This window comes from Lactuca sativa, chromosome 6 (assembly GCF_002870075.4).
Source record: "Lactuca sativa cultivar Salinas chromosome 6, Lsat_Salinas_v11, whole genome shotgun sequence".
NCBI classification, from domain to species: domain Eukaryota; kingdom Viridiplantae; phylum Streptophyta; class Magnoliopsida; order Asterales; family Asteraceae; genus Lactuca; species Lactuca sativa.
The window spans coordinates 134,125,416-134,197,504 of record NC_056628.2 but is presented as its reverse complement, the minus strand read 5'-3'; the positions used below and the strand labels follow the sequence as shown (position 1 = coordinate 134,197,504).

General features: G+C 38.6%; 1 protein-coding gene and 1 pseudogene across 1 annotated transcript; one reads left to right on the top strand and one right to left on the bottom strand.

Annotated features, from left to right (window-relative positions):
- Positions 1-26,941: 26,941 nt before the first annotated feature.
- LOC111919202 ((R,S)-reticuline 7-O-methyltransferase-like) lies at positions 26,942-27,743 on the bottom strand (annotated as a pseudogene).
- A 20,365-nt stretch (positions 27,744-48,108) lies between these two features.
- Positions 48,109-54,653, top strand: LOC111909532 (dolichyl-diphosphooligosaccharide--protein glycosyltransferase subunit STT3A). The gene is made up of 14 exons (XM_052764714.1): positions 48,109-48,833; positions 48,901-48,982; positions 49,255-49,962; positions 50,047-50,133; positions 51,309-51,390; positions 51,473-51,570; positions 51,657-51,709; positions 51,800-52,763; positions 52,849-53,257; positions 53,336-53,530; positions 53,632-53,775; positions 53,862-54,048; positions 54,163-54,214; positions 54,285-54,653. The coding sequence occupies exons 9-14, from the start codon at positions 53,216-53,218 to the stop codon at positions 54,301-54,303; spliced, it is 639 nt and encodes a 212-aa protein (XP_052620674.1). The 5' UTR covers positions 48,109-48,833; positions 48,901-48,982; positions 49,255-49,962; positions 50,047-50,133; positions 51,309-51,390; positions 51,473-51,570; positions 51,657-51,709; positions 51,800-52,763; positions 52,849-53,215; the 3' UTR covers positions 54,304-54,653.
- Positions 54,654-72,089: the final 17,436 nt, after the last annotated feature.

Genomic DNA, 72,089 nt, shown 5'->3' with positions numbered 1-72,089 from the left:
GGGAGGGACCAAAGGTGTTGTTATGGAGGAAAGTTTGATTGAATACGGGACTATAAACCCATCATATTCTCCCAACCCTAACCCTAATGTGCACAACCGCCACTCAAGTTCATCAGCCGCGACCACCGGTTTCTCTCTTGTGTTCCGCCAGACGGAGTTCCAACGACCGCTACTTGCTGCCTCGACATTAAGATGCCGTCACACCTTGCTACCGGACGCCGTGTACGAACGAAGAAAACCACAGAGAGTGACTTCCAGGTGGCGTGATGGCGTTCTCAGGTGATTCTTCTCCTCTTTCTTCTCCTACTCCGCCTTCAGCCAATACCGACGATGTCGCTAAGGTTGTCAAACACCGCCACCTGTTGTGTATCCATCGTGGGGAAATCGGAAGACCGACAACCTTAATCTGCTGTGGTGGTTCGGGTTTGGACCGCTACCTCCATTCTCCATGTCTTGCTGCCGAAGTGCCGTTCCAAGATGACGAAGCCGCACCTGTTACCGCTGACGCCGATCCAAGCGTCGTTGTTGCCGGCTGTTGTGCCACTGCCGCCGCCGCTCACCTCAGGTAGGTGGGTGGGTTCGTTTTGCTAGTAGAAGACACGAGTGTGTGTGTATTACAGTGAAGTAGTGTTTGGGTGTTATTTAGCCGAAATTCTTGAAGAACAGCCACCACCACCACCGTGAGGTGGTGGCTGCCACCATGTGTTGTCATGTGTATGTTTATCTTAGTGAGTTGGTGTGTGTTTACTTGAGATTTAGCCTTGTAAAATATAATTGGAACCCTAATGGGCCTTGTAAGCCTAATGGACCCAACTTGACCCAATAAAACCCTAATGGGCTTAATGATATTCTAGTGGGCCTAATAGGCCCAATAAAGCCCTAATTGACCTAAAAGCCCAACAAATTGATAAATGGGCTAGTATTTGGGTTGGAAGCCCTAATTAGGGTTTTCAAAACCCTAATGCCAATAAAACCCTAATTTTGAGAATTTATCGGGACACACACGATAATTATTTAATAACTTGAAATATTAAATAATAATCATTGACATAAATTAATCTAAGAAATATTGGACTTAGTGGATTAAGTCCTTAGTGGGTTAAATCCTTAATGGGTAATGTGAGAAACACTTAACCCCAATCGTCATTTTATGTGAAACCCTAATTTAACTTTGGGTTATTATTGGGCCTTTTATTGGGCCTTGATGATTGGATTACTAATGGGCCACGCACGATCAAGAAAATGGACTAGAATATGTTGATGGGCTTAGGGTAAGACTAGGGGTGACAAATCGTGCTATCGTTTCGTGTTTCTGTCTGACACGACACGACAAGGTTTTATATAACACAAACACGACAGGACACGATATTGTGTTTTTTAACTAATACGAAAACGAACGAATTAAAAAACGACAAACACGACACGACATGATAATTATATCAGATATTAAAAACTAGTTTATTTAATGAATACCTTATCAAATATAACACGAAAAACAATACAAACACGGAAAACATGATAAAGAACTGCTAAATCGTGTCAATTTCGTGTCGAATTTTGAACACGAACACGACACAACACGATATCGTGTTTTTTACAGTTAACGCGAACACAACACGAACAAGAATTCAAATTTCAGTTTCGTCCCAATTTTGTTTCGTGTCGTGTATTTTTGTCGTGTCGTGTCATAAATTGCCACCCCTAGGTAAGACCCATATGAGGGTTTGGGCCCAATTTGGAAAATTGGTCCATAGATGGGCCATAGTTTGAGCCTTTGTGATTATGAGATATTGGGCGATTAAAAAAAATAATACCAAATGATGGACTGGACTTCTGGTTGGGCCTTAGAATGAGACCATGCAAAGGTTTGGGCCCAATTTGGAAAATTGGGCCATATGTTGGGCTTTGATTCCTAGTTGACTTTGGCCCTATGGTTTAGGCCTTGGGCTTGAATAAAGCCAACCTTGGGGTAATGTAGTAATTATCCAAGTATGTATTTATGGTTATGTGTTGGGACCCAATTATTAATTGGGTGTTATTTTGGTGTTGACAGTTTAGGAATCTGTCATCCAGTAGCTGGGGTTGAGTCTGTGGGACTTCAGCAATGTGGGGTTGAGTCTACGGGACTTCAGCAGTATAAGGTGAGTTACCTTCTAGTAGAAGTGGGTCTAAGGCACAAATGCCAGCCCACCAGTAGGAGTTGTTGTTAGATGATTGTCTTTGTGATAATCGTCTAGGTTTGATACTACCTGTTATGTTTATGTGCTAGTATGATATGATGTTATGTGATAGTGGTAGTAGGGGGGTGAAATAGCCCTTAGTTGCCGATTGACAGGACCTAAGAGGTAGGCCAACACCCAGATATATTAGGCAGTATGTGATTTATGTGTTTATGCTATGTTGTTATGTGGTAGTAGTAGGGGTGAAATAGTCCCCAGTTACCAGTTGAAAGATACCGAAGGGGAGGCAAGCTCCCAGTTACCGGTTGAAAGATACCGAAGGGGTAGGTCGGGCACCCGGATATGCCTGACATGGGGTAGGTCGGGCACCCCAGTATGCCTGACAGTGGAGTAGGTTGAGCACCCCGGTATGCTCAGCAGGGTAGGTCGGGCACCCAGATATGCCTGACATGGAATAGGTCGGGCATCTCGGTATGCCTGAGAGTGGGATAGGTTGAGCACCCTGGTATGCTCAGCATGGTAGGTGGGGCATCCATATATGCCTGACATGGGGTAGGCCGGGCACCCCGGTATGCCTGACAGTAGGGTAGGTTGAGCACCCCGGTATATTCAGCAGGGTTGGTCGGGCACCCACATATGCCTGACAATATGTGATTTTATGGTATGTGGTATGATGGGGGAAGTCACTAAGCTTCGTGCTTACGGTCTTCAGTTTTGGTTTCAGGTACTTTATTTTCAAAGGAAAGGAGCCAGATTGATCGCAACGCATCACACCATGTTTTCCGCACACGAGATCTTTTGGATTACACTCTGATATGGTTTTATGATACTATGTTTCGATTATAGACAATTTGGTTTTGACATGAGATATTATTATGAATGTTTTTATACTGATGGTTTTATGTAATAACTTAATTAAAATGAAAATTTTGGTCTCTAATTTTGGGATGTTACAAGTTGGTATCAGAGCCTTGGTTTGAGGGATTCGGCACACTCCCAGGTGTGTTTGAACTCAAACTAAGGACTTGGTATGAAAATTTTCATAAGCAAAACCCTTTTATAAAAAAAGTTCGAAAAGAATTTGAAAAGAGAAAAGAAATTTTAAAAGAACAAGGTGTGTGATGCGTGCAATCAGTCGAGCTCAAGTAAGCTTTCCCCAAGATACCCATACATGTTATGATATGTTATGTTATGTTATGATATGATTTTGAGAACTAAATGCTATATTAGGGATAAGGATCTAGGAGGATACCTTATATGCCTATTATATGTGCTTGTAGACTTGCATGCTAGTACAGATTAGTAAGTGATTGGATAGCTTGTTTAGGTTATGTCTGATTATATGAGCCTTTGAATTGCATGTATAGACTTTTGATTAGAGGATAGAAAGGTTTGATTGGAGTATGATGGTTAGATTTTCCATTGTCTGAATGTTGCTTGCTTTGTGCATTGTAGGACTCTTAGTAATATGAGCTAACTATTAAGTGAATATGCTAAGTGACATGTGGCACAGGCTAGGTGATCTCAGAGTGATAGATTTGAGCCTATTGCGCAGCTCTCGTTTGAGTCTAACTGTTCTAGGGACGAGTCTTTTACTCGAAGGATTATCTGATCTCTATTTCATGTGGTTGTATTCATGAAGTAGCTAGTTGACATTACTGGGAATCTTTCAACAGCTGAAGACTGGGTGGGTACGGGAGCCTAGGGAAGCGTAGGATATGTTTCAGTTGGTTAGTAGTGCGGATGATTGAGACTTGGGTGTACCAGTTTGAGGAAGTGACTTGGAGGATTCGGGAGGATTGCTGAGGAAAGTATGGATAGGTGTGGAAGGTAGTATTGGGCCCGTACTACTGAAAGTGTAGGATCCATACTCGAATTGGTGAGAGTCTTGGAAAATCTGAGAAGCTTCGGGGAGGATTTTGTGAGTCTGTTTGGGGAACAAGGATGTTTCAGTTGTTGCAGCTTAGCATTGGCAAGTGAGCTAGTAAGTGTGACAGGGTGTCAGACCCTGAAGGATACGATTTCCAAGAGGTTACAGATGCGAGATCAATTTAGAGCACTTTGGGAAGAGGGGTTCATGCCATGTGTGTATAGTAGAGGATTTCAGGAAGAGACCCATGACTTCTGATCATCGGGTGAAAGGCTAGCAGGGCCGAAGTCAGTACAACATGTACAAGAAAGTGCATAAGGGAGTTTGTCACTCCAAGGGTTTAGGCTGCTATAGGTGTGGCAGGGTTGATCATGGCAGCTGAAGGTGATCAGTATTCCTCCAGATGTTGCGGGTATGTCATCTTCTACTGCTACTAGATGGATGTTGGGAATGTGTATCGCTTTGGAATTATGAGTAAGTTTGGATAAGTCAGATATTGGGTCGATTTTCTGCTAGTGGTTGGGTTATCAAGGATCATATATGCCATCCTGCATATCGAAAAGTCCTTGATGAACCCATGGGGGGACACATCTTGTTAAGTAGGTTCCGCGTGTACCATTATCATTCTAGATCTTTATCGAGATTTGTGTGGGAGTATTATTTGGGAGATCCCTGGTCAAGAATTAGTGGGATGGTTCTCCAGTGAAGTCAGAGTTCAGTAATTCTTTCCTTTGTTTGTATATGTTTGAATTTGTCTATGGGTGAACTTTGGAGTTCAAGGCACCACTATTGCTAAGATGGGATTAGTAGCACGAAGATGGTGATGTCAGTTGTGGGTGTTAGATGCATAAATGGTTGGTCATCGGATGTTCAAGATAATTATATTTTTGGATGGGCTGTGTACGGAAAGAGTTCAGTGGTGCTGCGAGATTGGAAGTGGGGAGCGAGGACTCATCAGCCAGAGTGAAGATTAGAGCCTCTAGTTGTCAGCATGGGTGGTGGATTGAGGTGTCATACTGGACCAGATTTCAAGAATACTCATCAAGATTTTCGAGTATGGGCGATCTTAAGGTTTAACCGGTGATTAATCGCTAGCATTGGTAAGCACAGGTTGTCATCAGTGGGATACTAGAAAGCGAGAAGGATTGGGAATCCTTCAATTCTCGTGTTCTGTGAAGACTTAGTTGAATCTAAGTGGGGGAGAGACTTTTTATAAAGTCCTCCAAATGTGAGTTCTGGTTGCGCGGGGCGCAATCTCTTGGGCACCTTGTCAACCAGAAGCGTATTCTAGTCGATCCGGCCAAGATAGAAGTAGTGATGCAGTGGGAGATTTCGAGGTATCCATCTAAAATTCGTAGTTTCCTGGGTCTAGCAGGTTATTACCGGATATGTATACAAGACCTACTCCGAGATTGAGGTTCCTTTGACCCGACTGACCAAGAAGTCGGTGGCCTTTCGTTGGATCCTGAGCAGCAGACAACCTTTGAGACTCTCAGACAGCAGGTTTTGGGAACCAGATTAGAGCTTTAGTTAGGACTCAAGTTCAGTTGATTGTTAGGTCGTGTTCAACCCGGTTCGGGAAGTGTTATAAGACTACGGGTGTAGCTGTAGCATTCACTAGTGGTCACTTAGCATGGAAAGTGTTGTAAGACTACGGGGGTAGCCGTTGCATTCACTAGAAATAAGGTAGTATGGAAAGTGTTGTAAGTCTGCAGGTGTAGCCGTAGCATTCACGAGCAGCCAGATAGTGTTAGAGTGTTGTAAGTCTACTGGTGTAGCCGTAGCATTCACTAGGTTGGTAGATGGCATGAGCGTATTGTTAGACCACGGAAGGAACAACGGTACCCACCAGTTCGGGTGCAGCAGTGAGGATATGGAAATCCACATATTGGATTTCAGGATTACCCAAATGGATTAGATCTGGTTCAGCCAATGATATGATAGTTGGAACGTCACTGCAGTTATGAGATCAGGGAGGCAATGGATTGCTTAGGTTCGTGTATGATATAAGGCTAGCGTTGGTCATGGAACCATCACTTTTAACCTTGGGTTTGGTGACGTCAAGATTCGACGCATGGAACCGATCGATTAGACTAGAAAGTTGTTAGAGTCATAGTGGCATGATAACTAGTGGGAACTAGTTCCAGAGAAGGATTTAGTTCAGAAGTCGTGTGAGGCGACTAAGTGGGAGTTCTTTGGCTTCCCAACCGGGCCAGAACCCAGCATTTCATAGGATTGGCGAACAAATTAAGACCAGGTAGGTCTCGGTAGATGTTTGGAAGCAGCCATGTGGCAACATACTGCTTCAGGCAGTTCAATGTTCGGACAGGTTCAGCGAGTGGCAATATTAGTATTTGTGTTTAGGGTTGCAAGTTCGGACGGAATAACAGATGCCTTAGGTTACACTAAATGACCAGTGGGGATAATTGGGTTTAAGATTTTAGTATTCTAGTGGGAGCCTCAGGTTATCAGAAGTTAAGTAGTCAGTTGAGGGATAAACAGACTGGATTTGTCGATGATGATTCAGTATGAGTGGTCTGTCAGGGATTCAGACCATCTCGAGACAACATATTTTAGACAAAGTTAATGTGATGTTGTTGCGAGGATTTCATTTATCTGCGGATTTTAGGGCTTTGTGAAGATTGGTCACGGCTACCCTGGGAAGGCTACGGTGTGACTAGGATGGTGACCATGTCACTAGAGTGGTTGGGCATGTAAGAAATGGTAAGGAATGATTTCGAGGACGAAATGTAATTTAAGTGGGGGAGAGTCGTAACACCCCATTTATTAAATAGATAAATAAATGAATTAATAAACGAATAGTATCCCTAAAATAAATAATTATATATCAATGGATGGTCTCGAGGGGCTAATTGTTGAAGATTTAGAAGTTGAGGGCTGAAGGGTAAATTCTAGACCTTAATTGAAAAGAATTTGTCAAGCAATGGGTGGTTTTGTTATGGGAAATTTCAGAGTCATTGTGAAAGAATAAGGAAAGGGAGGGACCAAAGGTGTTGTTATGGAGGAAAGCTTGATTGGATACGAGACTATAAACCCGTCACCTCCTCCCAACCCTAACCCTAATGTGCACAGCCGCCACTCAAGTTCATCAGCCGCCACCACCGGTTTCCCAATTGTGTTCCGACCAGATGGAGCTCCGATGACCGCCGCCTGCTGCCTCGACATTGAGATGCCGTCACACCTTGCTGCCAGACGCCATCCACAAACAAAGAAAACTACCAAGAGTGACTTCCAGGTGGCACGATGGCATTCTTAGGTGATCCTTCTCCTCTTTCTTCTCCTGCTCCGCCTTCAGCCAATGTCGATGATGTCGCTAAGGTTATCAAACGCCACCACCTGTTGTGTACCCGTCGTGGGGAAATCGGAAGACCTGCGACCTTAATCAGCTGTGGTGGTTTGGGGTTGGTCCGCTACCTCCCTTCTCCATGTCTTGCTGCCGACGTGCCATCCCAAGATGACGAAGCCGCACCTGTGGCCGCTGACACCGATCCAAGCGCCGTTGTTGCCGGCTATTGCACCACTGTCGTCGCCTCTCACCTCAGGTGGGTGGCTGGGTTTGTTTTGCTAGTAGAACACACGAGTGTGTGTGTGTATTATACTGAAGTGGTGTTTGGGTGTTATTTAGCCGAAATTCTTGAAGAACAACCACCACCACCACCGTGAGGTGGTGGCTGGCACCATGTGTTGTCATGTGTGTATTTATCTTAGTGAGTTGGTGTGTGTTTACTTGAGATTTAGCCTTGTAAAATGTAATTGGAAATGGAATAATGAAAACAAATTGAAAACCACCACCCTAGGGTGGTGGCTGCCACCACCGGCCGCCGTGTCGGGTGGCGGTGTGCTTGCCTAGTTGAGTTTCATTCATTTAGGGTGGTTGAAACCCTAATGGGCCTTGTAAGCCTAATGGACCCTAATTGACCCAATAAAACCCTAATGGGCTTAATGATATTCTAGTGGGCCTAATAGGCCCAATAAAGCCCTAATTGACCTAAAATCCCAACAAATTGATAAATGGGCTAGTATTTGGGTTAGAAGCCCTAATTAGGGTTTTCAAATCCCTAATGCCAATAAAACCCTAATTTTGAGAATTTATGGGGACACAAACAAGAATTATTTAATAACTTGAAATATTCAATAATAATCATTGGCATAAATTAATCTAAGCAGTACTGGACATAGTGGATTAAGTCCTTAGTGGGTTACATCCTTAATGGGTTAAGTGAGAAACACTTAATCCCAATCGTCATTTTATGTGAAACCCTAGTTTCACTTTGGTTTATCGTTGGGCCTTGATGATTGGATTATTAATGGGCCATCCAAGATCAAGCAAATGGACTAGAATATGTTGATGGGCTTAGGGTAAGACCCATTTGAGGGTTTAGGCCCAATTTGGAAAATTGGGCCATAGATGGGCCATAGTTTGGGCCTTTGTGATTATGAGATATTGGGCCATTAAAAAATAATACCAAATGATGGACTAGACTTTTGGTTGGGCCTTAGAATGAGACCATGCAAAGGTGTGGGCCCAATTTGGAAAATTAGGCCATATGTTGGGCTTTGATTCCTAGTTGACTTTGGGCCTCTATTTTGGGCCTTGGCTTGAATAAAGCCAACCTTGGGGTAATGTAGTAATTATGAAAGTATGTATTTATGGTTACGTGTTGGGACCCAATTATTAATTGGGTGTTATTTTAGTGTTGATAGTTCAAGAATCTGTCATCGAGCAGTTGGGGTTGAGTCTGCAGGACTTCAGCAATGTGGGGTTGAGTTTACGGGACCTCAACAGTGTGAGGTGAGTTACCTTCCAGTAGAAGTGGGTCTAAGGCACCAATGCCAGCTCACCAGTAGAAGTTTTTGTTAGATGATTGTATTTGTGATAATTGTCTAGGTTTGCTACTACCTGTTATGTTTATGTGCTAGTATGATATGATGTTATGTGATAGTGGTAATAGGGGGTGAAATAGCCCTCAGTTACCGGTCGACAGGACCGAAGGGGCAGGCCAGCACCCATATATGCTAGGCAGTATGTGATTTATATGTTTATGCTATGTTGTTACGTGGTAGTAGTAGGGGTGAAATAGTCCCCGATTACCGGTTGAAAGATACCGAAGGGGAGGCAAGCTCCCAGTTACCGGTTGAAAGATACCAAAGGGGTAGGTCGGGCAGCTAGCTATTCTTGACATGGGGTAGGTCGTGCACCCCGGTATGCCTGACAGTGGGGTAGGTTGAGCACCCCGGTATGCTCAGCAGGGTAGGTCGGGCACCCAGATATGCCTGACATGGGGTAGGTCGGGCACCCCGGTATGCCTGACAGTGGGGTAGGTTGAGCACCCCGGTATGCTCAGAAGGGTAGGTCAGGCACCTAGATATGCCTGGCATGGGGTAGGTCGGGCACCCCGGTATGCCTGACAATGGGGTAGGTTGAGCACCATGGTATGCTTAGCAGGGTAGGTCGGGCACCCACATATGCCTGGCAATATGTGATTTTATGGTATGTGATATGATGGGGGAACTCACTAAGCTTCGTGCTTATGGTTTTCAGTTTTTGTTTTAGGTACTTCATTTTCAAAGGAAAGGAGCCGACTTGATCGCAGCGCACCACGCCATGTTTTCCGCACATGAGATCTTTGAGATTACATTCTGATATGGTTTTATGATACTATGTTTCGATTATAGACACTTTGGTTTTGACATGAGATATTATAATGAATTTTTTTATAGTGATGGTTTTATGTAATAACTTAATTAAAACGAATTTTTTGGTCTCTAATTTTGGGATGTTACAGTTCCACAAAGCACAAAGAAAGCAGCATTCGTGCAGTAGCACTCCAATCAACCAAATAAACACAAGCATCCAATCCCACATACTACAACGCTAACTAGGAGCTCCCGGTCCCGCTACTGATTGCCTTACACATACAAATTATACCCAAACTAGCATCCCATGCTTCCTAGACTACCAATCATCACATATCAAGCCAACCTATCACTGGTAGTCAGAATTAGCATACAAGTCTACAAGATCATACAAAAGGCATTCAAGGCATCTCTCCTAGCATTCTATCATGCAAAAACTGAGTAGATCCTTAGCCCTAACTAGCATACGATTAACAAATTCATAATCGAATCATAACAAATATCGTGTTTGGGTATTTTGGGAAAACTTACTTGAGCTCGGCTAATTGCATGCACCACACCCTTTATTCTTTTAGAAAAAATCCATTTCTAAAAATTATATTTCTTTTTGAAAAACTTTACCAAATCCTCAGTTTGAGTTTAGACACACCCGAGAGTGTGCCTAAATCCGTCAAACCAAGACTTTGATACCAACTTGTAACGTCCCAAAAATGATGATATAAAATTTTCATTTTTAGATTAATAAATCATTAATGCATAACATTTCCATAAAACCAAGGTAACCAAGATTTATCAAAACATCAGTAAATCAGAGTAATTCAAAGAACGCGGAAATATATGGTGTGTGTTCTGTAATCATCCCGAGCTCTTCCATTTGTAAACCGAAGTACCTGAAACATACACTAAAAACCATAAGCACAAAGCTTAGTGAGTTACCCAAACTACCACATGCCATATATACACAAGTAAACACATAATGGGCCCCACCCTGTCATCGGGCCCTAGCCGACATCGAGCCCCGCTCGGTATACAAATTTGTAAGTCATTGGGCCCCACCCAGAATAAATATATGACGTACACACATATAACATATAGACATATTAATAAATAACATATGAAATAATCACAAAGATACATAGCATACATAATGGTTATCAGGCCCCGCCTAGCATTGGGTCGCACCTGGTAATCATAAAAACACATACCGACAACTAGCATGCAATATACTCATTAGTCCCTGCCTGACATTTGACTCCGCTCGGCATTGAGCTCTGCTCGGTAAGCATAACACATAACACATGCAAGAGTCACAAAGATAATAAGCATACTAAGCATAACAAATCATGGGCCGACAATGATGCATTCAACCCGTTAAATACTGGGAAGAGACTCACCTCAACAGTTGAACCCACAAATAAATCTCTGACCGCTAATTTGCGAGAAACCCCTAGCTATTAAACAAATAACACCCAATTAACAATTGGATTCCAAACCAAATCCAATAATCCACACATATTGGGTAAGAAGTCCATTTGTTCCTTACCTTGATTTGTCCCAGACTAAGGCCCAAACTCACAATCAAAGGCCCACAAACCAAATAATCAACCAAGTTCCACTTATGGCCCAATTTTCCAAATTGGGCCCAATCCCTTACATGGGTCTTGCCCTAAAGCCCATTAACTTTTCCCTAAACCAAAACACTTGTTCTCAGATAGCCCAACAATGCCCCAAACAACCAAGCCTAAAAGATAGCCCAAACCCAAAATACCTAGTGTTCAACCCTGGTCAACTACAAAAGTCAAAGTCAAGGTCAACTATCCATGTTGACCCTGATGGGTTTTATACATAGAAAACAATCCTATGTGTGCATGCAACCCTCATTTTGAGGATCTATGCTTTCATTATTAGATATACATGCATCGAACACAAAAACTAGAAACCCTAGGAGGCTAGTATAATTTTTGAAATTAACATAAAACTAGGGTTAGAATACATAACTTGATTATTATATTGTAATAACAATTGAATCCTTGAAGATCTCGACTTTGAGAGCAAGTGTCACAAGTGGCACACCTCTAATGGCTCATAAACATACCAAGCAAGAGGATGATTATGAGAGAGATGAGAGAGGAGGAACTTCTCAAAACTTTTGATCTTCTAAGGCTTGTAGGAATGGCCGAAATTATGAAAGGGTTATGCTCCTTTTATAGTTGAGGTAGCTTAGAGCCAAAGCTAGGGTCAAGATAAGGAAACCAATCCCTTTTCTTAAGGCCTAAGCAGCTCATAGATCCTCATCCTTAAGGCTATGAACGAAATTTCTAGGGCCTTCCCTAGAGAATTTCGTCCATCCCTCCTAGGATGCTCTAAGAGCCAAATTCCATAACTATCAATAAATTGCATAACAACCCATATACTATTAATTAATTGCTTAATCTCAAAATTAATTCCAAATTAATTTCTGATTAAATATTAATTTATAATATGATTTATAATTAATATATTATTTTCATAATACATTAAAAAATCATTTATACCAATTTATTATTCCAAATAATAAATTGTTCCTCTTTCTCAATTAATCATTCTGTCAAGTTGCTAGTGTGAAGGCAACCCAAAATGACTATGCTACTATGAATTCAAGTACATACCAATAATAGTTATGGGCTTAGACACCTAGTCCAACACTCTCCCACTTGGATAAGTCTAATAACTATTATTGAAAGTATAACTTCAATATTGACTAGCAAATTGTAGCTCTTAAAGCCACTATCGAACTCTAACCTAGTCAGTTACGTGTCTTAAGATAAGGGATTAAATATTCGTCCATTCTACAAGATATCGTAAGGACATGAGACATAGATTATAATCAATCTCTCTATCTAAGATTTGTTTCCCGATTTCTGATTTATGACGACTAATATCAGACTACTTATTGAACACATCAATTCAGTCTAGGCTTGGCCAAGAGCTTTAGATATCATCATCAAATCATCGAGGGGCCCATAGATATCGCTTTTTACTGTTAGGGAAAAAGGAACGGGTAAACCTTGACTTATATGCTTGCACTATTTACTCATCAAATCACACTCAACAATACGTTTTATAACATCAAGTTACTAATGCGTTTATGTATTATCAATGCACAACTGAATCGTAAACAATAACTCTTATATCTCTGTTTCAAGAATATAAGATATTATCGTCTCAAAATTACTCGTGATAAAATCCATGAAGTAATTCTCTAAGCGTGGGTTTATCCAATACTTAAAATCCTCATTTTCAAGTACTCATTAATATTGCAGCAAAACCATTGCTATGTCTAATCTCCATACATAATCTACAATTCAATTCATGACAATCTTGATTCACTGCTTACTTCCAAAAGTATGATCGATTGTGGATGTTTGAATAATCCAATTATCCGGGAAGTAAGACATGCAAAGTGAAACACAATAATAATCTAATTAACTATGGTCTCAAACTCTTGAATATAAATAAAACACTTATTATTTAATCATCATATTAATTTGACTTTATTAATTGTATAATTTTTTGATTAATCAACTAAATACTTGAATTAAACATTAGTCATGCCATGTTCTAAACATGCATACTATGTCTCTCTATCGTCCTTCCTTCATGAATAGATTAATTGGACACAATTCAAAATCCTTATTGCAAGTGTAAGAATTCCAAATTCTTGTCACTACTAAATGTGTTAGAGTCTAACCTTACATGCAATATCCTTTTGTGATGACGTAGCGTTAATATCACCAAGACTTAGCCAACGGTGTCACAAAATACTCCATCGAAACTTTGTTGCTAAAAACAATTTCATGGAAGTGAAGTATCAAATTTAAGGTAACTCCTTGAACACCTTTCTTGCATTAACGTTTCTAATTCACATATTGATTTAAATTATCAACTCCCATTGTGGAAACATTTCGATATTGTCATATGACTATCAATTCTGATCAAGAACTACCCCAATCTGAAACATGTCACTATGTTCCTTCCAAATTTATACTATACTTCCAACTGTCCACAATCAACCAATCTTTAGCGAACCACAAATTGTCCTTTAACAATTGTTTAACAACTCTATTCATATCCAGTTCTATTCCTTTTCCCTCTTAGTGCCCTAGGCATTTAAAAAATCAGAACAAGTAAATATTATAGCATATGTAATCAATCCCATATCCGAACCATATGCGATTCGATACATAATGTCTTACATAAAGACATGATACTTGAATAGTCTCTTCCTATAATATTTCCATATATCGAATTTCCTATATTGAATCACTTCAACACAATATTCATATATGTTCATGACTAAGTTCCATTAAAATCCTTCATTTTAAATTTTTAGATTTGAAATGAAGTATGAGTGTCCTCTCCCAGAAGTCGTAATTATAGTCAAACAACTTCCAAACTCTATAACTTGCAACTTGAAAACTTTGTTTCCTATAAATAGCATTGCTACTTGAAATACTTAGCACAATAATTATGCTCCCACTAGCATAACAATTATGCTCCCAATAGCACAACAATTATGCTCCCAATAGCACAACAATTATGCTCCCACTAGCTTTGACATGTATCCAGAAATCAACTGGACTTCTAGAAATCAATACTATTGAATTTCTTACTAAAGTGCAAATGTATGATACGTGATGCTTTGATAAGTCTTCATCTAGACTTCTCAACCTCATACACCTTTCATTAGATAGCATATGTGTGTGTCTAAACCCTTTCAGAACTTATAGCAATGTATCCTGAATATTCAAACTATTTCTTGCCATTTCTCAGAATTCGAGCTTTGAAAAGGGATGTCATAATCATATGCAAATTTGAGATTGCAATTATCACAACTACTAATCATAATGATATTAATCAGATTTAAAATTTATTGGTGAAAGTGTTTCCCCATAATTATTTTCATGAGTTAGAGCGAAACCTTTTGCCACTTAGATTTTTATGGTGTATGCGTTCATATCCATGTGAATTTTTCATTTTCAACCTACAATCATAAGATAGGGTTTAGGAAAAACCAAAATCAAATTTAGTTTTCCTTTCATGGACTGAACATTGCTTATTCTTAATTTCTCGCCTTCTGGTAGCACAAGGGCCTACCACCGCTTCCAAGTTGTCAACTCAACTAGAAGATGCACGGTAAAAAGATTGTGTCGACTTAACACGATAGGGAATCAACCTTAGGTCGTGTGCTAGTGATAAGTAAAGGTCTATTCTTAATTGACTGCTGAAACTTTTCCAATATCAATAAGACTCCCACTGACTTCTTAACATATAATTTTCTTTCTTCAAGTAACATTACTTGATGAACTAAAATAGATATTTAAAAGCTAGTGTGGATTCTTGTCAAGAAAACACTTCAATGAATTGGTCTTAGTTTATCTTTGTTTCAATCAAAACATCACAACTACCAATTGCAAATGTGCCAGAGTAAGAAAAGAAAATATTACTCCACATTTCATGAGGTGTTATAAACCTACTTAGTTTGAAATAAGCTTCAAGATACGATTTGTAGTTACTAGAGTATGACTCTAAAACTTGATCGGAAACGAAGTATGATTCATCTCTTGATTAAACCATTTCACTAATATGCAATTCCTCTTCTTAGTCAAAACAATTTCATTAATATGTTCTTAGAGAATCAATTGTGATATATTTCCATAATTATTAAGATGATCATAAAACACGATACCAAAGTACTCTCCTTTCCTCTTAGATTGGAGAAACCTTTATCTTTCTGTTTAATAGATTCTTCTTATTAGTTTTGCTACTATTTGAAAACTTTTTAAAGAATCAAAATTACACTTAATCTTATAAGCGTAACTATATTTACTGAACCATTAATAAATCATGACGAATAGACTTATCCTCCTTTGTAGTGGATTTGAACAGTCCACATTAATGTGTACTAGATCCTATAGTCCTTCGCTTTGACTCACATAAAACATGTGATAAATGAATTAGTCTTAATCTTCCAAAGATCAGGATTTTCATACATCATACAATTCAGGTTGTATGACCCAAAGTTCCTATCGAACTAAAACTTGGGTGACAAGAATTCCTTTTCAATTGGTAAATTATAACATTCCCATAAATGATATAATTAAAAAGAAAATGCTCTTTAACATTGCTAATAATATAAATATAACCACCGATTTTCATAAATGCCATTGCAAGGAAATGTAGATACATCAAAACTCACTTTTAATGATAATATGCGGAAAAATTTGTCCTTACAATGCAAATATATGAAAACTATGTTTCTAGATAATTCCTAAGCAATCATCATAACTTCTATGTAGCAGCTTCCACAATCTGATCATCGGACCATGCGGCCGAAATCCATCTCTCACGATCAGATTCCGCTTACTCTTCTTAAGCTTCCTTCTTTCTCTTAGGTCTTGCAAAGAAAATATCAAAATGTGACTATCACATCATGTCTTGAGAATATATGAATAGTAACTTAATAAAATAGAGTTAGATAGTGGATGTACCTGAAATAGAGTCATACAACTTGACTTTACTATCTCTGTGATCTTTCAAGTAGTCAGGACAGCTTCTCATCCAATGTCTCTTCAATCGGCATTAGAAACATATGGACCTTTCAGGAATAGCACATGGAAATATCTCAGAATTATCTTTTCTCTTTACCATATGGTCAAACGGTTTGACCTTGGCTGCTCCCTTTTCATTGGGAAGAGAAGCCTTTTGTTGGCTACCAATGTTGGCATTGTCAATGTCCATAGAAATTTGGGAGACAGATTCTTCAATCACATTTTCTTGATTTGTGCTCTTAAGCATTTATACTTCAGCATCAATTAACATATATGTCAGATCGATAAGGGTCATGTCGTCGTCCCTCATATAACAGTCCTTAATGAATTGACAATATGACAGAGGAAGCGAACGCAAAACCATGTCAATGGCCAACTCCTTCGGGAAAACGACACCCAACATCTACAATCTGTCAATGTGAGATTTCATTATCAAAACATGCGCACACACAGACTTTCCATCTTGATGTTTACTTGACAATAGGGCTTGAGTGACTTCGTATTTTTCATCTTGAAGAAAACGTGGCTCAGGGAGAATTATTGGAGGATGCGGAGGATGAGTTGGAGAAGCATGATTTCTAGTTCCACCATTGCTCAAAAAAGGGAACATTCTTTCACCTTGATCAACATATGGAAGATCATCTTTAGAAGGAAAAACATTTCCAGAAGAACAAGGAAGACCATTGTTGTTAGAACTTGACATCTATAATAGGAGAAAAGAGAATTCAACTCAGTTGATTTTAATCCTTGATTATTAACCCAAAATTTAAATCAAGGCTAGGATCCAACTAAATAATTCACAATTCAGAAGAGAGATGTCGTAATCCAATTGCAAATTATGTAAAGGTAGGTAAATGATGATTTAGCAATTTCACCATGAAAAACGAAATTTGAAAGAATTAAGTTTTAAATGAAATTCTTAGATCTTTTGAGATTTATTGAACTGTTTGTAACGCCCGTAGATCCGGACTAGTCAATTTAGAGATCATAAGGGTCGAAAACGACTTTTTGACAAAAGGTTATTTAGAATAAATAATCTTAACCAAGTTTTAGAATATGTCTCAAGGGTTCTGTACATATAAAGAACGCCGAAATCCAAGTTATAACGAAGAAGTTATGGCCCGTCGAAGTTTTTCGGCAAAACCGGCACGGCACCAGGAGACATGAATAGTGAATTTACGATAGAGGACTTTTTAGCCTTATTGATCTAAACCAAAGTTCTAGTATACATTAAACCGAGAACATCCGTAAAACGAACGCCGAAATCTGACTTCGTATGAGGAAGTTATGATTTTTCTAAGATTCGGCTTAGCAGTGCACGACCCGAAACACGAATTTTAGTTCGAGCGGTTTTGTCTTACGCAACCTAAATGAGAGATGGATATCTCATTAATAGGAACTTAATGGTAAAAATACAGACGAAAACGGAATACGTATGAAGGAGTTACGAATTCTTCGCGGTTATTTAACAGTCTAAACTCCTCCTACTATGAAATTTAAGATCGGTCAAGAATTGGCCGACGGAGTCTAAATAAAAGTTGTAGATATTGTTTTTACCTATGTGTGGATATAAAGAACGTCAAAAAAGGAGCTCGTGTGTGAAAGTTACGGGGTTTAGAAGTAGGCAGGGTGTTGTGCGAAATCGGGTGACGTGGCTGAATAAAGGCCACGACTTTCTCCCCAAGGCAAGCCACCAGAAGGTGTCAAATGGCATGGACTCGACAATTAAGAGGACCTACTCGACAAGTAGAGCTGTTTTCCATCCTATAAATAGAGGTGTCGGGCTCCCTCATTCTTCACACCTTCGCAACTTCACTTTCTCTCTCTAAACTCTCTCTCTCTCTCTCTCTCTCTCTCTCTAACCCCCCCAAACCCCCCGAAAAAGCCTAGGGAACCACCCTAGCACCCGAAGGAAGTCCTGAGGCTCCCGAAGTCTCGAGAAAAGAGCCTTTCGGCTCGGGAACGCTGCTCCAACGAAGCCCGGTTTTCGAGAAAACCCGCTGTAAGTGAGCTACGCCTAACCTATCTTTAGTATAGCTTATGTTTCAATATAGTAATGTTATTAGGACCTTAAAATAGTTATATGGGCTATTATTAGGAGTTATATAGGGTCTTGTTTAACGCTTATATATTAATAATAGCTAAACTATTAATTAGTCGCGGTTAACGTTAGACTAAACTCTAGTGGTAATGATACTAGGTTTTGTCGAGGAAAATTATTTTAAGAGTAACGAAGTGCTGTCCGAGTGCTGAGTCACCACCTAATCAAGTGAGTGCATATTTACTTTCATCTTACACATAGATATGAAATATTTTATATAAATTACGTGCTATATGTGCATATTATCTGAGTACTTCCTGTCTATGCTGGATGAATGATTTTATACATGTTTTAAATGATATAAACTGTATATATATTTTATGTCTACGATAATGTTGGGGTAAAACATGGGTAGATGTAATAGATGGAATATGATTTGGATGATGAGTTGAGAGGTGTTATAGACCACGAGGTGAGGGTGAGAGGTGGACGATGTGAGAAGCCTTTCCCAAATGATGGCCCCGTCATTCAGCAGAGTATGGATGACAACCACATACTATTCTAGACAGTCCAGTGGAACACTAGAAGGATCGAAACCTGTAGGTGTTGTGAATAATGTGTTCACCCGGTGTACTCTAAACCTTGGAGACCATGTAGACTTGGTACCTAAAACCTAGTGATCATGCAGACTGGATGCCTAAACCTTGGTGATCATGCATACTTGATGCCTAAACCCTTGCGACTATGCAGACTTAGTGCTCATTGTGTAAAGCATGGCAACAATGGACTTCGTGCCGATTCCTTAAAGGTGATCCTTAGGAATGAATGAACGAGGAATAGCTGGTTCTTAGGGTAGATCCTTAAGAGTAAAGTAGATAATGGGGATGGGTAATTGGGTTGATTGTTTGATGTTTAAACATAATAATTATATTATTGTAGGTTGAAAAACCTATGTACTCACCAGGTTTCCCAACCTGACCCACTCAGTTTATATATATCACAAGTATCGATATGAAGTTACACTACACTAAGAGATTAAGGAGATATAAATCACTAGTGATAATGAATGTAAGTTCCGTTTATGCTTATGTTTCTGTATTGACGATGACATCCCAAATGTATTAAAATGAATAAAAATACTTTTCTTCGAAAATGCTTTGATAACGTATTTATCATGTTTTATTGGGAACAAATTCCACAACACTTTTATTAAAAGAGGTATGCTGATTTTTATAAAGCATAAACAAAAAAAAATCGGTCTTTTCTGGCCGTGAAAATGGGGATGTTACAGTTGGTATCAGAGCATTAGTTTAAGCGAACTAGGAATTTGTAGAAAATTTCCAGACTTAAACTTAGAATGCTAAGCGATGATTGTGAGATGAGTGTTTGCTATATTTTAGACACGAGCACTAGTTTATTTTAGGAAAGATGCCTAAAATGTTTTATGTGGTAAATGTTTTATGTTATAGCTATAAAGATGCCTTATATGCTATTATTTGTTCGGATCTATCGTTTGTTTTCGACCGGATCTGGAAACTTTATGTGCTCAGATTTCTAAAAGTTTGATTATGGTATTAGAACTGGCATATAACTTTTCGTTGTGACAAGGAGATCTATACGTCTATCGTAAATAAAATCTTTCCTATTTTAAAATTCTCGCCTCGATACACTGAACCTCTTCTTGGGTGTACAAAACATCATGGTGAAGACAGACTAGAAAATATCCGAGGAAGATGACAACCTGAGCCTAAGAATGTGATGGGTCATGCATCGGTCGTTGCGCCTGCACCCAAACCTATCACAATGACAAAAGTTCAGGAATTGATGCGAACCATGATAGACTGAGAAAATAGAGGAAATGAGATAAATTACGATAGTGAATGATACCTATCGGAAGATATCATAAGAGAGATATCTTGCCTTTAGAATATGTTTGATAAAATAGTAGTACGTCTAGAGAAGTACGGTACATCTGAATGTACACATTTGATTGGCGGGATGATAGAACGATTGGTGTAATTCGTAAAGTTTTCCTATCATCTAGAATGTCGATCACCAACCGAGTTGAAGCGGAATTGATGATTGAAGATATGAAATGAAGAAGTCTTAGTAGAGTCTAGGGAAATTTTTATGATTATTTGGACTCACTCGTATGTGTTAAATTGTTTTGTGATTTTAGGACTTGGGAACTGCGAGACAATACTTGGGATGAGTATGAGTAGGTGTGAAAGGTAGTAGATGCATATACTACCGGAACCACAGGACTTACGCTTGGATCAGGGAAAGTCACAAGGTTACCAAGAAGCCAATAATTGATTTCGTTTTATTCAAGCATGTCGTTACCATCATTTCAGTAATGACTAAGAAGATTGTTGTTATTCTGACCCTAGTGGTCATATCAAATTGAGTCCAACTAAAATGAGTATGATACGTGGTTCAGAGAACCAAGTTCGATGTAGCATCTGACTTAAACCAGAAGATTGAAATGAAAGCTAACCAAGGCAATCAGTAGAAGTATCACGATGATTGTTAAAGAAGTTCGTAGCTAGAAATGCTACATATTGAAATGTGATTGTATCACATTAGAACATAAAGGAAGGTATAGTCTGTTATGGAGTTTGACTCTAAGAGACCTGAGTCTGAGCATTGCAACATACGATGAGAGGTCATTAGAATATGACACATCAGTCTGTGATAGTAATGAAAGAACTTATCTTAAGTTCTTATCCAGTGAGGATCGAGATTGTGACTTGAAGGTCATAATTTGGAGTCTAAGGTAAGATAGGGAGGAAGTGCAAGATCGAGCACCACTTACAGTTAGGAAGTCTTAGAGTTAGATACTCGTTCTAAGAAACATTAAAGTTACCGTTATTACTTAGGATGAAGAGATAACATATGGAGTCATCATGTGAGCCCTGTTACGTTGATGATTTCGGGACGTAATCATCCTAAGGGGGAGATAACTGTAATGCCCGTACATCCGGGCTAGTCAATTTAGAGATAATAGGGGTCGAAAATGACTTTTTAGACAAAATATTATTTAGAATAAACAATCATAACCAAGTTGTAGAATATGTCTCAAGGGTTCCGTACATATAAAGAACGCCGAAATCCAAGTTATAATGAAGAAGTTGTGGCTCGTCGAAGTTTTTCGGCAAAATCGGCACGACACCAGGAGACGTAAATAGTGAATTTACGATAGAGGACTTTTTATCCTTAGTGATATAAACCAAAGTTTTAGTATATGTTAAACCAAGAACATCCATAAAAAGAACGCCTAAATCTGACTTCGTATGAGGAAATTATGATTTTTCTAAGATTCGGCTTAGTAGTGCACGACCCGAAACTCGAATTTTAGTTCGAGCGGTTTTTGGCTTACGCGACATTAATGAGAGTTAAAGATCTCATTAATAGGCACTCAACAGTAAAAATACAGATGAAAACGGAATCCGTATGAAGGAGTTACGAATTATTCGCAGTCATTTAACAATCTAAACTCCTCCTACTGGTAAATTTAAGATCGGTCTAGAATTAGCCGACAGAGTCTAAATGAAAGTTGTAGATCTTGTTTTTACCTATGCATGGATATAAAGAACGCGAAAATGGATCTTGTATGCGAAAGTTACGGGGTTTAGAAGTTGGCAGGGTGCTGTGCGAAATCAGGTGACGTGGCTGAATAAGGGCCATGGCTTTCTCCCCAAGGCAAGATACCAGAGGGTGACACCTGGCATGTACTCGATGAGTAGGAGGACCTACTCGACAAGTAGAGCTGTTTTCCAGCCAATAAATAGAGGTGACGGGCTCCCTCATTCTTCACACCTTCCCAACTTCATGTTCTCTCTCTAAACTATCTCTCTTTAACCCCTCAAACCCGCCAAAAAGCCTAGGGAACCTCCCTAGCACCCGAAGGAAGCCCCGAGGCTCCTGGAGTCCCGAGTAAAGAGCCTTTCGGCTCGGGAATGCTGCTCCAGCGAAGCCCAGTTTTCGAGAAAACCCGCTGTAAGTGAGCTACGCCTAACCTATCTTTAGTATAGCTTATGTTTCAATATAGTAATGTTATTAGGACCTTAAAATAATTATTTGGGATATTATAATGAGGTATATAGGATGTTGTTTAACGCTTATATAATAATAATAATAGCTAAACTATTAATTAGTCACGACTAACATTAGACTAAACTCTAGTGGTAATGATACTAGGTTTTGTTGAGGAAAAATATTTTAAGAGTAACGAAGTGTTGTCCGAGTGCCGAGTCACCACCTAATTAAGTGAGTGCATAGTTACTCTCATCTTACACATAGATATGAAGTATTTTATATAAATTACGTGCTATGTGTGCATATTATCTGAGTACTTATTGTCTATGTTGTATGAATGATTTTATACATGTTTTAAATGATTTAAACTATATAAGTATTTTATATCTACGATGATGTTGGGGTAAACATGGGTAGATGTAATAAATGGAATATGATTTGGATGATGAGTTGAGAGGTGTTATAGACCACGAGGTGAGGGTAAGAGGTGGACGATGTGAGAAGCCTTTCCCAAATGATGGCCCCATCATTCAGCAGAGTATGGATGACAACCACAGACTATTCTAGACAGTCCAGTGGAACACTAGCAGGCTCGCAACCTGTAGGTGTTATGAACGATGTGTTCACCCGGCGTACTCTAAAAGTTGTTGACCATGTAGACTTGGTACCTAAACCCTAGTGATCATGCTGACTGGATGCCTAAACCTTGGTGATCTTGCATACTTGATGCCTAAACCCTGGAGACTATGCAGGCTTAGTGCTTGTTTTGTAAACCGTGGCAACGATGGACTTCGTGCCGATTCCTTAGGATGATCCTTAGGAATGAATGAAAGAGAAATAACCGATTCTTAGGGTAGATCCTTAAGAGTAAAGTTGATAATGGTGATGGGTAATTGGGTTGAATGTTTGATGTTTAAACATAATAATTATATTATTGTGGGCTGAAAACCCTATGTACTCACCAGGTTTCCCAACCTGACCCACTCATTTTATTTATATCATAGGTGTCGATATGAAGTTACACTACACTGAGAGATTAAGGAGATATAAATCACTAGTGATAATGAATGTAAGTTCCGTTTATGCTTATGTTTCTGTATTGACGATGACATCCCAAATGTTTTAAAATGAATAAAAATACTTTTCTTCGGAAATGCTTTGATAACGTATTTATCATGTTTAACTGGGAAAAAATTCCGCAACACTTTTATTAAAAGAGGTACTCTGATTTTTATAAAGCATAAACAAAAAAAATCGGTCTTTTCTGGCCGTGAAAATGGGGATGTCACACTGTTCAATGGCATGTTTAATCTCGATTACGCCCTTTCAATTTGTGACCGGGATACCAAGGATCATAAACAACTTGTGAATAACCATGCAAATTAGATTGGTACTCTCGATGTCATTTATTATCTAATTAATGTGCCGGTTAACCACACATGCTCCATTAATCAATACTAATTCATGAGATACCCGTTGCCAACAATATTAGTCTCATATTAGTGTGCCGGTTAACCACACATGATCCACTAACGACCAATAAGGTGCAATGTGCAATTTCGTGGATTGGCATCAAAGTTATATTTTTCATAAAGTAACTAAGAGTGAGATTTTAGAAAATAATTTAGTTACTTTTTATCATTATACTTTTAATGAGGTCATGTCATATCAAACCCGTTCAGCTAACAACCTCCACCAATCAAGGGAGCTATGAGTAAGAGTGGATACCCAATGACGGTCATTTTATATGCCACTTCCTTAAATCCCCCTTATAGATCAGCTTCGTGAATGAGACGTACTAGCGGGTTGATTGACTTAGTCTCATACATATAATATATATTAAGCCTTTAATTATATAGAGTATAAGATGTATATTAAAACATTTTAAAATATTAAGGGTTTAATCTTTTAATAAATTAAACATTTAATTTAATTATATTTAAACCTTTTATGTATTTATTAATTATCTTTTAATTAATCACTTAATTAAATTATTAATAACATCCATAGGGATGTATTTTAAACTTTTAAAGATACTAGGGCTTTAATTAATCTTTTTAAATTTCAAAATTTAAAAACAGTTTTAATTTAAATTTAAAAGAAACTGATTTAATAATTATTCAATAACTAAACATTTAATTAAATTATTAAATGAAATAAGGTATATCTATTAAATTAAACAAATTAATATTAACATAATCCTTATCCCATGAAATTCGAAAATATTGGTAGGGATATTTCAAAATATGTAATTATTTAATTAAATTATTAACAAGATAATTACCAAAAATAATAACCTACTAAAAAAACCCTTGATTTTCGAAATCTATTACTTGGAGTAGAGGGCAAGGATTTCAACATTTCCTAAATTTCAACAACCCTAGGTTAGGAAACCCTAGATTTTGATTCCAAGGTGGCCAAAGGAAAAGTTTGAAAACCCTTTGGGATTTTGAAAAAAAAAACAGGGTTCTTTAACCCTAATTTGAAAAATTGAAGGCTCTAAGGTTTAGTTGCCATAAAACCTAATTTTGTCAATTTCAATCAATTGCATCAAATCTAATTGAATAAAAACCAGTAGCTCTGATACCACTAATGAGTTTTATACATAGCAAACAATCCTATGTGTGCATGCAACCCTATTTTTGAGGATTTATGTTTTCACTATCATACATACAAGCATTGATCACAAAATCTAAAAACCCTAGGAGGCTAGTATAATTTTCGAAATTAAGATAAAGTAGGATTACGATACATACCTTGATTATTATATTGTAATAACAATCAAATCCTTGAAGATCTTGAACTTTGAGAGCAAGTGTCATAAGTGTCACACCTCAAATGGCTCACAAATATACCAAGCAAGAGGAAGATTATGAGAGAGAGAGAGAGATGAGAGAGGAGGAGCTTTTCAAAATTTTTTCTCTTCTAAGGTTTGTAGGGATGGCCGAAATTATGAATGGGTTATGCTCATTTTATAGTTGAGGTAGCTTAGAGCCAAAGCTAGGGTTAGGATAAGGAAACCCTAATCCTTTTGCTTAAGGCCTATGCAGCTCGTAGATCCCCATCCTTAAGTCCATGAACGAAATTTATAGGGCCTTCCCTAGAGAATTTCGTCAATCCTTCCTAGGATGGTCCAAGAGCCAAATTCCATAACTATCAATAAATTGCAAAACAACCTATGTACTATTAATTTATTCCTTTAATCCCAAAATTAAATCTAAATTAATTTCTGATTAAATATTAATTAGTAATATGATTTCTAATTAATATATTATTTTCATAATACATTAATAAATCATTTATATCAGTTTATTATTCCAAATAATAAATTCTTTCTCTTTCTCAATTAATCATCCTGTCAAGTTACTAGTGTGAAGGTAACCCAAAAGGACTATGCTACTATCAATTCAAGTACATACCAATAATAGTTTTAGGCTTAGACACCTAATCCAACAGACCCAGCATGTCGTGTTGCCTCTTGGACACGTCGTGTTATTCCATTATCCAAATAATAGGGAAATCCCTAGCCAACACGCCGTTTTGGCTTGCAAACGCACCTTGTTTGCACGAGATTCAACAGCTTAACCAATAAGCACTTAATCGTTAAAGACATGTCCCCAAAACATAGATCTAACCTCCTTGAGTTGGATTATCATTTAAAGTTGCCAATTTACATCCATATATGACTAAATGAAGATCTTAAGATAAAAAAGAACTTAATAGGGGACTTGAAGCATGCATGACACCATTCTTCACATAAAGCTTGCACCTTCATGCTCAAGGATACCAAAACAAACCCAGATATGAAAGAATAAGACCTTAAACAACTCAAGTCATCCAAAGACCCAAAAGGAGACCAAAATCATAATAAAATATCCATGAAGAGATCTAATCATACACAAGCCAAGATGTAAACTTGATACCTCAAAGAGACTGCAAGAAGTGGAGAGATTCTGGATCTATGATCTTCATTCCAAGCTAAGCATCTTCAATCTTCAAAGCTTCCTTTGGAAATGAGCAAAATAATCACAAGAATACACTCAAGGCTCAAGAACACCACCAAGAAAGCTTAAGGGACGAATTAGGGTTTAAGTGGCAACGGAGGCTGGTAAGGAGACCAGCCATTGGAGCTTAAGGAGATTATATAGGGTGCAATTTAGGGTTTCCTTCCTAGCTACCAACATGAAACTGTGTTTGTCCTTAACTAGACATGTTGTGTTGTTTCCTCCAACACGTCGTGTTCCAATCCCCCAAATGGAATGCATTCCATACATTTACTCCTCAAGATTTCTAGGTGTTACAACAACATCCTCTTCAAAGTTCGAATCGTGAATATGGATCCTAGCCTTAATTTAAAATTATGGGTTAACAATTAAGGATTAAAATCTACTAACTTGAATTCTCTCTTCTCCCATTATAGATGTCAAGTCAACACAATAATGGTCTTCCTCATTCTTTTGGAAATAGTTTTCATCTTTCTTCCGAAGATGATTTTCCACTTTCTAATCAAGGTGAAAATGTTTTATCTTCTTCGGGAAATGGTGCAACTGGACTTCATCCTTCTTCAAATCTTATTCTGAAGATAAAACATAATAAATTCATGAACAATTAACAAAACTTACCTTCATGAGGATCATTTTTTTAGGAGGGATGGCCTTAAGCATGTCACTAACAATATGAGTAACTCCATCTTATTTCAGCGCAATGGAAATTACATGTGGTAAATCAAAGTTGATACCCTTAAGATGTGGATATGTCTTGACAGTATTAGATATTGCGACACCAGTACCACCTCTAACATCCACCACACTTCCGTTCGACCCAAGAAATCCATCCTTGTAAATTGAGATGATGGCATCCATAGTGATCATAGCAGTACATGCCATACCTTCATTAAAATTTTTATTAAAGCCGACGTTGAGCAATGCAAAATCAAAGAATTCTTCTCCATGAGTATGCTTAAATGCCGTACCACCTTCTTTAATTGATTGACTTAGCGTATTAATGGGAAAACCAAGGATTAGATTCATAAACATCATCACCGATGGTGCCAAAGTCACATTTTTACTTGATAACAACTTAGAATAGCGGTCCAGGGTATAAACTGTTTCTGATCCCTCACCATCTTCTTCATCGAACACCTTTCTATAGACCATGAACCTCATGAGTCCTCTAAGCCCATCAACATTTATGGAGGGTGAATCTATACTAATTTCAATTTTTGACAATGTTGTAAGGTGATTGTTATTGGTTATTATGTCAGGAATATGGAGCTCATCGCAGCGTCGTAGAGGCATGCCATTAAAGGCTCTGTATAGATACTACCATATTGGTGCCTGGCCTACTAGCATTGCATCGTCCTTCATTCCACTTTGAATGTTGGTCAATATTGATCTAATTCAATCTTGCACTCTTCATCAGATAAGAATAAGTTGATGAGACACGTAAAATACCATGGTCTCCGTCTAGAAGATAACGTACTAATGGAATCCAACGTGGGTCTCCATTTAGATTTTAATTATATTCTTTATAACTACATTTGTTGTTCACTAATTTTGGAAAGATAAATGATCAAATGTGAAATCATTGTGAGGAAATTGATTATTTAGTTCATTAATTAATTGCTAAATTATCAATAGGGTCGTTACTAATTTCTACCAATAAGATGCTTGGGTTTTGCTGCTAGGGAGAGTTGGCTCGATCCCTCTTTGGACTATATGCTATGAACCAACCAAATTACATCATATATCTTATTTTGTTGTGATAACCCGATACTTTCCAAGTAAATAAAAATCAAATCGGCCGATAAATAAAATTTGAGTTTTATTTATTTCGTTAAATTCGTAAGGGTTAGAAAATAATTTAAATTATATAAATAATTTTTATATAAGTTTTCGGAAACAAAAACATTTGAAAATCAATGTTTTTCCCCTTGAAACCACAAACTCCCGGACAACAAACTGTTTTCGGCTGAAATCCTTCGAACCGATAACAAAATTCGGCCGAGAACCTTATTCCGGCCGAAACCCAACCGTATATAAGTTTTTCCTTCGAAAACTTGATCATTTCTTTCCTTTTTCACTCGAAATACCCACATGTTGCTCCTAATGATCGTCGAAGAACATTAAAACATTCAAGAGAAAACCTTCAAATCTTCATATTTTCACCAAGAACACCAAAAACATCGAGAACATCCTTCAAATCTTCAAGGGACCGAAAACAACCCAGGATCGAGAACCTGTGTTCAGCCGAAAACTGTTTTTGGCCGAGAACCCCTTGGAACCGAAAACCCTTCAACACTTGTGCAATTTTCGGTAATCACTCTCATCACAAAAACAAGTGTTTTCTAACAGTTTAATTAATGGTTTTGCTAATTTAAATACAATTATCTTTTTAAATATTATTAGTATACCGTTAGTTTCGCGTACGCCAACTTGAGGCTCATCTCTTCAGTCTCGCCATCCAGTCACGAGCACATTCCAAAAGTGAGTTCATACCCCTACATTTTCACTGTTTTCTAATGTTTTTAGGGGGGGGGGGGGGGGGGATACAAATAAAACACAAGGACTTTTGTGTTTTTATACAAATCATTTCTATACTTTCAAAAACACTTACAATTGATACAAACAAAGATTTCACTACATTTTCGTAAAATACTTAGATATTTTAACCTTTTTGTACCATGTCGAACATAAGGGTGTTTTTCCTACATACAACTAAATAATTATTTTAACCCTTTTGTACCATGTATATAATTTAAATTATTTTCTAACCCTTACGAATAATTATATCTATTATAGTTTGTACTTAGATATTTTAACCCTTTTGTACCATGTATCATAAACTATATCTATTATGGAGCACTATACTATTTCCTAGGTATAGGGGATGCATTACTAAATAATTATTTAAGTATAATTATTTTACATTACAAGTATATTACTACAAGATTATACATACATTTTCCAGTACAAGAGAACACTACAACACTACACGTAAACTAGTTAATACAGGGTTTTGAGGCACTACTTCAATTTTATCTACCAGGGTACGGAACTAAATCCTATACAGTATAACCAGAGTTTCCTGGAGGGAGCGCGTGAGATTTGTGTATAGATCTCTACGGGACTGACAACCCACACCTAAACTGCTAGCTACAGTTAAGCAGGCATGTCTGGGGTGACAAATGTCATAACATTCCGACGCCTGAAGAACGTCGTAGAGGTCACTAGGTCACATCAAGTATGGTTATATGAAACTCACAACAGTATAAACTAAAACATTTGTATACGGGATTACAACTCTTCAAATGGTTTTATTTTAATTAATAAAACTACTATACATTACAACTGGAGGATTCCAGGAATTACAAACAATGGTTTTATTTTAATTAATAAAACTACTATACATTACAACTGGAGGATTCCGAGGATTACAAACAATGGTTTTATTTTAATTAATAAAACTAGATTACAATACTATACATTACTACTGGTGGAATCCATGGATTTATACAAAGGTTTTCATACAAGAACACTACTATATTACTACTGGTGGTATATAGGAATTTATACATAAATTTTCATACAAGTACAATACTATACATTACTACTGGTGGTATCCAGGGATTTATAAAAAGGTTTTCATTCAAATACTAAAATACATTACAGCTGGTGGTATCCAGGCTTACATGCAAAAGCTTTCATACAAGGATTTCATAACAAACACTACTATGATATACTATTACACTTTTAGTAATGAACGTATGTTTTGGTCTTAAGGTCTAAGACTACTTTTCACTACTAAAGAAAATAGTGGATTTTCTTGAGGAACATACGATAGATTTCAAGGAACAAAAACATGATTTCATTACCAAAAATATACTTATGGGCTCACCAACTTAAATGTTGATACACTTTCAAAACCACTTGTATTCTAAGGGAACCGGTAGATAGGTACACGCGCAAGTTTTGAGAAGACGGAGCTTTTAGAGTCGCACCTTTTATACTTTTGTTATACATTTTGATGTTATACAAACTATGTATCGAACAAGATGTAAATTCAGTGTTTATCAATGTAATAGTTGTGTTTGCTTTGATTACCATTATGCAATGATTATGATACTGTACATGATGTCCTCCAACCCCGAACGTTTCCGCCGTTCCGGTTTAGGGGTGTAACATTTGTCAACTCCAAATTAAAACCTCCCAAGACTGAACCTCCCATATGATTTAATATCATTTATTATTTGCTTTATATATATATATGTATATATATATATATATATATATATATATATATATATATATATATATATATATATATATAAGAATAGCCACTTGTTTTTTTTTTTATAATTTTTAATTTCTTTTCTTCTACTCTTTAAAAATAACACATGTTTTTTTTAATTTTATTTAATTTTATGATTTTACATTTAAATTTAATGGAAACATTTTTTCTTTCATCACATTCATTTGAAACTCCCATGCATTTTTTCTTTCACCACATTTATTTGAAACTCCCATGACTTTCCAATTTCTTTGTAATAATAAATATAAGCTGGTTAATAAGGTTAAATAAATATTAAACCTAATGTGTAATCGTATATAAACTAAATTTCAATTTTAAAATAATATCTTTACTTCTGCTTATAAAGTTATGTTTTTTAACTTTTAACATATTATAGTTAATTTATGAGTTTTAATATATTGTTGGATGTAAACCATTATCATTTTAAAGATACAATTTTGGAACAATTTGTATAAAATACTTAAATTAATAATTTAAATATAACATTATATCATCAACTTAAATATAAATTTTAGTTTAACTTAAACAACTCAAAAAATATTTTGTAAATAGTTAAAAATGATAAATTGAAGTGTCTTTCGAATAATGAATATAAGTTGGTTAATAAGGTTAAATAAATATTAAACGTAAAGTGTGATCATAAATAAACTTAATTTTAATTTTTAAAATAATATATTATTTCTACTTATAAAGTTACATCTCAAACTTTTAACATATTATACTAAATTTAGTTGATTTACAATATTGTTGTATATAAACAATTGTCAGTTTAAAACTACAATTTTTGAACATTTTAGACAAAATACTTAAACTGTTATTTTAAATATAACATTACTTTGTCAACATAAATATAAATTTCAGTTCCACTTTAAAAAATCAAAGAATATTTTGTAAATAGTTAAAAGTGATAAATTCTAGTGATAAATACAAAAACTAAATTGTAATATCAATTTAACCAAAATATTTCCTAAAAATATTTTTATAATCGTTAAAAGTTGTCAAATAAATAGCTTAAAGTAACTTACAATAACAATAGTTAAAAATAACTCTATATAAATAATTATATTTATATATCTAAAATAAAAAAAAAAACAATGTTTGATGTTTTAAATAATTATAATGATAGAAATTAAAACATTAAGCAAATAAATTTTAAAAAATTAATTAACAATAACAACAATTATAAATAACATTAAACCATATATTGTATTTAATTTTATTCATGTATAATTCGCTGATAGATATCATTCAAACGATTGAGATTATGCAGTTATAATAGATCTATATATTATCATATAATTCAAAATAATCAATATATTATATCAATTTATTATACGAATATATATAATATAAAGACTTCAATTATATAGGTATTTCTGTACACACAGCGGCATTCACCTCCCACCTCCCAGACACACTCTTTCGGCATTCACCTCCCACCTCCCGGACACACTCTTTCGGCATTCACCTCCCACCTCCCGGACACACTCTTTATTGCTCAATAACTAGTCGATTAAGAGTGAGGTTTTTTTTCTTTGATTTATCCTAGCGGCGCCACACGAGAACAAAACAAAGTCCACGAATTGATTTTTGATGTAGGTTATAGCCAAATATCACTTGTAATCCCTCAAGTTATTTACAATTAATTCTTTTTACCCTATAACAATTTCCTTAGTAAATCAAGTTTCTTTTAAATGCTATTTTAACCCCTTTACGTCATTTTTACATTCAAATGAATTAAATATACCTTATTTTTGCATAAAACCATTTAGTTAAATTATATACCTATTAAATATAAATTACTTCTTTTGATCTCAATTACTATCTTTTTTTTTTAAATTTATTTCAATTCATGTGCTTAGAATCGAAATAAGTTTACAACCGCTAATATTCGAGTAACGGAAAGTTAACATCATTTACGGAAGAATTTTTGGGCCGTTACATAATGAAACCCTAGTCCGACAACTCCTGAAGTTGAATCATATGCTCCTTCATCTCCGCCGGTGCTAATTGGTAAGGTGATTTTGCTATAGGTGTGGTTCCTGGTAACAAGTCTATCCTAAACTCTACTTGTCTTTTAGGAGGAAATTCATGAAGATCTTCTACAAAGACTTTTGAATATTCACACACAACTGGTATCCTCTGCATCTCCTTTTTTCTTTCTAGTATGCTCTCGTCTTTGGCCTAGGCAACACATTAGGCTTCATAGTTTCCTCCTTTTTGGTGTAGTCCCTTGCTATATGCTCTTTTTCATTACATCCATAACACACCTTCTTGTTAGATTTACACTCATTGGCCGACCGATATTTCCGAACTTGAAACATGTCAACTCCTTGCCAAACTTCCCATAGTGCTTCTTCTTACACTTATCGCACCATTTTTCTCCTCCTCCACCTCCAAACTTTTTGGAACTAGATTTTGAAAATCTTCTCTTTTTGTTAGACCTGGAAGATCCATCAAAATTCCTTTTCTCTCCTACCTTCGTTCTCTCCAGAACCTTCTCCCGAAGTTGGGTCTCCACATTCTTGACTTCTCCGACGATTGTCTTCAAAGTAGTTGCCATTTTCACCGTTGGACCAAAGTCTACTGGTAACCCATTAGCAAACCTCTCTATCTTATAGATTTTAGTAGGCACTAACTAGGGGAATAACTTCATCTTCATTGTAAATAAGGTGACATACTCATCAATACTCATCTTCTCCTTCTTCAGGTTCTGAAACTCGTTGTTCATGTCTATCAGATCCATTTATGAGCAGTATGATATCTTCAACTGATCCAAGAATGCTTCCCAAGACATCTCCATCATTTCTCCCTATGACATTGTGTCCGCCAACAACTTCCACTAACTTAAAACCGTAGTCTTCAGTTGTCTAATTGCAAGGACGGTTTTTTGATTGTTGTTGCTGTTGTAGCTCTCAAATACCATCTCCATGTCGGAGATCTAGTCCATAATCTCTACTAGCTTTGCGCTTCCAAAAAGACTTGGTGACTTAGAACCCATGAAATCCTTATACGTACACCCATCCTTGTCAATCCCCCTATCCAGATAGTTTCTCCTTACCACTCCGGGTTCAGCTTGACTTACAGTCTCACTGTAGTTCCCTTCCTCTAACTATTCCTCCTCCACATAACATTGCATAATGGGTGTAGTTGGGTCTCTTCCATTTTCTAGGAGTAGACACCTTGTGTCCTCCAGCTGACGGTCTAGTCATCTGCATCATTTCCTATTCTCCTGCTATCGTGATTGGCATCGGTGCAGCTGCTACCTCTGGTGCATGCTCAAACATTTGTGGATCAGGCTGTTGGTTTCCATTAGTGTTTCCTAATTCGTTACTTGTTCTCACCATGAAGTTCTATACAACAATGCATGCGTTCAGTATACAGTGATGAGAATTAAGATAAGGAAGACTTTATTTATGATAGACGCATAAATCTTGTTATCACTCTGAAATGTTATACGCGAGTTCTAATACCGTAATTAAACGTTTAGAAACTTGAACACATAAAACTTCCAAATTCGGTCAGCAATAGACTGTAGATCCGTTCAAATAATAGCATCCAAAAGCATATAAAGCATCTTGTAGCTATAACATAAATCATTTAGCACATAAAGGAAACTTAGGCATTTTTCCTAAAATAAGCTAGTGAAGGTGTCTATTCAAACATACTTCTTAATTGTAAGAGACACTCATCTCACAATCATTGCTTAACATTCTTAGTTTGAGTCTAGAAATCCTACAAATTCCTAGTTCACTTAAACTAATGTTCTATCAACTGTGACATGCTCAATTTCACGGCTAGAAAAAACCGATTTAGTTATGCTTTTTTAAAATCAAAGTACATTTTTTAAAAATAATATTGCGGAATTTGTTCCCAAAAATATGATATTGATATTATTAATGCTTTTCCGAAGAAATGTATTTTATTTATATTAAAGTTTTGGGATGTCATCATTAATATAGTACATAAGCATAAACAGAAATAGTATAGGCTTACAAAAATCTATTATTCTACTGGCCTATAGTCTATAAATCTCTCATCTGAACATCACGACTATGCTCTCGTGCCACTACCTTAAATACAAGAAACTAAGTGGGTAAAGCTTGGGAGCCTGGTGATAGAAGTGCTCTAGCATAGATATCAGGAACATAGATAATAGGCACATATGAGATGTAATTATGTTAAATACTTCATATCAGTGTGTAAGATGAAAGTGACTATCCACTTACTTGTTAAAGTGATGACTCGAAACTCGGACATCGTTTCGCTTCTAGCAACCGACTTTTCCTTTAACGTAACCTATTATAATAATATTCTAATAGTCCAGATCTATCGATCACTCCAATGAATACCCATAGTTCTATCAAGTAAGGATTACTAGGTAGGACAGTTAGGAGGCATGACCACATTTCGGCGTATAGCCTTTCTGAAATTCAGCAACCAAGCCAACATGACCATTCTTGACACTTCTCCTGTAAGTAGGCTAATCGGTATAATGAAATGCAATCATTGATAAATCTTAATAATAAGTTCCTTGTAACAACTTATAACCATAATCGTAGATTATATGGAAGCAGAGTAAGTGTAGCTCAGTTATGGAGTACTATTGATGAGAATCGAGATCTAAGTGGGCTGAATACTAACTTGGGCTCTCCTACTCAAAAGCTACTACTCATATGAGTACTCAGAAGTGTTGCAGGGCTTCACTGCATGCTAGAAATGAGGGAAATGTTTTAAAAGTGAAGAATACTCGAGATAGAATGTGTGTAAGGGTGTGGGAGCAAAAGTACATATGAATTCGACTATTTATAGTCAAGAATCACATTGTGGTTCGTGCACTCTAAGAAAGCGTACCACGCACTAGGGTGGTGCTGACTCCTTAGGCTTCTGCCACATGTCGCTGTTGTGTTCGTCTGCAAAAGCTGTTCCAGAAGGTGCCACATGTCACCTTTCTATGGTGCTACCTATTAAAATCTCCTTGTTCCATGTTAGCGTGTCCCGGAAGAAAGGGGATGCCCCGACATGGCCATATGGCGCTCTCTCATGGTGTCGTGTCATCGTACGCGTCGTGCACCTTCCAGGGATGACTTTCTAGATTTTTAAAATAGCATAGCATCTTCATACGAGCTCCTTTTTTTGATGTTGTTTACATCCACAAAAGGTTCTCAACGAGATCTACAAATTTCCTTTAGACCCCAGTAGCTAATTGTTGCTCTAACAAAATTTTGTATTTTTTATAGGCTTAGGTTGTTAGAAATTGCTCCAGAATGTATAACTCCTGCATACAGAATCTGTTCTTGATGATCTTTTTATCAATGAACTCATGTTAATGAGATCTTCAACTCTAATTTAGATTGTTTAGGCTAACAATCAACCGATCTAAAAGTTGATATCAATGGGCATATTTTTGCGTTGAATCTTAGAAAAATCATACCTTCCTCTAATGAAGTCATATTTAGACATTCTCTATATGCATACTCTTGGTTTAACGACTACTACGACCTTCTTTTAGATCACTAAGACTAAAAATTAATTTATCAATATTTAACTTTTTACGATACGCAGAGCCGTATCGGGTCAAATTGTGAAACTTCAAATGATCATAACTTCTTCGTTATAAGTCCGGTTTAAGCATTACATATATCTACGAAATTTGTCAGACCACTTTATCTTTCGCTAAGGATATTTGGTCTGATTGTTAGGGGTCGTTTGATATGGTATCTAACTGGGTCCGAAGAGGGACTGGGTCTATAAAATACCAATTGGCATGTTTGATAGGAATTATAGATGTAAGGACTCAGTCGAACACGTGGACTCGGTCCAAAAAAAATAAAGGATTCGATCCTTGATTTCTACTTGTTGGACTGAGAAAAGAAAAGCAAAAACATGTCGCCCTACATATTGTCATGTTGCATCAAACGATCCCTGATTCTGTTTCATCCCCTCCCTCGTTATCTGCCATCAATGAAGCAAGAAGACAACCATCTATCAAAATAGTCCAAGCAACCTTCATCAACATCAACAGTGCCGTGATCAACAACAACAAAATCAACATATTTTCTTTTTCGTTTTTTGTCCTTATTATTTATGTATTCAGGGGCAAAATTGTTCTGCACTTGATAATAATACACACACAACATCAAAAATATTTCGGTGCTCTTCTGTTCTAGTCAAAACTTTCATGCATAATATTCTTTCTTTTGTCCTGGTACCTTTTGCTGTTGTTAGACAAGCTTCCATGGAAGCATGAATGTTTTTTCGTTTAATACCGCATAATCAGGGGCAAAATTTTCCATAATTCTACATATATTTTTATGGTAGTGTATCTCTTTAAAGTTGTCAACGTTCTATCTCAAAGACATGAATTCTTGAAGCTTTGTGAATGCCAACTAGTCATAAATTCTTGAAGATGTGTGGTTGTCATCATTTTTATGTCATTTGTTTGAATAATTATGTTTCTTTTTCTTGTGTTAATCTTTTTCACTAGTCATAAACTTGTTTAATAAACAATATAGTAGTTCAAAAGCTTTACCATACTTGGGATGAAAAAGCAATTTTAAGCTAAAAATGCCAACAATAAACATGGATTTTACTCTTATATGTATATAATTTATTTTAATTATATTGAAGACACTAGAGCGTGGTATTTTTGATACAACAAATTAACAATTTATTAATTTTGATGAATTATTTATTATTTGTTTTTATAATTTAGTATCTTTTCATCTTAATCACATTTTTTATTTTATCTCAGAATAATTTTGTATATTTATAAATATGAAATATTCATGAGTATTTGCGTACATGTGTATACGTGTGTATATATATATATATATATATATATATATATATATATATATATATATATACACACACACACACACACTTGTGTATATGTGTGCATATTTGTGTGCTTATAGGTGTATACATTTGCGTAACATCTTTTGTATATGTATATATATTTGTGTTTATGTGTGCAAATATGTGTATATACTTGCATAACATGCTAAACATTTATTTATTCCTTAGACATGGCAGAAAAGAGAAGTAGAGCTAGTTGGTCTTCGGATTTTGTGAACAAAACTTTTCTTTATGGATGTATCTAAGAACTAACAAGTAACGATCGATAGGGTAATGTTCTCAAAAGTACCTCATGGAATACGATAACTGAAAAACTAAAAAAAGAACACGACTTTGTTGTTGAGAAAAAACAAATGAAATATCGTTATGACTACTTGTAAAGCAAGTATGCAGTTTGGTTGAAATTAAAAAACAAAACTGAGAATCTCTATAATCTTGTCACAAACACGTTTCAAATGACAGAATAAAAGTTGAAAGCGGAGGCGAAGGTAATCTTTTAATTTAAAACACATTATTATTTTTTTAAAAGTTTAATAATAAAATCATTTTTTCAAATAGTTGAACAAGATGGTTGAGAAATTAAAAAATGCACCCATCCTTTACCCTGATCTATGCACCCAGTTGTTTGACGGTGCGACCTCGACCGGTGCTGCTAGTTGGGGACCATCTTCGACACTCCCTCATCCTGCAGAAGTCCTACTACACAAGATTATGAGGATATTGAGATGGTAGATACCCCACCTCAAATGGATATCATAGCCACAGCTTCAACAGTACCCCCACCTATAAGTGCATCACATGAAAGTGGAGATTCGTCTGCTCGGTCTAAAAATAAAAGTGGAAAACAAAATGCACCCGCGAACACACTAGATGATAACATTAGAGAGGTTAGCAAGAAAATTATGAAGGTGGCTTAGTCGTTCGCGCAAACTAATAATCTTGACAAGGAGATGGATAAATGTATTGAAAAATTGAATGGCCTGGAGTGGGGAAATTTTGTTCTGAAATACATCACTGCTCTTATGTTGTTCACTGAAAATGCTGGTAATAGGAAAATTTGGTTACGCCTCGAGTCTTTGACTTGTGAGTTGTGGGTGAAAAATGCGGGAAAGAATTTTGGATTACTTGGTTGACTTTAGTATGACTTTAGGATGTTTTTGTCTTTATGCTTTATGGATTTATATTATGGTACATGTTATGGATTTTATGTGTAGGGTTGTTATGTGTTATGTTTAGGATTTTTAAGTTTAGGTTGTTTATGTGTTATGTTTAGGATTGTTATTTGGTATTGACTTTTGTTTTATGGATTTTTATGTGATGGATATTTATGTTATAGAGTTATATGTCATCCGTTTTAATGTTACTGATTATATTTAAGGTTTATGTTATAAAATTTATGTGATTTGTATTTAACATGTAACAGGTTACATATAGATAAGGAATGTGAGTTTTTAGGTTTCCTTATACTCGTATGCTATTGGTTGATGTTCGTTCAAAAAAGAAAAAAAAAGAATTAGAAGAATAAAAGCTAACGAATCGGAAGAAACCGAACATGCATATAAACAAGATTTGATACACAGATGTCCTATACAATGTTTTGATATAATGCGTCTTTCACAAGACGCATTTGTATTATTATGTAATCATTTTACTCAAAGAATTTGGTTCCAACCTAGTAGCACAATAAGTGTTGAAGAGAAGATGACTATATTTTTACATGTTATAGGACATAATGAACGTTTTTGAGCTGTTAAAGAAAGGTTTCACCACTCCATACAAATGATTCATCAATGTTTTCATGAAGTGCTAAAAGCAATAATGTGTTTTGCAAGAAAAATTATTGTACCAACATCTTCTAATACAACAAGAAATACCTCGGAACGACATAGACGGCTAAAAAACATATTTCCTGGAGCATTAGGTGTAGAAGATGGAATACTTGTACATGTAGTTGTGCCCATTGATGAACAAACTCGCTATAGGGGAAGAGGAAAAGGTGAATGTTATCAAAATGTTATAGGAATTTGTGATTTTGATTCGATATTCACCTTTGTATGGGCTGGATGGGAGGGCATAACACATGATTCTAAAGTTTTGAAAGAAGTTGCATTTAATCCGACTTCTGGATTTCCATTCCCTCCACCAGGTTTGTCATTTTTCTATAATTTTTATTATCTATATTATTTATATGATTAATTTTTCACCCACCTACAGATAAATATTACCTTTGTAATGCCACATACACCAACACTCGTGGATTTATGGCTCCTTACCACAATACTAGGTATTAGTTAGCCGATTTTCGAAGAAACAAAGCTTTAACTAAGGAAGAAATGTTCAATCATGCGCATGCATAACTTAGAAATATCATTGAATGTGCTTATGGTATATTGAAGGTGAGATTTCCAATTTTAAAACGTATGGCTCCTTATCCTTTTCGAGTGCAAAGAGACATAGTCATTGCCTGTGTCGCGGTCTATAATTTTATAAAGAAATACGATATTCAAGATGACCTATTTACGAACTTTGAACAAAACACTATGGTTAATCCTAATGTGGGAGGTGAAGGAAGTGAGGGCCAAAACATACAAGGCATAGAATGGGGTTCATAAGTCGTTGAGTATATGACTACTTTGCGTGGCCATATTGCTACCCAGTTACTTTCAAATGGTTCACGTTAAATGATATAGTTTTTTTTTATTATGTATGACAATGTGTATTTGGGTTTTGTATTACACTTTGTATTTGGATTTTAAATTATGTATGTTTAATTTGGATTTATTGTGATAATTTTTATTTTTATAATTATTTTATCCAGCACAAAATGACAATATAAGGGTAATATGGTCGTTTTTATCATTCAGCACAATCAGTTAGATAAATAATCAAACAACATAAATTCAATCAGATGTAGACTCAGTCAGCATTTCTAACCTAATCAGCTTCTAACTCAGTCAGCTCTAACCTAATTAGCAACATCAAACGACCCCTTATTCTATTTTGAACCCATATTTTATTCATATTTTATTGTATTGCTATAATAACATATAATTACAAATAATACTCAAATAATTTTCTTTTTTTATTTCATATAAATGTTACAATTGTTGACCCTAACTATTACATCATCTTATTAATGCGTAGCGTGAAATGTCGACATTTCACTACGAGGGTGAAAACCATTAAAGCTAGATATTCACAAGGAGAATTGAAGGGGATGCATGTTAATGGGACATAACAAGGTATGCTATAAAAAATAAAGGCATTACCGGCAACAAACGTCGCCGATAAAGACCCAACAAGTCGCTGCTAAAGATATTACTTTCGACATGTGGCCGCTATTACGTTGGCACTAATAGTCCATTGCTAAAGCACATTTATCACTGGTATTATTGACGTTGCTGGTAATATATATCGCTTCTAATAGCTTTTGTCACCGATATTAGCCATCGTCGGTACAATGTTCGTCCTTAGAACTATATGTCGCTAATGCTTGGTGTCGTCGGTTGTGGTGTCACTGGTAATGCCCTTATTTAGTTATTTATTTATTTTAAATAATTCTTCTAAAATATACAATAAAAATCCATAAATTGTTGTAACAAAACTTCATAAAATACATAATACATAATCCACATTTTCAATATAAACTACATAATAAAAATCCATGATATATTTAATAAAAATCCGATGATAAAGTATTTAGTCATTAACAAACGTTCAACATACTAAACCCAAACTAACTAATCATCAACGTCGTGTTCGACCTATCCTTCTCATCATCACCCCCGGTATCCTCTCCACCTCCACCATAACCTTTTTTTGACAACGATTGAAACCACTTCAAAAGTTTCTTGCTATATTTTGGGTTTCTTTTTATAATAGCATCAACTGGATCTTCCACCTACAAAATAAATATGAACATTAATAATAAGATTCTAATGGTCAACATACCAAAATACCAATAAATATTAACCAAACTAGATATCAAACATACAAATTCCAAAACTACCTAATACCAAACTAACATAAACCAAACTATATATCAAACTTCTAATTAATCATCAAAACTAACAACATACCAAACTATAAAGTTATTAATTGATATGGCCATATTTAACTAAATATTTTAGGCCATTATCTTAATATATTTGATTAAAATGTTATATTTTTAGATATATGATACTTAATATGCTTAAAAATGTTCAATTACAGTTAAAATGAGAGATGGGAAGCAAAAGAAGGAGAACAGAGCTGAAAAAGACACAAAAAGCATGTTGCTGAGAGCTTGACCCCTCTCTAGTGTTTTGACCATATCTCATGACTCGTAACTTGGATTGACAACATTCAAAATGATTTGAAAACTAGAAAATTTTTTGGAAGACTTTTATGTTTTTAGAAAATGATAATTCCTAGGGACCATGTCATGGTGAATGGAATCCTTGTGATTATTGATGCTAACTTTGAGAATACATGATAAACACGAGGACCACGACATGGTGGTGTCAACCACGATGTGGTGGCCAGAATTTGGCAAGTATATATATTCCGACCGTTAGGTCGATTCTAGAAGGTAAAGGCCTTAGGGATGCATCTATTGATAAAGAAAAACCCTTCCAATAATGCTTTGGGGTTAGATTCGAATCTAGAAAGCTAGTTGGAGCAAGGATTTGAATATTTCAAGCGCTATTGTATTGAGATTACACTTCGGGTTTACTTGATTATTGTGTCTCCCAATCGTTCGGTGATGCCTTTTTTTGTTTTAGCTTACTGAATATGGTGTAAAAACCTTTACTTTTACTAGATATTGATGAACCGTTGTTGGTATGCTTTGATTTCGTTAGTAGGATTAATTGGATTAGGGTTTTACTTGTGTTTGATTGATTGCGTTACCTTTCGTGTTAAATTTATGATTTTTATTGTTTACTGCTAAGTATTATTAGGATAAAATGATCATTATATCTTGATGTACATGAATCATATGAATCTGTGATCATTAGGTTTGTATAACTAGGACTTTGATCGTAAGCCTAGCGTTAGATAATATTAATCGTGAATTTGATTGTGTTAGAGAGCATTAGATATCCTTGTTATGCTTAGACTCATTGTCATGATCATTGACAAGAAATAACTAGATCATATCGTTCATAGGTCGAATATATATAATTAATTATGTGTTCTTTAATTGCATGATCATTATGTTAGTTGTTCATCAATTATTAATACTAATAAATCCAATCAAGATAACTAATCATATTATAATTTGGTAATCAATTCATTAATCCATTGCACTTCTAATAATTCATATATAAAAACTTGGGTGATTCGTATTCTAGCGGAAGTATTTCTTATCTATTGTTTCCATTTAGTTATTTAGTTTCGTTGATTAATTAAGCATTAAAAATAGTTTAATTTAGTTTACACAAAAACCACCCTTTACTTTAGTGTTATTAATTTAATTAACATTGGAATTATTTGATCTAAAGCATCATGTTCCCTATGTTTGACACATTTTCTTACCATAGCTATATTACTTAATGACTAGGTACATTGCCTATTTGTGTTTAAAACTATTTGAGATTAGATAGAGCTTTATAAATTTAAAACTAGTGTAATAAAAAAACAAAAAGAAAGTTTTTGACATTGTTGCCGGGGAACGGTTTGCATTTAATTCAAAATTTTTATTTGTTGATTAAATTTTTTTTATAGTTTAGTTTTTAGTTTGTAGTTTATAGCTTTACTTTTAAATGGATATACTCTTGATGCTATTCTTGATTGTGAGCTGCAGGCACTTGATGATCTACTCGATCCAGAAAAAGATTTGGTGGTGCTGGAGAGGTTGTTTGTAGAGGGGTCAGACGAAGAACAAGACGTGTTGCTTTATAGGAACAACGACGTGGTTTGATCATTACCACGACGTGGTCCCCTATTTTACCAGTATGTGTTTTGAAGCATGGGTGACGCTTCCAATTTTGGAAAAAGTTCTGATGTGTGATCCATTTTTGATGAGTGTCCAACTAATTCCAACTCTTGTCAATATTCTTGGATTTTATTAGTTCAAGCTCAACAGTCCAATTTTTGAAATAAAAATTCAAATATTACAAATTGGTCCAAAAGGAGTATTAAGTGCATTGACATAGATTTTATTAGAAGTTTATTAAGTTGAGAGTCCAGCTCAAGACTTGACAAAAAGAAACGCATATCGGGAGGCAACTCGACTTTTAAATTAGTTTGCATTTTCTTTTTATTTTAGTTCTTATTTTTAATTTTAGTTTTAATTTTATTTTTGAATAAAAAGTGTTTTTTATGATTCTTATTTTTTTTGCAAGAGAATTTTTAGCTAAGAAAATGATAATGGGCAAAAATGCAAGAGTGGGGTGGAGTATTACAAGAAGAAGGCAAGAAGCATGACACACAAATAAGTGTGGGGTATATATTCGTCATGGAGCGAACCAAGGAGTCTATTGAGCTTTCAGTGCTACATATGGGAAGAAACTGATACAAGAGATTGGTTCCATATTGGTTGATTCATTCAGTGATGAAGAATTTAGAGTTTTCATAAAGACGCGACACGATCCTAGCTACCTCGATACACGGCTTTTTATTACATCGCAACTACTTTCCCAACATGAAGAACGCGATGTGCCAATTCTCACTGCATTTCTTGGGAAATACTTTTTTCCGGTTAACATTTCATAATTTTTACAGAGAGCACACTATGGCCCTTTATTTTCCACGACGTGTCAAACTATTTGCTTGTGATTGAAGTTCAAGAGACCACACCATGACCAACAACTTACAACGACATGGTAATGGGCCAATCAAAATTTTGAACTATGAAGATTAGTTGTCTGCCTACATTAATTCCAAGAGTCCACCAATTTCAGAAAGTATGTTCAGTTCTATGAGAGTTTCAACGGACAAATTTAAGCTATCAACAACTAACCTACGACAGCCATCCGATTTCGCGACTACATAACCAAGGCAAGTTTGTTCCTTTTCTCCCACTATAATTTCATGTTATTTAATTGTTTTAATATGCAATGGGGACATTGCATCATTTAAGTGTTGGGTAGGGCGTTGGATTTAGGCATACAAGCATGATGTTAAAAATTGAAAAAATGACTAGGATTTAAAAAATTATTAGAAATATATGAAATAATAATCTAAAAATAGAAACTAGTTAAAAAAACTATTATTGTACTATTATGTTGAGATCTAGGTTTCTAGTGTTATGTGGGATGATATGATGCGAGTTTCAATGTTTATTTGAGCCAATATATGTTATAGTATAGTTGTGGCTTCCCTATGCTAGTGAAATCATGGGACAAAAACACGACCATGCTTAGTTTGAGGGCCATAATATGCTTAGTTTAACACTTGTTCCAAGTATTACTTGATTTATTTAATTTTAGGGTTTTAGTGTGTGGACTCCGCGAGTTGGGAGTCCAACTCGTCGAGTAGAGGCATTATTTATGGATGTGGGATCGACACCTACTCTAGGAGTCGGAAGGCCACAAATCAATCAGTAGGAGCTATAAAGAGAAACCCTAATTTTTAGGGTTTTCACCCTATATAAAGATCATAACCTGTCCCTTGTGGCTTCCCCTAGAGCCTTACTACCCAGAGAAAACCGTTTTCGGCCCTGAACCCCCTTGAGTGAGAGTAAGAGCTTTGATTAACAAACTTTGGTGTGTTGGAGAAGGGCTTTAGAAGAAGGAGTAAGCAGGAAAGCAGTAGACCCAACATATACACTATCTTGACCACCATTTTAAGGTAAAAAGTCGTTAACTTGAGCTGTAGATTCTTAGATCTCTTCTATTGAAAGTAAATGACCATTTTGGGGCGAAAAGGGAGTCAAAATTGGATCTGGACCTATCACAAGGGTATGGTTCCAGATCTGGATCCCTCTAGGTTCTCAATGGCATAAAATTACCCACTTTGTTGAGTTAAACCCTTTCCTTTGCTCAAAAACATTGTTGAAAAGCTTAGTTGGACGTCATGGCCTAGAAGCGCTAGTGAAATCATGGGACAAAAACACGACCATGCTTAGTTTGAGGGCCATAATATGCTTAGTTTAACACTTGTTCCAAGTATTACTTGATTTATTTAATTTTAGGGTTTTAGTGTGTGGACTCCGCGAGTTGGGAGTCCAACTCGTCGAGTAGAGGCATTATTTATGGATGTGGGATCGACACCTACTCTAGGAGTCGGAAGGCCACAAATCAATCAATAGGAGCTATAAAGAGAAACCCTAATTTTTAGGGTTTTCACCCTATATAAAGATCATAACCTGTCCCTTGTGGCTTCCCCTAGAGCCTTACTACCCAGAGAAAACCGTTTTCGGCCCTGAACCCCCTTGAGTGAGAGTAAGAGCTTTGATTAACAAACTTTGGTGTGTTGGAGAAGGGCTTTAGAAGAAGGAGTAAGCAGGAAAGCAGTAGACCCAACATATACACTATCTTGACCACCATTTTAAGGTAAAAAGTCGTTAACTTGAGCTGTAGATTCTTAGATCTCTTCTATTGAAAGTAAATGACCATTTTGGGGCGAAAAGGGAGTCAAAATTGGATCTGGACCTATCACAAGGGTATGGTTCCAGATCTGGATCCCTCTAGGTTCTCAATGGCATAAAATTACCCACTTTGTTGAGTTAAACCCTTTCCTTTGCTCAAAAACATTGTTGAAAAGCTTAGTTGGACGTCATGGCCTAGAAGCGCTAGTGAAATCATGGGACAAAAACACGACCATGCTTAGTTTGAGGGCCATAATATGCTTAGTTTAACACTTGTTCCAAGTATTACTTGATTTATTTAATTTTAGGGTTTTAGTGTGTGGACTCCGCGAGTTGGGAGTCCAACTCGTCGAGTAGAGGCATTATTTATGGATGTGGGATCGACACCTACTCTAGGAGTCGGAAGGCCACAAATCAATCAATAGGAGCTATAAAGAGAAACCCTAATTTTTAGGGTTTTCACCCTATATAAAGATCATAACCTGTCCCTTGTGGCTTCCCCTAGAGCCTTACTACCCAGAGAAAACCGTTTTCGGCCCTGAACCCCCTTGAGTGAGAGTAAGAGCTTTGATTAACAAACTTTGGTGTGTTGGAGAAGGGCTTTAGAAGAAGGAGTAAGCAGGAAAGCAGTAGACCCAACATATACACTATCTTGACCACCATTTTAAGGTAAAAAGTCGTTAACTTGAGCTGTAGATTCTTAGATCTCTTCTATTGAAAGTAAATGACCATTTTGGGGCGAAAAGGGAGTCAAAATTGGATCTGGACCTATCACAAGGGTATGGTTCCAGATCTGGATCCCTCTAGGTTCTCAATGGCATAAAGTTACCCACTTTGTTGAGTTAAACCCTTTCCTTTGCTCAAAAACATTGTTGAAAAGCTTAGTTGGACGTCATGGCCTAGAAGTGCCTTGTATGCATGTAAAGTTTGCAACTTTACGTGGTATTTGTGCCAAGAGGACTTGGATCTGAAGTTTGGAACCTTAGATCCCACTGAAAAGGGCAAAACTTGAGATGAACTGGAGGAACTCGTCGAGTCCCTTATCTAAGTCGACACATCGAGTCGAATTTTCCTGTTTTTGGGATCCAAGGTGTTTTCTGTGGAGAAATAGGATTTTCGGCCTGAGTAGAGTTTTCGGCTTGATTGAGTTTTTGGTCTTAATGGAACTCGACGAGTTACACAGGTAACTTGGCGAGTTGAAGAGTTATTCGGTTAACTCGGTGAGTTGCTGGATGCACTCGCCAAGTTGAGGTCAAGATGGACTGTTGACGTTTACTGTTGACCATGGTTGACCAGGGTGGACTTTAAGGATGTCCATGCGATTGTGACAAGTTAATCAGATGATAATTATAGGCAATTAAAGGGGATCAACATAGGGGACATATCAGATCTTAGCTTATCAGTCCAACATTCGAGAGGTGAGTCTTCTCACCATACTAATGGGTCCAAGGCACTAAGGCTGACCCATTTTATGATATATGATATACTTGTTGTGTAGAGATATGTGGTATAATTGTTTTAAAGATATATGGTATGATAGTTAGATATGATTTGTAATATGCTAGCTATATATGTGATACTCGTAGGGAAAGACCATGGGGGAGCTCATGGTGCTTGGATGTAAGACCATGTAGGGGAGCCCATGGCTGTCCGGCAAGGAAATACAATGGGGGAGCCCATGGAACTTAGGTGTAAGACCATGTGGGGGAGCCCATGGCGTCCTTATGCATGGATATATGGTAGAGACAGCTTGTATATCTAATGTTATATGGTAGAGATAACTTGTATAGCTAACACTACTAGAAAAACAACCTTTTACGACGCGCAATCAATGACACGCGCTGATAGAGAACACGCATTTGAGCGTGCCCTAAAAATTGATGTCAATTTTTCAAAATATGAAGAATCGAGGACACGCATTTATGTGTGCCCTACAATTGGTGTCCAACAAAAAAAATTAAAAACACGGAGGGCACCTACAATAAAAAAGTGCGACGTGTAGAACTGTCGTTTTATAATTTTTTTTTTCAACGCGCGTTCTTCAATTTTTTAATTGCAAGCGGGGAATGAAATACCAAAAAATTGAAAACTCCGCCCGATACTCTCCTCCTCCTTCTCGTATGTTGTGAAATCCTCTTCAATCAAAAGAAACCCTAAAAGCATTGTGTGGGTTCCTAATATGCGATTTTTAGTTGTGAAGTTCCTAAAATCATATTTTTGACCTTGATATGTGATTTTTCTGAAGTCGTATTTGGTGTGTAGAAGATCGACATTTTCATATTTTTGATGTTCTTAAAATCTTCTTCGGTTAAACGAAACCCTAATACCCCGCCTGATACCCACCTCCACTACCTCCAAACCACATCGAATCTTCAGGCCTCACACGACGACTATCTACAGGCAGTAGGGATTGTCGTTCATTGCGGCGAGTGAATCAGGAGCGAGAGGTCCTTGCTGTTAATGGTTGGTTTCCAATTGCAAATGACTTGGAAAACGAGTTTGTTGTTGAAGAAACAAAAGAACGGTCCTCCATTAGGGTTCAAAAATCTCGATAATATATGCTACCTCAATACCGTTCTCCAGTGCTTAACCTATACTCCTCTCCTTGCCAATTTCTGTCTTTGACTTCAACACTCCTAAAACTGTATGTGTTCTTCTTCTACTTACTCACATACGCACACACGTACGCTAGCGTAAGTTCAAATTCTTGTTGAGTTCCTGGCGCAACAGGAAAGACGGAAGTATATCAGGAATGGAGGAGGTGATGGCGACGGTAAGTTCAAATTCTTGTTCAGCGACTGTAAAATTGAAGATCTGACTTGCTGCAATGTTCTTGACAGGAGGCTAAAATTCTTGTTGATAGAAGGCTACTCAAGGTTAAAAACAGAAGGTTTAGGGGTCCTTTTCCAAAAATTAGCAATTGTAAGTTCAAATTCGTACATATTTCCTTGAGTTCTCCTTTGAAAACAATCATTTTATATTTTTCTATATATTATTTTTGGTTCTGAATGTGATCGATGTTCCCTAGTTTGTGCAGTAACTGTAAGTTCAAGGAATATGTATATGTCTGAAACCCTAAATATTATATATAAATTAAGAATTCAGATGAGTGCCTTTGACAAATATTATATATAAATTTGGAATTGAGGAATAAATTTCCAGTTTGTGATTATTATTTATTCATTTATTGACAGAGTATAGAGAAGAAGGGTGATGAGGATAAAACTTGACATATCTTCTGGGATATTACACCTTTCTGCCAATTCTCTTACACTTACACCCAAGTCTATTAGTAAAACATGTATGGATGATATAGCTCTTCTCAAGAGGGGTATATGAGTTTCAAAGGGCATGTTAGGAACTCTCAAAAGGACACTCTTTTGTGCGATTTCATGAATGGAATAGATTGGGAAAGTCCTGAATCCTATATGTCATCATTATCTTGTGGTGAAAGGGTAAAAAAGACAAAAGTCACTCAATCTAGCTTTCAAGATAAGAAGCAGCCAAGAAGAAGAAGCCACTCAGCTCCACCATCTTACAGAAGGAAGATAAAGTTTATTGCTTTAAACAGTCAGATGAGTGTTAAATCAGGGAACTCCCAATTTGAGACACTTCATAATGCCCCTTTACAAGGTCTTTCATCAGGTGCAGATCATTTGCTTCTGGAGGAGGGCAGGGCCGACCCAAGGGTAGGGCGAGCTGGGCCACGGCCCAGGGCATCAATGGGCTGAGGGCATCAGATTTTCTATGTCTGTTAAGTATTCATCTTTTATTTGGGCCAAGTTTAATGAGCTAGCAAGCAAAATAAGTCCAGTAAGATGTTGTAAGGGCGCCACACTAAAAAATCAGAAATCTGATGAGCGGCTAAAGAATACGAGCACGCCACATGCTTCTATGTATAGGTAAACGAAACGATCACAACACACCTAGATCGAGGAGTCTCTTTCAGTCTTTGTCTGATTGGCTTTTGATTTAAATGTTAGTAGGGAGGAGAGTAGAAAACGAGAAGTCGGGAGAGTAAAAGATGAGGACACGAGCACAATCATCGGAATCTTGAGTGCGGGTAGATCCAGGTTATGAAAATTTTATTATATTTATAGGTTCAAATCCAATTCCGTATATTGGTTTTGCTTCTCAATGATGGTAATTGTACAAAGGAAAATCGAAGTAGGCTATCAAGTATCAATAAAGTTAGAAGAAAAAATCTCAATATGAGTAATCAAATCTAGTTTGATAATGTGTATTACTGATAATCCGTTTGATTTTTCATTAGAAATCATTTAATCCTTCATCTGCCATCTCATGTGCAAAAAACTATTCCAATTCCCAGTCCCCTGATTCGGTTCTGATGTATGTCTTCAATTTGCATTGAAACTTGAAGATTTGAATCATTTTAAGATTTGAGAAATGATGATAATACGTGATAGAATTGATTTAACTTTGAGAGTTTTAATCTTTTTTTCATTTGTAATCAGATAGAAAGATATGTTTTGCACGATGGACAGTTTTACTTTCACTTATAATTGATAAGGAAGACTTTTGGTTATTGCTTTATGATCCTAGGGCATTATGTTTTGAAATAATCGAACCTGGCATTACAATCAAAAAGAAATTTTGTTTGATTTGGTAAAAGATAGTGGTACATCGTACTAATATGCCTGAATTAGTGAATTAAATTGACTTTTTCAGACTTCTAGTTAGAATTTTGTTTGACTTTCAATTATATTTTTTATGAAAGACATTGCATTTTATCTATCTAATATAATTTTGAAATCAAATCATGTTTTTTTAGCAATTTTTACGGATGTCATACTTGTTGAAATGTTGTCTACTTAATGGGATTATAAAATGCATGAGCACCAAGTTTTCCTTTTAGTTTGATCAACTCTGTTGGAAGCTATCTATCATCCAAACCTGGTTGGATGTGAAAAACCAGCGAGTCATGTATTTTAAATTTTCTTGTAGATTTAATTTGTTGTTTCTATTGTAAAGGCACTCCTGGTTGAATGTGAAACTATTGCAGATTCAGTGATTCATAATATATATATATATATATATATATATATATATATATATATATATATATATATATATATATATATATATATATATATATATTGTAAGCTTTTCTTATTGGCATTTTAGTCCCTTCTTGTCATGGATTTATTGTTTGAATATATGTATTTTAAATATATTTCTAACTGTTTTGCTTTAGTAATTAATATCATCATATCATACTTAAACATAGGGCATCTTTAACTTTTATTGCCCGGGGCATAGAAAATCTTTGGATCGGCCCTGGAGGAGGGTGAGGGTCCCACTAAGGCTAGGTAAAATCACAAAATCTTGTGTATATGGTGGATTGAATATGCATATTTGGTTTCATGCAATTGTTTTTCTTTTCCTTTCTAGACATGATAAGAAGAAAGTTATTGATAAAGTTGAGATTTTAGATTATGAAGGGGAGGCTCAGGCTGCCTATTGCTTTGATGTATTCAATACAGATTCAGGTATCTTTCTTGTTAATTTTAGGAATATTTATGAAGAGAAAACATGGTGATTATTAAAATCTTAGACTATTAATCTCCTTCTTCAGACTTGACCTCAAGGGACGATGAAGGTGCATTAGAGTTCAGTGTCCTTTAAGAAGTAATCAAATTCACCAACTTGAATTTGTTAAAACTTTGCATTTCTTTTTTTTAATAATTTTTGAAGGCTTTCCTTTTTTTTGTTGCACAGGAATCTGAATTTTCTACACAGTTATCCATCTGTTGCTACACTCATTGCAGTAAGCTGGATTTTGAACATCATTGATATACAAAAAACTTGGTAGGGTTATATTTGGTTTAGCTCTAAAGGTAAGTTTCTTAAAATTTATTCTTTTACTTAAACTGTTTGGTTATTTATGGGTGATTGACTGATTGTAGTTGTATGCAGATACTACAAGTAAGTAATATTACAATTGCCCAACTTTATGTAAGGTCCCAAAATCAACACAGTTGATTAATTTGTTATAAACTTATAATAATAAAAAGAGTATCTTAATCTAATTTCGTTTGATATCTGGTGTTGGAAGCCTCACAAATCTTTCAAAATTCCCTTCTTCTACCCTCCAAACCCTTGGTGCTGAACCAATAAAAAAGTTTTCCCATCAATCATAAGATGTTTCTTTTTGATTTATTTATTTATTTTTGTAGTTTCTTTAGTATTTTTGGTTATTTGATAAAATATTGAAATGTTTTTTATTTTGTGAAAGAATTTAGTGATTAACCCGTTAACAAGATGAGAAGCCGACAATTGTTTTCATTCATTGTTGAGGAGCAACAATGGAGGACAAAGGAAAAGGAAACCAGAGATAGAATTCCTCCATGTTGATGATGTTGATTGCAATTGAATTTTTAGAGTTTCAATCATTCAATTTCTTACAATCTGTTCAAATCAGAGTAAACTCGTATGATATTTGATATCTGTTTGTGTGTCTGATTTGATTGGTGTTGTATGTCATTATTTTTAAATAGGTTTGAAGAATCCGTTAACCTTAATGAGTTATGTAACTCCTGTAATGGCTCTATTAACAGCTTTGCTATCTCTTATTTTGAATCCTTGGGATGAATTTAGAAGTAGCAGCTATTTTGACACTTCAAGGCATATCATCAGGAGTTGCTTCCTCCTGCTTTTTGGGGGGATGCTTGCCTTTTTTATGGTAATATATTAATATGATATATTTCCTTTATTCTTAAAGAAAAAAATCTAGAACATCTGATCTGTAACGATTTATTAATTTGCAGGTATTAACAGAGTACATCCTTGTTTCAGTAATAAGTGCAGTAACAATGAAAGAGTAACTGTCTCTGCTTCTAACTTAAATCCTTCAGGTAAATTTAAAGAAAGTTGAATTTAATGCTTTTCAATGGAAAGATATTCCGAGCAAAATGTCTAGAGACTACCCTGCAGCTAGCCAAAAGTATGGCCAAAAAGGGGAAAATATGCTCATTTTTGGTTTTTTATAATCATTAGATGACGATAATGGAAGGTTTTTCCTAAAGTCTTTTGTTTTGTTTTTTTAGTTCTTGGAATGTACAGCTGGAATTGGTTCGACTTATTTCTTCTTTCAAACCTCTTATAGCCATTACTAAGGTTACAAACATAATCAGTATGATCATTAAGAGCCCTCTTCTTTCCCCACTGCCTTCTCAGGTCTGATTATAAAAAATGACCATCTTACCCTTCTATCTAGAAAAATAACCATTTTACCTTTTTGAATTCAAATTTCAGAATTTAACCATACCAGAAAGCATGCAACTTGCTGTGGGGAATGTTTTGGGAGCTGTTTTTGATGGTCAAAATGATGAGAATGGGAGTGCTTCCAATGCTCAAATTACCCAAATTACAAAAATGCCCCTGGTCTTGCCTGTTGAGGCATCCATCTTTGCTCTTTTCTTGATTGTCTTGCTCGGTGCCTTCTATGTTGTAAGCATACTTCCTTTAATCTTTTCCTTTTTTTTTTTAAATTCTCTCATAGGAAAAAGACCAAAATACCCTTGAAAATTAAATTTACTGAATTGTCATAGGTTCATAGTGTTTGGGATGCAGCAGAGGCGTATTCGGCTCCTTCAATTGTGCTTACATCTCATTCCCATGATGGACTTCATGTTTTTGATGATTTCAGAGAGGCCTATGCATGGTTAAGCCATAACACAGAAGTAGATGACAAGGTAAGCTTCTATTATTTCAAAATTTAACAAATAATTTATATTAAAAAAAATGGTAAAAATGTAATAAAGTGATTAAATACCCTCAGGTTGCATCTTGGTGGGACTACGGTTACCAAACAACCGCAATGGCAAACCGCACTGTCATTGTTGATAACAACACATGGAACAACACACATATCACGACAGTTGGCACTGCCATGTCATCACCTGAAAAGGACGCGTGGCAAATTTTCAATTCCTTGGATGTGAAATACGTACTTGTCGTGTTTGGTGGTTAGTTTTCTTAATTTTCTTTCCTTACAAATTCAGGAGAAGGAATTTTCTCTCTGTATGTGTGTGTATACCTGCAGTTACACATGTAGTTTGTGATCAACTGATTTCTTATAGGAATACAAGATGATGACTTGTCAACTTGTTTAAATATGATATTTCCTCTATGGTGAGTAAGAGTATATTTATACAACTATAAACCAGTAATTGTTAACAGAATCATGGTTTTATCTGTGTAGGATTTCTTGGTGTTATTGATAGAGGATAAGGAATTGGTCGAAAATCCTATGATTGATGCTTGGTTGCTGAAGAATAGAAAAAGTCCCTGGGTTGGGAAGAAAGAAGGGTTACAGGGATGTTGGATCTTTTATTGAACTCACTCCTGATGCATCTGAAGTGGTAAGCCATTGTATCTAGTAGTTTTGGAGGAAACGAGACTCAAACAAAAAGCAAACACACGGAGAGTTGTTGGCAGATAGTAAGCTAGATAATGCAATTGTATATTCTGCTTCTCTTGAGTTCATTTTTTTATAACATTTACTCACTATTGGAATAATTATTTGTATTTGACATATTAGTGAAATGAATTATCTTTGTTATTTATGGTATTTTATTTGTATGACATTAAATTTTATGAAATGGATTATATTTTTTGTATATGATATTTTATTTTATATTGTGAGGCATTAAATGTAAATTTAATTTGAAAATTAGTAAATCTATAAAAAATATATTTTTTTTAATATTTAAAATTATGATACGCAAACATGCGTGTCATCTTCATTTATGACATGGCCTTTCTTGATAGAGGCTTTCTTGATACGCATTGCGTGTCATTAACACGCGCGTCGTAAGGTTACGACACGCGAATGCGTATCGTCTTCCTTTATGACAGGGCCTTCCTTGATACGCATTGCGTGTCGTAACTGCGCGTCGTAAATGCGCGTCATAAATGCGCGTCGTAAATGCGCGTCGTCTATAGACGACGCACAAAAGCGCGTCGTCTCTCTTTATGACAGGGCCTTCCTTGACACGCATTTGCGCGTCGTCTGAGCGTTTTACGACGCGCAATGAGCGTCGTAAAAGGCCTTTTTTCTAGTAGTGTAATATGATATGTGGCATGCAGTAGAGATAGCTTTTATAGATAATGTGATATATGTTATGTGGTAGAGATAGCTTTTATAGCTAATGTGATATATGTTATATTGTAGAGATAGCTTTTATAGCTAATATGATATGTGGCATGCGGTAGAGATAACTTTTATAGATAATGTGATACATGTTATGTGGTAAAGATAGCTTTTATAGATAATATGATACGTTTTAGGTGGCTTGGGTGTGGGGTATGCTCTGGTGAACTCACTAAGCGTTAGCTTACAGTTTATGGATTTGTTTCAGGCAAGGTTCTAAATGGCATGAGGCGTGGCGTGGCGGCAAGGTCAAGCCTCAAGCTTAACGAGCCATGGCGAGCCATGGCGTTTTTCAAGGCGTGATGTAAGGCGGCGATTTTGTATTAATTTAAAATTATATTACCATATAAATATAAATTTATATTAAATATAACTACTTTTTATAAGTGTTAGATCAATAATAAGTAACAAAAATTTAACGAAAACCACAATACCTGTATCTCCGATTAGAAAAGACATAACAAAGAGCAAAAAACTGTGTCTCAAACGAAAAAACACGCGCCATAACACGCCATAACGCGCCATGGCGTGCCATATCACACCTTGCCACGCGCCACGCATAACAGCAACGTTATGAGGCTTTTCGTAACGGCAGAGCCACGCCTCATGCCATGGCACGCCTTGGCGCGCGCCATGTCGCGCCTTTTAGAACACTGGTTTCAGGTACATCTGAGCCTAAGGGCAAGGGGAAGGCTTGACAGTGTGGCGTGCAGTATCTCAGGCATTTTATGGGACACTCTGATGTTTTGGAATAAAAGTCGTAACTGATATGAGTTTTGAAAACAATCATATTTGGTCTTCGTGACGTATGTACATGTGTTTGGTTAATCAAAAATGAAAATTTTCTTTTGAAAAAATTAGATTGTTACAAGTTGGTATCAGTGTAACAACGCAAATTTTCAAACAAATTTTTCATTTTTTAAAATATAATTATTTCCATTCAAAACAAGGCATAAATAGTTTAAGTATTCTGTCAAATACAAATATTCAAAATCCCAAGATCATAAAAGCATTCTTCAGTGTGTATCGATCACGCCGGCGCCTTTCCACGGTCCTCGCTAGTACCTGAAACACATACATAACAACTGTAAGCATAAATGCTTAGTGAGTTCCCCAATATACAACTTACGCACCTACGCCTTTCCAGGCCCTGACCTTCCGGTCATCAACACCACGCCTTCCGGCCCATAACATATTCGCCTTCCGACCCATAACATATTGCCTTCCGGCCCACATAACATACACAACACATATAACAAATATCTTACCACATATAGCATACATATCACATATCATATCTGACCTTCCGGTCACACAGTCAAACCCCTTCCGGGTACAGTATAGTGAGAAGACTCACCTCGTGAATGCTGAAAGCTAGCAAATCCTGAAATCACTCGTGCACAATCCGACGAGCTACAACCTCCCTATAACATCACATATCTCATTAACACATATATCTTCTAAGTGTGACTATCCCTAAGAAGTCAGACTTAGGTCAACTCTGGTCAACGGTCAACGGTCAACTCGACCGGACTCGGCGAGTACCATGGCGACTCGGCGAGTCTAGACGTCCTCCAACTCTCTGAGAGTCCCTACCTACTCGTCGAGTATCCTCCTTGACCCGACGAGTTACTCCTGGAAGAATCGCGGGGCCACCCCGACTCCACTCGCCGAGTCTGAAGAACAGCTCGACGAGTTCCTGTAAATCTCCAAGCTACTCGCCGAGTCTGTTCATCGGACTCGGCGAGTCCACGCCATGCAGTCGATCAACTGCTCCCTGAGATAAGTCTCGTCCCGAAATACCCAAGCATGGGACCTTCTGGACCTCTAAAGGTCCTAATACAGAATTATAGACGTTGGGTAACAAGGCACTAATTCATCTAATCACCCAATGGGTTCCATAAACCCTAAATCCATGCACACATCAACATAACAGAAAGGAATCCGAAATATTACCTGGAATATGCCCTCTCTGTGTCTCCAAACCGCAGAACTCGAATTCCCTTGCTGTTCCTTTAGCCAAAACCCTTCTCCTCCTTGCACAACAATTTCTTCAAGCCCTAATATCCTCCAATCTTGCTCTAGATGCTCACAGCCGTTTAGGGTTCTTCTCAGTCGACTAAAGACAGAAAATGACGGCCTATAAGTGCATTATATACGACCCAACCCTGAGCGGCTAGGGTTTTTGCTAAACAGCGTAGACTCGCCGAGTCCATATCGGACTCGTCGAGTCCAGTCGCGAACCCGCGACCAAGTCTGCGATCCTACTCGGCGAGTCTAGGCTCCAACTCGCCGAGTCCCCTCTTAACTCACCCCAAAAACATAATTTAACAATACCTGAGATTCCGGGCTGTTACAACTCTCCCCCACTTGGATTAGACTTCGCCCTCGAAGTCTCATTCTGCAAATAGTTCCAGATGCTGCTCCCGCATCTCACGTTCCGGCTCCCAAGTCATTTCCGACCCCTTACGGTGTTGCCACTGAACCAACACCAGAGGTACTTCCTTGTTCCTCAGAACCTTGATCTTCCGATCCCTGATGGCCACTGGTCTCTCGGCATAATTCAGGCTCGCATCCACTTGAATATCCTCCAATGGAACCACTGCCGACTCATCGGCTATGCACTTCCTCAATTGTGACACATGAAACGTGTCGTGGATCTGTCCCAACTCCACTGGCAACTCCAACCGATAGGCTACCTGACCTATCCTTGCAATCACACGAAATGGCCCAATATACCGGGGCCCCAACTTGCCCCTCTTCCTGAATCGAATCACTCCTTTCCAAGGAGAGACCTTCAGGAGAACGAAGTCGCCGACTTGAAACTCAAGCTCAGATCGGCGCCTGTCTGCATAACTCTTCTGTCGGCTCTGGGCGGTCAATAACCTCTGTCTAACTTGCTGAATCTGCTCTGTCGTCTGTAGCACGATCTCTGTGCTACCCATCACTCTCTGTCCCACCTCTCCCCAACAAATGGGGGTCCGACACCTCCTACCATACAACAGCTCAAAAGGTGGCATACCAATGCTCGAATGATGACTGTTGTTGTAGGAAAACTCTGCTAAGGGTAAATATGCATCCCAGCTTCCCCCGAAGTCTAACACACACGCTCGAAGCATGTCCTCCAGCGTCTGAATCGTCCGCTCGCTCTGACCGTCTGTCTGGGGATGGTATGCGGTACTAAAATGCAATTTAGTACCCAGCTCCTCATGAAATTTCTTCCAGAACCTGGAAGTGAAGCGCACATCACGGTCTGAAACAATCGTGATCGGTACCCCATGCCGAGATACCACCTCTCTCACATATATCTCTGCCAACTTCTCCGCTGAAGAACTCTCACTGATGGCAAGGAAGTGTGCACTCTTCGTCAACCTATCCACAATCACCCAAATTGCATCAACTCCCCTGGCAGTCCTCGGCAATTTGGTGATGAAATCCATAGTGATCTGTTCCCACTTCCACTCGGGGATCTCCAATGGCTGTAGCTTGCCATGCGGTCTCTGGTGCTCGGCCTTAACCCTACGACAGGTCAAGCACCTCTCGACGAACCATGCGACGTCCCTCTTCATACAGGGCCACCAATACTCTTTCCTCAAGTCCAAATACATCTTCGTAGCACCGGGATGGATCGAGAATTTCGATCTATGAGCCTCTTCCATCAAAGTAATACGTGTACCGCCCACGTACGGTACCCAAATCCGGCCCTGAAACGTCATAAGCCCTCGACCATCCTGAACGAACTCTGAAATTAACCCCACAACCCGCTCTTTCTTCTGCATTTCTGGTCGCACCGCTTCGGCCTGTGCCCCACGAATAGCATTCAATACAGGAGTCATCACAGTCAATCTCAAGCATACATCTCGCCATGGAGTGCTCTCCGCCTTGCGGCTCAACGCGTCGGCTACCACATTAGCCTTACCTGGGTGGTACAGGATCTCACAATCATAATCCTTGACCACATCCAGCCACCTCCTCTGACGCATATTTAGGTTGGGCTGATCCATCAAATACTTCAAGCTCTTATGGTCCGTATAGATCGTACATCGAACCCCATACAGGTAGTGACGCCAAATCTTGAGAGCGAACACTACTGCTCCCAACTCTAAATCATGCGTGGGGTATCTCGCCTCATGAGGCTTCAGCTGCCTCGATGCATACGCTATCACATGACCCCTCTGCATCAACACTGCACCCAGTCCCAAAATCGATGCGTCACAATATACAACAAAATCTTCCATCCCTTCCGGGAGAGCTAATACCGGGGCTTCGCACAACCTTTGGCGAAGTGTCTCAAAGGAGGTCTGCTGCTCGGGCCCCCATGAGAATGCAACATCCTTCCGGGTCAATCTGGTGAGCGGCACTGCGATCTTGGAGAAATCCTTAATGAATATCCGATAATATCCTGCCAACCCAAGGAAGCTCCTGATCTCAGAGGGTGACTTCGGCACTTCCCAACTCATCACTGCCTCAACCTTGGCCGGATCGACCAATATCCCTTTCTGATTAACAACATGTCCTAGAAATTGGACCTCCCGCAACCAGAAGTCACATTTGGAGAACTTTGCATAAAGCTTCTCCGACCTCAATACCCCAAGGACCTCCCTCAAATGCTCCTCATGTTGCTCTCTATATCTCGAATACACCAGTATGTCGTCAATAAATACAATCACTGACCGATCCAACATCGGCCTGCATACCCTGTTCATGAGATCCATGAACACAGCCGGGGCATTGGTGAGCCCGAAAGGCATCACCACAAACTCATAATGCCCATATCGCGTCCTAAACGCTGTCTTCTGGACATCCCCATCCCGTACTCTCACCTGATGGTACCCTGACCTCAGATCGATCTTGGAAAACCAAGACGCTCCCTGCAACTGATCGAATAAATCATCAATCCTCGGTAACGGGTAACGGTTCTTGACCGTCAACTTGTTCAACTCCCGGTAATCAATGCACATCCGGTGTGAACCATCCTTCTTCTTGACGAACAGAATAGGTGCTCCCCACGGCGAGCTGCTCGGCCGAATAAATCCCTTCCCCAGCAACTCTTGGAGCTACGAGGACAACTCTTGCATCTCTGGAGGTGCAAGACGATAAGGCACCTTAGCAATAGGCGCGGCTCCTGGAACCAGATCGATACCAAACTCTACTTGCCTCACAGGAGGTACTCCCGGCAGCTCCTCGGGAAAAACATCTGGAAACTCGCGCACCACAGGGACCTCCTCCACTGACTTCGGTCTCTCAGAAACCTCCCGCGTATCCATCACATACGCCACAAAACCCATACAGCCTTGCTGTAGGCACTGCCTCGCCCTAGCGGCCGAACAAAAAGCTGATCCCGAACAGGTACCCTCGCCGTACACCGAGAGAACTCCCCCACTATGGTCTCGTATGGTCACCAGCTGACGCTCACAGTCGATGACAGCGCCGAATCGACTCAACCAGTCCATGCCTACGATGACACATACATCACCCATCGCAATAGGAATCAGGTCTATCGGGAACTCAACCCCGAAAATCTCTAGCACGCATCCCCGAAGAACCTCCGTGGCACAAATCACTTTCTCGTCAGCTATAGAAACTCTCAAAGGTCGACTCAACGACTCGCGACTAACGCTGATATGCTAGCTAAAGGCTAAGGACACAAAGGACCTACTCGCACCCGAGTCAAATAACACTAAGGCAGGCACAGAGTTCACAAGGAAAGTACCTACGCATATAATAACATAAGCATAACATCTCGACATTAAAATAAATACATGAATTACAACATACCTGCCACGACATGGGCCGCAGCGCGGACCTCCTCCGCAGTCAGCTGAAAGGCTCTCCCACGAGCCCTCGGGGCCTCGACCTTCACCGGTCGAGCCTCAGTAGTCCTGGCAATAGGTGCAGATCCCTGACGAAGCTGCGGACATTCGGCCTTCCAATGGCCGGTCTGGTTGCAATGAAAGCAAACCATAAACCCCTTGGGGCACTCCCTAGCAATGTGCCCCTCCTTGCCGCACTTGTAGCAAGCACCGGCTCGACACGCCCCATCGTGACCCTTGCCGCACTTTCCGCAAGTACGGCTCTTCGGACCTCCCGTCCTCGAATCGGCGGACTTGATCCGCTTGGCTGCCGGCTGAGACTGAGCCGGTCGCCGGTCTGCCTGCTGAGACTCGGCCTCCTCCCTGGCCTGAGTCTCCAACTCGATCTCACGCTTCCTGGCATTCGCCTGAAGCTCCGTAAAAGTATGATAGGTGGAGTTCGCCACAAACTCCCGTATATCCCTCCTCAAGACACCCAAGTACCTGCTCATCCGAGCCTGCTCGGTGGACACCAGCTCGGGGCAAAACATCGCCCTCTCATGAAACTTCCGTGTGATCGCCGCCACCGAATCTGTACCCTGCTTGAGGGTTAAGAACTCCTGAACCAATCGTTCCCGCTCTACCGGGGGAACGTACTCATCCCTGAACATGGCAGTAAACCCCTCCCATGTCACCGCTGTAGTCTCTGCCAAAGTAATGTTCGCCGTCACGAACTTCCACCAGTCCTTCGCTCCCAGACGGAGCTGGTTCAAAGCGAACCGTACCTTCAGGTGCTCCGGGCATGAACAAGTGTAGAAGCACCCCTCTATGTCCGCGATCCATCTCATCGCAGCAATCGGATCCTGTGTCCCATCGAACTCCGGTGGCTTCGTGTTGCTGAACTCTCGGAACAGCAACGAGTCACCCCCTTGTGGCCTAGCAGCGGCCACAGCTGCGGTAGCTGCAGCGGTTGCAGCCTCAGTCAATGCGGCGTACCGCTCATCGAACGTCTCCATCAGGGTGGTCTTAATAGACCCAAACATCTCCGGGATCTCAGCCCGGATTGCCGCCGCTACTTCCTCGTGAATCATCTGACGAATCTCCTCGTCACTCACACCGCTCGAACTCGCTCCGTGGCGTGGTCTAACCATGATGTCTCTGAAATACAACATAAACTATCAGAGACTCCAGAGAGTGTAATCGCACTCGATAACGCAACCCTACTCAGTCTCCGATATCCAGGGATTCTTGCTTGGGCCTCCCACTGACCCGGTGTCCTCGGTAGTACGGGCCCAATACTACCGACCACACCGCATCAGCGTTCATCCCAAGTCTTCCTCCCCAAACTCCGGATAGTGAGTACTCTACTTCTGATATGCACTATCTACCCGCATACTAGCAAAGCATCTCATATAGGCAAACTTCCCTAGACTAAGGCATCACAATTCAGGCCACTCTAGTCCTATGATGAATACCTAGTCTTCTAGCATGCATAACAATTCATATCATATAATATTGTAAGGTATTTTGGGGATCTTTACCGTTCGGGCGCTGACTGATCGTACACACTGCTTCTTTCTTGCTTACCACAAAACCATTTACAAAAGTTTATGCCTTTATTTAAAAGTTTCCTCAAATCCTCGGTTTGAGTTCAGTTACCCCCGAAGGTGCACCCGAATCCCTCAAACCAAGGCTCTGATACCAATTGTCACAACGCAAATTTTCAAACAAATTTTTCATTTTTTAAAATATAATTATTTCCATTCAAAACAAGGCATAAATAGTTTAAGTATTCTGTCAAATACAAATATTCAAAATCCCAAGATCATAAAAGCATTCTTCAGTGTGTATCGATCACGCCGACGCCTTTCCACGGTCCTCGCTAGTACCTGAAACACATACATAACAACTGTAAGCATAAATGCTTAGTGAGTTCCCCAATATACAACTTACGCACCTACGCCTTTCCAGGCCCTGACCTTCCGGTCATCAACACCACGCCTTCCGGCCCATAACATATTCGCCTTCCGGCCCATAACATATTGCCTTCCGGCCCACATAACATACACAACACATATAAAAAATATCTTACCACATATAGCATACATATCACATATCATATCTGACCTTCCGGTCACACAGTCAAACCCCTTACGGGTACAGTATAGTGAGAAGACTCACCTCGTGAATGCTGAAAGCTAGCAAATCCTGAAATCACTCGTGCACAATCCGACGAGCTACAACCTCCCTATAACATCACATATCTCATTAACACATATATCTTCTAAGTGTGACTATCCCTAAGAAGTCAGACTTAGGTCAACTCTGGTCAACGGTCAACGGTCAACTCGACCGGACTCGGCGAGTACCATGGCGACTCGGCAAGTCTAGACGTCCTCCAACTCTCTGAGAGTCCCTACCTACTCATCGAGTATCCTCCTTGACCCGACGAGTTACTCCTGGAAGAATCGCGGGGCCACCCCGACTCCACTCGCCGAGTCTGAAGAACAGCTCGACGAGTTCCTGTAAATCTCCAAGCTACTTGCCGAGTCTGTTCATCGGACTCGGCGAGTCCACGCCATGCAGTCGATCAACTGCTCCCTGAGATAAGTCTCGTCCCGAAATACCCAAGCATGGGACCTTCTGGACCTCTAAAGGTCCTAATACAGAATTATAGACGTTGGGTAACAAGGCACTAATTCATCTAATCACCCAATGGGTTCCATAAACCCTAAATCCATGCACACATCAACATAACAGAAAGGAATCCGAAATATTACCTGGAATATGCCCTCTCTGTGTCTCCAAACCGCAGAACTCGAATTCCCTTGCTATTCCTTTAGCCAAAACCCTTCTCCTCCTTGCACAACAATTTCTTCAAGCCCTAATATCCTCCAATCTTGCTCTAGATGCTCACAGCCGTTTAGGGTTCTTCTCAGTCGACTAAAGACAGAAAATGACGGCCTATAAGTGCATTATATACGACCCAACCCTGAGCGGCTAGGGTTTTCGCTAAACAGCGTAGACTCGCCGAGTCCATATCGGACTCGTCGAGTCCAGTCGCGAACCCGCGACCAAGTCTGCGATCCTACTCAGCGAGTCTAGGCTCCAACTCGCTGAGTCCCCTCTTAACTCACCCCAAAAACATAATTTAACAATACCTGAGATTCCGGGCTGTTACAATCAGAGCCTTGGTTTGAGCGATTCGGTCTCACTCTCGGGTGTGTCAGGACTCAATCTTAGGAAACGGTAAAAATTGTTTGAAAAAATAAAATAAGAAGCTTTTAAAGAAAGGAAAAGACGAGAGTGCAACGCGCGTGATTATCTGAGCCAAGTAAATAGTTCCCCAATGTGTTAGCCATGTTATACTAATATTTGAGCTTTGATGATCGTATGGAACTTGCTATGTGTATGCTTTTAAAATTATACATGGTTAGGATCTTATAGCCTTAGAGTGATTGATTTGGCCTTATTTCCTGTTCCTCGTCTGGTTGTGGTTTAGGGTAGAATCTTTTATTCGAAGTCTATTTGATCATATTCTGTGTATAATATGCATGCACAAAGGCAACCGGATATGATTGGTACGGGTAGAGCAAATCTTAGGACAACCTAGGATTTGAGATATGCAGTAGTCTGTGGGACCTGATTTATTTTGGACGAATTGATGTTATAAGGTGGAGCATTCCCCTATATAGATATACTGATCGTTATGATTTATGGCATTTCAGTTCAGCATGGTGGTGACACGATTTGGAGGAGGGGGATCAGAATCGGGATCTGGATCTGGATCCGAAGCTGGGTCAGGTGACACTAATGAGGTCATCGACGAGATGCTGCGTGAGTTTCTTGCAGCCGAGGTTATGAAGGTCATCCTTGAATCTACCCCAATTATCTTTGGGACGGTTAAGGAGGGTATGATGAAGATTATAGAAGAGAGACTCAGGGAATGCAGAGTTGAGATTGTTGTGGGCCAGGTTGGGGCCCGACCTCCCTCATTCTGGGAGTTCAAGTTGTACGGGGCGCTAGAGTTTTTCGAGGCCAGGGACCCCATTGTTAGCCGACGTTGGGTGGCGGATATCGAGAACGCCCAGCACACGAGTTCTTGCTCGGATGCGGCAAAGGTGGGTTTTGCTTCTTGTATGCTAAGAGACAAAGCTCAAGACTGGTGGGGCGAGGTTACTAGCCAGGTGGGGGAAGCTGGTTTGACTGAGATGACTTGGGATGAGTTTGCCAGGCGATTTGATTTGGAGTTTGCACTAGCCATTGAGGTACAAAGGATGGTGAGAGAGTTCCAGGAGCTCCAGCAGAGCACCGAGACTGTGGCGGAGATTACCACCAAGTTTCAGGAACGACCATTGTTGATCCCACAGTATGCTACCGTTGAGGCCATGAAGAGGACACGGTATCGTTCCATGTTGAGGGATGATATCTGGGAGTTTGTGAGCTTCACAGGGTGCAAAACCCTAAACGAGATGGTGGAGAAGGCTCGTAAGCGGGTGATGGAGTTAGGCTTCCTCACCAAGCGGAAAACTAAGCAGGCACAGATAGCAGTGGGTCAGGCTAAAAAGCCTAAGACCTCGGATTCATCTAGTAGAGGCCAACTGGGCTGGGGCCGATGCGCCAAGTCTGGTAAGCCGCACAGTGGAGCTTGTCGGATAACAGGCTCAGGATGCTACGCATGTGGCCAGTAGGGCCACTTGAGCAGGGATTTCTCCAAGAAGGGCTTGATTTGTTTTCACTGCAACCAAACCGGCCATAATCGGGCCGATTTTCTGAGGTTGCAGGGAGGGGTAGGAATAGTGGCGGTGCGTGCGCCCGCCACGAGGAGGATTACCGATGGCCGCCCTGCTAAGGCGGATACTCCAGCGGTGAAGAGCTGTGCATTTGAGTTGACTACCAAGGATGCTCTGGTAGCATCAGATGTTGTGGCTGGTACATGTTTCTCCTTCTCTACTTTATGTTTAATTACATTGAGTATGTGTACATTGCGCGTATGTATAGGGACCTTTTTGGTCAATGGTTTGTCGGCTCATGTTTTTTCGATTCAGGAGCTACCCGATCGTTTGTGTCTCTTGCGCTTAGTAAGAGGTTTCAGGATGTGCTGGGAACTTTGGATTCCCGGCTCGAGGCAGAGATTGCAGATGATCGCACTGTGAGTGTTGCAAGGTTGTATCTGGACTATGTCCTAAATGTGCTTGGCGAGAGGTTTTGCATTGATATTGTCCCGATACCATTGCGAGGGTTGAAGGTGATTGTTAGGATGGACTGTTTGGGGGGGAATGGGGACATGATTGATTGCGAGCAACAGTTGGTGAAGGATCGAAGCCCAAGTGGGGGAGAACTGGTTATACATGGTGAGGTTGCCTCACAAGGGCCAACCCTCTGTTTGGCTGCGAGGGCTAGGAGATTTCTGTAATAGAGATGTACGCGATTTCTTTCTTATATCTCAGGTACGATGGTTAAGACCACGACGGAGGTGGGAAGTATGCTGGTTGTACAAGAATTTTGAGATGTATTTCCTGAAGAGTTACTAGGAGTGCCTCCGGAGAGCCAGGTGGAGTTTCATATTGATTTGGTCCAGGTGCCGCTCCGATAGTGAAGGCACCATACCTGTTAGCACCGTCAAAGATGCAGGATTTATCTATGCAGCTTCAGGAGCTGCTACACCGAGGTTTTATTCGTCCGAGCAGTTCCCCGTGGGGAGCTCCGATCTTGTTCGTGAAAAAGAAGGATGGATCGCATAGGATGTGCATTGATTATCGAGAGTGAACAAAATAACAGTGAAGAACCCTTATTCGTTAACAAGGATCAGTGATTTGTTCGATCAGCTGCAGGGCGTGTCTTGGTTTCCCAAAATTGATCTTCGGTTGGGATACCATCAGATGAGGATTCAGGATAAGGATATACTGAAGACAACTTTTAGGACTCGGTATGGGAACTATGAGTTTGTGGTGATGCCATTTGGGCTCACCAATGCCCCAGCAGTGTTCATGAACTGCATGAACAGAGTGTGTAGAACGATGTTTGATTAGTTGGTGATCGTGTTTATTGATGGTATCTTGGTCTATTCTAGGACCAAGGAGCAGCATGAGCAACATCTGAGGGAGGTATTGAAGACTCTAAGGGTGGAGAAGCTTTATGAAAAGTTATCCAAGTGTGATTTTTGGCTGCGGGAGGTATAGTTTCTGGGGCACATTATCAATCAGGAGGGTATTTTTGTTGATCCAGCCAAGGTTGAAGCAGTGATGCGGTGGGAAGTACCAAAAAATGCTTCCGATATCTGTAGCTTCTTCGGTCTAGTCGGATATTATCGGAGATTCATTCAAGACCTCTCCAACATTGTTGTACCTTTGACTCGCTTGACAAAGAAGAACATAACATTTCGGTGGGGTACAGATCAACAAAGAGCTTTTGAGACCCTAAGACGGAGACTATACAAGGCTCTGATTCTAGTGTTACCTGAGGGGTTAGATGATTTAGTGGTGTACTGTGATGCATTGATTTCAGGGTTAGGTGCGGTACTGATGCATAGGGGGCACATGATAGTGTATGCCTCGAGGCAGTTGAAGCCTCATGAGGCAAACTACCCCACTCACAACCTGGAAGTGGGGGCAGTGGTTTTTGCCCTCAAGATTTGGAGGCACTACTTGTATGGAGTGTGGTGCACCATCTATACTGATCACAAGAGTTTGAAGTATTTGATGGATCAGCAGAACCTCAACATGAGGAAGAGGAGGTGGTTGGACATACTGAAGGACTGTGATTGTGAGATCATATACCATCCAGGGAAGGCCAACGTGTTGGCCGATGCTTTGAACTACAAAGCGGCAAGTTTCGCGGTTGGGAATGTTTGTTTGAGGATGACGGTGATCTCTCCATTGTTAGTTATAATCAAGGAGGCCCAAGTCAATGGGGTGAAGAAAAAGAATTGGAAGATTGAGCAGATTCAGGGACAGTATCCATAGTTTGTTAAGGATAGTTGAGGTCTTCTGACATAGTGTGGCTGTATATAGGTACCGTTGACTGGAGGAGTGAGACAAAAGATATTGGAGGAGGCACACAAGTCCATGTTCTTTATACATCTAGGCGCTACGAAAATGTATAGAGACTTAAGGCTGAGTTATTGGTGGCACTGCATGAAGCAAAAGATTGCCTGATTTGTAGGGCGGTGCTTGACCTGCAGGGAGTTCAAGGCCGAGCATCAGCGACCTCATGGTAAAGTTCAGCTGCTACCCATTCCCATGTGGAAGTGGGAGGAGATCACTATAGACTTCAACATGAAATTACCGAGGACGACGAGGGGTGTGGACGCCATATGGGTGATTGTGGACAGATTGACGAAGAGTGCCCAATTTATTCCGATTGCTGAGAGTATATCCGCTGAGAAGTTGGCGGATATTTATGTGAGATAGGTGGTGGCCATACATGGGGTGCCAGTGTTGGTGGTCTCTGACAGGGACGTTCAGTTTACATCTAGGTTCTGGAAGAAATTCCACGACGAATTGGGCACTAAGCTGCATTTTAGCATGACGTACCACCCCCAGACAGATGACCAGAGTGAGAGGATGATCCAGACAATTGAGGATATGTTGCGATCTTGTGTGTTGGATTTTGGAGGGAATTGGGATACGTACCTCCCATTGGCAGAGCTTTTGTACAATAACATTTACCATGCCAGTATCGACCAACCACCATTCGAGATATTGTATGGTAGGAGATGCAGGATCCCAGTTTGTTGGGGCGAGGTTGGAGACCGGGTCATGGGGTGCATTGAGGCAGTTCTCAAGACTATCGGGCTGATTCAGCAGGTACACGACCGGTTTTGGGTCGCGTAGAGCAGCCAGAAAAGTTATGCTAACCCGCGATGATCAGATCTTGAGTTCCAGGTGGGGGACTTGGTGTTACTGAAAGTATCACCATGGAATGGGTTCTTCAGGTTTCGAAAGAGGGGAAATCTAAGGAATTGATATATAGGATCGTTTAGGATTACGGCCCGAGTGGGCAAGGTAGCCTATCGCTTGGAACTACCAGATGAGCTTAGCCAGATTCACAAAACTTTTCATGTGTCACAGCTTCGAAAGTGCGTCACCGATGAGGCCGCAGTCGTTTTGCTGGACGACATCCATGTGGATGAGAGTCTGACCTACATTGAGAGGCTAGTTGCAATCATAGATAGGAAGACCAAGATTTTTCAGAACAAGGAAGTGAAGCTGGTGAAGGTGCAATGGCAGCACCGCAAGGGCTCCGAGTGGACATGGGAGCCGGAGGACGAGATGCAAGACCACTACCCAGTCTTATTTGGGTCAGCAGACTTCGAGGATGAAGTCTAGTTCAAGTGCGCGAGATTTGTAACACCTGTTCTAGGTATTACTTGATTTATTTAATTTTAGGGTTTTAGTATGTGAACATGGCAAGTTGGGAGTCTAACTCGTCGAGTAGAGGCATTATTTATGGACGCGGGATCAGCACGTACTTGACGAGTCGGAAGGCCCCGACTCGGTGAGTAAAAGCTATAAGAGAAACCCTAATTTTTAGGGTTCTCACCCTATATAAATAGTATAACCTGCCCCTTGTGGCCTCCCCTAGAACCTTACTACACAGAGAAGACCGTTTTCGGCCGTGAACCCCCTTAAGTGAGAGTAACAGCATTGATTAACAAACTTTGGTGTGTTGGAGAAGGGCTTTAGAAGAAGGAGCAAGAAGGAAAGTAGTAGATCCGACATCTACACTATATTGACCACCACTTTATGGTAAAAAGTCGTTACCTAGAGCTGTAGATTCTTAGATCTCTTCTATTGAAAGTAAATGACCATTTTGGGGCAAAAAGGGAGTCAAACTTGGATCTGGACCTATCACAAGGGTATGGTTCTAGATCTAGACCCCTCTAGGTTCTCAATGGCATAAAGTTACCCACTTTGTTGAGTTAAACCCTTTCCTTTGCTCAAAAACCTTGTTGAAATCTTATTTGGACGTCATGGCCTTAAAGGGCCTTGCATGCACATAAGTTTGCAACTTTACGTGATATCTATGCCAAGAGGACTTAGATCTAAAGTTTGGAACCTTAGATCCCACTAAAAAGGGCTGAACTTGAGCTGGAATAGAGGAACTTGTTGAGTACCTTATTTGACTCGGCGAGTCGAGTGGCTTTTTTTTGTTTACAGGATCCAAGGTTTATTCATTGGAGAACTAGGATTTTCGGCCTGAGTAGAGTTTTCGGCTTGATTGAGTTTTTGATCTTAGAGGAACTCGATGAGTTACACAGATTACTCGACTAGTTGAAGAATTATTCGATTAACTCGGCGAGTTGCTGGATGCACTCGACGAGTTGAGGTCAACAAGGACTACTGACCTTGATTGTTGACCAGGGTTGACCAAGGTGCATTTTAAGGATGTCCATGGGATTGTGACAAGTTAATCACATGATGATTAAAAGAAATTGAAGGGGAACATCATAGTGGACATATTAGATCTTAGCTTATGTACCGGTTGGCCCAACCCAGTCCTCTCGTACTAGGGTTGGCTCCTCGCAGTTCTCCCTTTAACACCAACGGTAGATAGGAACCGAACTGTCTCACGACAGTCCAACATTCGAGAGGTGAGTCTTTTCACCATACCAATGGGTCCAAGGCACCACGGCCGACCTATTTTATGATATATGATATACTTGTTATGTAGAGATGGGTGGTATAATTGTTGTAGAGATATGTGGTATGACAGTTAGATATGATTGGTAATATACTAGCTATATATATGTGGTACTCGCAGGGAAAGACCATGGGGGGAACTCATGACACTTGGATGTAAGACCATGTAGAGGAGCCCATGGTTGTCCGGCAGGGAAAGGCCATGGGGGGAGCCCATGGCACTTAGGTGTAAGATCATGTGGGGGAGCCCATGGTGTCCTTATGCAGGGATATGTGGTAGAGGTAGCTTTTATAGCTAATGTTATATGGTAGAGATAGCTTGTACAGCTAATATGATATGTGGCATGTGATAAAGATAGCTTTTATAGCTAATGTGCTATATGTTATGTGGTAGAGATCACTTTTATAGCTAATGTGATATATGTTTTATAGTAGAGATAGCTTTTATAGCTAATATGATATGTGGCATGCGGTAGAGATAGCTTTTATAGCTAATGTGATACATGTTATGTGGTAAAGATAGCTTTTACAGCTAATGTGATACGTACTAGGTGGCTTGGGTGTGGGGTATGCTCTAGGGAACTCACTAAGTGTTAGCTTACAATTTGTGGATTTGTTTCAGGTACATCTGAGCCTAATGGCAAGGGCATGGCTTGACAGCACGTCGTGCACTCTCTCTGGCGTTTTATGGGACACTCTGATGTTTTGGAGTAAAAGCTATAATTGATATGAGTTTTGAAAACAATTATATTTGGTCTTCGTGATTTATGGACATGTGTTTGGTTAATGAAAAATGAAAATTTTCTTTTGAAAAAATTGGATTGTTACATTTAGCATTGTGTACCAGAAATGTACCTAAGAGAGCTTATGTAGTCCTTGCACTTAGACATTACCTTTAATCAATAAGGGTTAAAGTTAAGTTCCCTTTCTTAAGCATATGTTCTTATAGGATTTTTAGTTTTTTAGTGAAAAAAAAAGTGAGAAATAGAAAAAAAAAATAGAAAGAGAAAAATGGTTGCAAAAGTTGATAGAATAAGAGTCTACAAGGCTATGAAGATCAAGAAATATGAAGACAAGTTCAAATATTTAAGACTTAAGAATTAGGCAATTTGCAAAGTTATTAGTTATTATAATTTTTCTTTCTAGGTTACTTTTCCATATGTATGTTTGGGGGCTTAACCAAAAATTACCTTGAGGTTAAGAAAGATTCATGAGGATATATTCGGAGGGATGGATAAAATAAATGTTGTTCAAAAGAAGTGATGGAGTGTTTATGAAGATTGTGAGTATTTAGGATTTGGGAAGTTCTTAGGAAAATGTAGACACAAATACATGCATTGCAATCTTGACATAATGGAAAAGTTGAAAATGAACTGTCTTGTGTGATGTTGGTAACTAGGGTTTGTATGTGATAATAA

Bases quoted from the DNA above. Each gene is read 5' to 3' on its own strand.
- LOC111909532 (XM_052764714.1), top strand. From the start codon at position 53,216: ATGATCATTAAGAGCCCTCTTCTTTCCCCACTGCCTTCTCAG. The intron at 53,776-53,861 runs GTAAGCTTCTAT...AAATACCCTCAG, and splicing joins ACACAGAAGTAGATGACAAG to GTTGCATCTTGGTGGGACTA. The intron at 54,049-54,162 runs GTTAGTTTTCTT...GATTTCTTATAG, and splicing joins CGTACTTGTCGTGTTTGGTG to GAATACAAGATGATGACTTG.